This window comes from Triticum urartu, chromosome 1A (genome assembly GCF_056163025.1).
Source record: "Triticum urartu cultivar PI428250 chromosome 1A, HENAU_Tu73, whole genome shotgun sequence".
In the NCBI taxonomy this organism is placed as follows: Eukaryota; Viridiplantae; Streptophyta; class Magnoliopsida; order Poales; family Poaceae; genus Triticum; species Triticum urartu.
In genome coordinates this window covers 444,625,025-444,697,113 of record NC_141873.1, presented here as the reverse complement: position 1 = coordinate 444,697,113, position 72,089 = coordinate 444,625,025, and the positions used below count along the sequence as shown (strand labels likewise).

General features: G+C 46.4%; 2 protein-coding genes across 5 annotated transcripts; one reads left to right on the top strand and one right to left on the bottom strand.

The window, feature by feature from the left end:
• Nucleotides 1-41,012: 41,012 nt before the first annotated feature.
• Nucleotides 41,013-44,583, top strand: LOC125517132 (pentatricopeptide repeat-containing protein At1g43980, mitochondrial). Of its 4 annotated transcripts, XM_048682336.2 has the most exons (5): nucleotides 41,013-43,329; nucleotides 43,451-43,463; nucleotides 43,559-43,764; nucleotides 43,847-44,017; nucleotides 44,104-44,583. In XM_048682336.2, the coding sequence occupies exon 1, from the start codon at nucleotides 41,164-41,166 to the stop codon at nucleotides 43,135-43,137; it is 1,974 nt and encodes a 657-aa protein (XP_048538293.2). In that variant the 5' UTR covers nucleotides 41,013-41,163; the 3' UTR covers nucleotides 43,138-43,329; nucleotides 43,451-43,463; nucleotides 43,559-43,764; nucleotides 43,847-44,017; nucleotides 44,104-44,583. The 4 variants fall into 4 exon arrangements, with proteins under 4 accessions (XP_048538293.2, XP_087380717.1, XP_048538285.2 ...); XM_087524591.1 differs by having other exon boundaries at nucleotides 43,451-43,764; XM_048682328.2 differs by having other exon boundaries at nucleotides 41,013-43,463.
• Nucleotides 44,584-44,883: 300 nt separating this feature from the next.
• LOC125517121 (P-loop containing nucleoside triphosphate hydrolases superfamily protein) lies at nucleotides 44,884-49,513 on the bottom strand. Its single transcript, XM_048682312.2, has 13 exons — nucleotides 49,233-49,513; nucleotides 49,027-49,143; nucleotides 48,811-48,944; nucleotides 48,579-48,672; nucleotides 48,148-48,477; nucleotides 47,598-47,877; nucleotides 47,362-47,523; nucleotides 46,989-47,204; nucleotides 46,844-46,881; nucleotides 46,524-46,687; nucleotides 46,338-46,451; nucleotides 46,177-46,218; nucleotides 44,884-46,073 (listed from the first exon to the last, which is right to left on the bottom strand). Exons 1-13 carry the CDS (start codon nucleotides 49,297-49,299, stop codon nucleotides 45,267-45,269), a joined length of 2,565 nt encoding a protein of 854 aa, XP_048538269.2. The 5' UTR covers nucleotides 49,300-49,513; the 3' UTR covers nucleotides 44,884-45,266.
• Between the last annotated feature and the right edge of the window lie 22,576 nt (nucleotides 49,514-72,089).

The following is a 72,089-nucleotide window of genomic DNA, read 5'->3' as shown; positions in this document are numbered from 1 at the left end:
ATGTTGTTTGCTTCTTTCCGGTGTTGCTTCTTCAGGTTAGTTCCGATAACATCGCGTTTGTAAGGATCCGTTCGACTACGTCCGTTCATCTACTTCTTGGATTCGTTCTTCTTCCTTACGGGATCTCAGGCAAGATGACCATACCCTCGAAATCACTTCTATATTTGCTTGCTAGTTGTTCGCTCTTTTGCTATGCCACGATACCTACCACTTGCTATATCATGCCTCCCATATTGCCATGTCAAGCCTCTAACCCACCTTTCCTAGCAAACCGTTGTTTGGCTATGTTACCGCTTTGCTCAGACACTCTTATAGCGTTGCTAGTTGCAGGTGAAGTTGAAGTTGAAGTTTGTTCCATGTTGGAACATAGTTATGTTGGGATATCACAATATCTCTTATTTTAATTAATGCATCTATATACTTGGTAAAGGGTGGAAGGCTCGGCCTTATGCCTGGTGTTTTGTTCCACTCTTGCCGCCCTAGTTTCCATCATACCGGTGTTATGTTCCTTGATTTTGCGTTCCTTACGCGGTTAGGTTATAATGGGAACCCCTTGACAGTTCGCCTTGGTAAAACTCCTCCAGCAAGGCCCAACATTGGTTTTACCATTTGCCACCTAGCCTTTTCTTTCCCTTGGGTTCTGCAGACTCAAGGGTCATCTTTATTTAAACCCCCGGGGAAGTGCTCCTCTGAGTGTTGGTCCAACCTGTCAGCTGCCGGTGGCCACCAGGGGCAACTCTGGGCTGGCCTACCGGAACCTTGGACAATCCGGTGTGCCCTGAGAACGAGATATGTGCAGCTCCTATCGGGATTTGTCGTCACATTCGGGTGGCTTTGCTGGTCTTGTTTTACCATTGTCGAAATGTCTTGTAACCGGGATTCCGAGTCTGATCAGGTCTTCCTGGGAGAAGGAATATCCTTCGTTGACCGTGAGAGCTTGTGATGGGCTAAGTTGGGACACCCCTGCAGGGTTTTGAACTTTCAAAAGTCGTGCCCGTGGTTATGGGCAGATGGGAATTTGTTAATATCCGGTTGTAGAGAACTTGACACTTAACTTAATTAAAATGCGTCAAGCACGTGTGTAGCCGTGATGGTCTCTTTCCGGCGGAGTCCAGGAAGTGAACACGACTTTGGAGTTATGCTTGAACTTAAGTAGTTTCAGGATCACTTCTTGGTCACCTCTAGTTCACGACCGTGCTTTGCTTCTCTTCTCGCTCTTATTTGCGTATGTTAGCCACCATATATGCTAGTGCTTTCTGTAGCTCCACCTCACTACCTTTTCCTACCTATAAGCTTAAATAGTCTTGATCGCGAGGGTGCGAGATTGCTGACTCCTCGTGGCTCACAGATTACTCCCAAACAGTTGTAGGTGCCGATGATACCAGTGCAGGTGACACAACCCATCTCAGATGGGAGCTCGATGAAGATCTTGTTCGTTGTGTTTTTTTCGTTTCCAGTTGATCAGTAGAGGAGCCTAGTTGGGACGATCGGGGATCTTTTGCATTAGGGGTGGTCTTTCTTTATTTTGGTTCCATAGTCGGACCTTGATTGTATTCTGGATGATGTAATGCTATATTTTTATGTTTTGTGTGAAGTGGCGATTGTAAGCCAACTCTTTATCCCTTTCTTATTCAGTACATGGGATGTGTAAAGATTACCCCTCTTGCGACATGCCTACTATGCGGTTATGCCTCTAAGTCGTGCTCCGACACGTGAGAGATATAGCCGCATCGTGGGTGTTACATAGGTAGTAGCCATGTCTCGAGGGGAACATAAGCAATATCACTAAGGAAAGAAGTCACCTCGGTCTCGAGAGCTCTAGCTCTAGCTCGAGTCATGGGTCCTCTTGGCACTTCGTGAGACAATGGTGGGTCCTTGGGGATGACCGTAGGATGCTCTGCATCAATATCAAAAATCGCAGAAGCCTGACAACAACCCCTAGACCCTAGACACTCCCGTTGTCCAACCAAGGTTGGGTAGACAAGTGAGTTGTCCCCAAGATTGGCCCAAGAAGGAGAAGGGGGCAAGGAGGGAGGAGGGGTGGGGGACTTGTGAACGGCCGAAGGAATGAACTCACACCGCCGCCACTTGAGGACTGGAAAACCCTAGTCGCGAGACCCTAGGGGGAAAAAATCTCTTCACGCCGCTAATAGGTGCGTAGGGTTTTTCTATTGAACACACTATGAAAATTGAACGTATATCTATTGCTAGCTAATAAATTCACTCTTCCTCCAAAAATAAAGTAAGTGGGGTCTTTCGCGGAGATCGTGAGATGATGGTGGGTCCTTGGGGATGACCGTAGGATGCTCCGCATCATCTCCCTCCCTTGGGGAAGATCCGACCTCGGATCAAAATCCTCATCACCATGGTAGGGTGAGAGATCCTTGACGTTGAAGATGTTGCTCACGAAGTACTTGTCGCGCGGGAGGTCGATCTTGTATGCGTTGTTGTTGTAGTGTGCAAGCACCTTGAAGGGTCCATCCGGTCGCGGTCGAAGTTTGGACTTGAGTTCATGGGGGAAGCGGTCCTTGCGAAGGTGTAGACACACAAGATCTCCAATGTGGAATACCATGGGGTGCTTGTTGATGTTGCGCTTGGTCGCAAGTCGTTGTACTTGGCGCTCTATGGTTTGCCTTGTATCTTCATGCACCTTCTTGAGATGATTCACACGTGCACTTGCGTCCATATTGATGCGCTCTTGTAGTGGTAGCGGGAGAATGTCCAAAGGGGACAATGGGTTGAATCCGTAGACGACCTCGAAGGGGGACTTGCCGGTTTTTGAGTGTCTTGCACGGTTGTAGGCGAACTCGGTGATAGGTAGACACTCCTCCCACTCCTTGATGTTCTTCTTGATGAGCACTCGAAGTAGAGCGGTGAGGGTGTGATTGGTCACCTCCGTTTAGCCGTCGGTTTCAGGATGGTAAGCCGTGGAGACGAACAGCTTGATTCCGAGCTTGGCACATAGGGTATTCCAAAAGTAGCTTAGGAACTTGACGTCACGGTCCGAGACAATCATCTTTGGTACTCCATGGAGATGCAATATTTCCCTACAAAAGAGATTGTCAACATGTGAAGCATCGTCTATCTTGTTGCAAGGAATGAAATGTGCCATCTTAGAGAAACGGTCCACAACAGCAAATACCGAATCCTTTCCATTTCGAGTTCTAGGCAATCCAAGTACAAACTCCATGTAAATATCTTCCCATGGTTGGTATGGAATTGGTAGAGGCATGTAAAGGCCATGGGATTGAGCTTTAGACTTAGCTTTGCGACATGCAGAGCATCGGTTGGTGAAGCGGTTGACGTCGCGAAACATCTTAGGCCAATAATAGTTCTTGGAGAGCGTAGCAAAAGTCTTGTCACGTCCAAAATGTCCCATTAGTCCTCCTGTAACACCCACGATGCGGCTATATCTCCCACGTGTCGGAGCACGACTTAGAGGCATAGCCGCATAGTAGGCATGTCGCAAGAGGGGTAATCTTTACACATCCCATGTACTGAATAAGAAAGAGATAAAGAGTTGCCTTACAATCGCCACTTCACACAATACATAAATATAGCATTACATCATCCAGAATACAATCAAGGTCCGACTACGGAACCAAAATAAAGACAACCCCAAATGCAATAGATCCCCGATCGCCCCAACTGGGCTCCACTACTGATCGTCTGGAAAGGAAACATAGTAACGTCTTGAATCCTCGTCGAACTCCCACTTGAGTTCGGTCGCGTCCCCTGCACTGGCATCGTCGGCACCTGCATCTGGTTTTTGGAAGTAATCTATGAATCACGGGGACTCAGCAATCTCACACCCTCGTGATCAAGACTATTTAAGCTTATGGGTAGGAAAAGGTAGTGAGGTGGAGCTGCAGCAAGCACTAGCATATATGGTGGCTAACTTACGCAAATGAGAGCGAGAAGAGAAACAAGGCACGGTCGAGAGGCTATAATGATCAAGAAGTGATCCTGAAGCTACTTACGTTCAAGCATAACACAAGAACCGTGTTCACTTCCCGGACTCCGCCGAGAAGAGACCATCACGGCTACACACACGGTTGATGCATTTTAATTAAGTCAAGTGTCAAGTTCTCTACAACTGGATATTAACAAATTCCCATCTGCCCATAACCGCGGGCACGACTTTCGAAAGTTCAAATCCCTGTAGGGGTGTCCTGATGTCTACTACACAACCTTCTTCTTGTAGACGTTGTTGGGCCTCCAAGTGCAGAGGTTTGTAGGACAGTAGCAAATTTCCCTCAAGTGGATGACCTAAGGTTTATCAATCCGTAGGAGGCGTAGGATGAAGATGGTCTCTCTCAAGCAACCCTACAACCAAATAACAAAGAGTCTCTTGTGTCCCCAACACACCCAATACAATGGTAAATTGTATAGGTGCACTAGTTCGGCGAAGATATGGTGATACAAGTGGTATATGGATAGTAGATAAAGGTATTTGTAATCTGAAATTATAAAAACAGCAAGGTAACAAGTGATAAAAGTGAGCGTAAACGGTATTGCAATGCATTGAAACAAGGCCTAGGGTTCATACTTTCGCTAGTGTAAGTTCCCTCAACAATAATAACATAATTGGATCACATAACTATCCCTCAACATGCAACAAAGAGTCACTCCAAAGTCACTAATAGCGGAGAACGAACGAAGAGATTATGGTAGGGTACGAAACCACCTCAAAGTTATTCTTTCCAATCAATCCGTTGGGCTATTCCTATAAGTGTCACAAACAGCCCTAGAGTTCGTACTAGAATAACACCTTAAGACACAAATCAACCAAAACCCTAATGTCACCTAGATACTCCAATGTCACCTCAAGTATCCGTGGGTATGATTATACGATATGCATCACACAATCTCAAATTCATCTATTCAACCAACACATAGAACCTCAAAGAGTTCCCCAAAGTTTCTACCGGAGAATCACGACGAAAACGTGTGCCAACCCCTATGCATAGGTTCATGGGCGGAACCCGCAAGTTGATCACCAAAACATACATCAAGTGAATCACGTGATATCCCATTGTCACCACAGATATCCATGGCAAGACATACATCAAGTGTTCTCAAATCTTTAAAGACTCAATCCGATAAGATAACTCCAAAGAGGAAACTCAGTTCATTACAAGAGAGTAGAGGGGGAGGAGAAACATAAGATCCAGCTATAATAGCAAAGCTCGCGATACATCAAGATCGTATCACCTCAAGAACACGAGAGAGAGAGAGAGATCAAACACATAGCTACTGGTACATACCCTCGGCCCCGAGGGAGAACTACTCCCTCCTCGTCATGGAGAGCACCGGGATGATGAAGATGGCCACCGGAGAAGGATTGCCCCCTCCGGTAGGGTGCCGGAACGGGTATAGATTGGGTTTCGGTGGCTACGGATGCTTCTGGCAACAGAACTTCCGATCTATTCTGTTCTCTGGAAGTTTTATGATACATAGGTATATGTGGGTACAAGGGGTACGTCGGTGGACGGAAGGGGGGGCCACGAGGCAGGGGGGCGCGCCTAGGGCGTGCCCCCTGCCCACGTGAGCATCTCCTTCATCTTCTGACGTAGGGTCCAAGTCTATCCAGTAGGTTTCCTTCCAAAAATAACTTCTCCAGTTGATTTCGTTCCGTTTTGACTCCGTTTGATATTCCTTTTCTTCGAAACACTGAAATAGGCATAAAACAGCAAATCTGGGCTGGGCCTCCGGTTAATAGGTTAGTCCCAAAAGTAATATAAAAGTGGATAATAAAGCCCAATATTGCCCAAAACAGTAGATAATATAGCATGGAGCAATAAAAAATTATAGATACGTTGGAGGCGTATCAAGCATCCCCAAGCTTAATTCCTGCTCGTCCTCGAGTAGGTAAATGATAAAAGAAAGAATTTTTTATGCGGAGTGCTACTTGGCATAATTTCAATGTAATTCTTCTTAATTGTGGTATGAATATTTAGATCCATAAGATTCAAGACAAAAGTTTAATATTGACATAAAAACAATAATACTTCAAGCATACTAACTAAGCAATTATGTTTTCTCAAAATAACATGGCCAAAGAAAGTTATCCCTACAAAATCATATAGTCTGGCTATGCTGCATCTTCACCACACAAAATATTTAAATCATGCACAACCCCGATGACAAGCCAAGCAATTGTTTCATACTTTTGATGTTCTCAAACTTTTTCAATCTTCACGCAATACATGAGCGTGAGCCATGGACATAGCACTATAGGTGGAATAGAATGGTGGTTGTGGAGAAGAAAAAAAGGGAGAAGATAGTCTCACATCAACTAGGCGTATCAACGGGCTATGGAGATGCCCATCAATAGATATCAATGTGAGTGAGTAGGGATTGCCATGCAACGGATGCACTAGAGCTATAAGTATATGAAAGTTCAAAAAGGAAACTAAGTGGGTGTGCATCCAACTCGCTTGCTCACGAAGACCTAGGGCATTTTGAGGAAGCCCATCATTGGAATATACAAGCCAAGTTCTATAATGAAAGATTCCCACTAGTATATGAAAGTGACAACATAGGAGACTCTCTATCATGAAGATCATGGTGCTACTTTGAAGCACAAGTGTGGTAAAAGGATAGTAACATTGTCCCTTCTCTCTTTTTCTCTCATTTTTTTTTATTTGGGGCTTTTTTATGGCCTCTTTTTTTGGGCTTGTTTGGCCTCTTTTATTTTTTATTTTTTTCCGTTCGGAGTCTCATCCTGACTTGTGGGGGAATCATAGTCTCCATCATCCTTTCCTCACCGGGACAATGCTCTAATAATGATGATCATCACACTTTTATTTACTTACAACTCAAGAATTACAATTCGATACTTAGAACAAGATATGACTCTATATGAATGCCTCCGGCGGTGTACCGGGATGTGCAATGATGCATGAGTGACATGTATGAAAGAATTATGAACGGTGGCTTTGCCACAAATACGATGTCAACTACATGATCATGCAAATCAATATGACAATGATGGAGTGTGTCATAAACGGAACGGTGGAAAGTTGCATGGCAATATATCTCGGAATGGCTATGGAAATGCCATAATAGGTAGGTATGGTGGATGTTTTGAGGAAGGTATATGGTGGGTTTATGGTACCGGTGAAAGTTGCGCGGTACTAGAGAGGCTAGCAATGGTGGAAGGGTGAGCATGCGTATAATCCATGGACTCAACATTAGTCATAAAGAACTCACATACTTATTGAAAAAATCTATTAGTTATCGAAACAAAGTACTATGCGCATGCTACTAGGGGGATAGATTGGTAGGAAAATACCATCGCTCGTCCCCGACTGCCACTCATAAGGAAGGCAATCAAAAAATAAATCATGCTCTGACTTCACCACATAACGGTTCACCATACGTGCATGCTACGGGAATCAGAAGCTTCAACACAAGTATTTCTCAAATTCACAACTACTCAACTAGCATGACTCTAATATCACCATCTCCATATCTCAAAACAATCATCAAGTATCAAACTTCTCTTAGTATTCAACACACTCATAAGAGAATTTTATTATTCTTGAATACCTAGCATATTAGGATTTTAAGCAAATTACCATGCTATTTAAGACTCTCAAAATAATATAAGTGAAGCATGAGAGTTCATCTATTTTTCAAAATAAAACTACCACCATGCTCTAAAAGATATAAGTGAAGCACTAGAGCAAACAACAAACTACTCCGAAAGATATAAGTGAAGATCAATGAGTAGTTGAATAATTATGCAACTATGTGAAGACTCTCTAACATTTAAGAATTTCAGATCTTGGTATTTTATTCAAACAGCAAGCAAAGCAAAATAAAATGACATTCTAAGAATGGCAAACATCATGTGAAGAAGCAAAAACTTAGGATCAACCGATACTAACCGATAGTTGTTGAAGAAGAAAGGTGGGATGCCAACCGGGGCATCCCAAAGCTTAGATGCTTGAGACTTCTTGAAATATTATCTTGGGGTGCCTTGGGAATCCCCAGGCTTGAGCTTTTTTGTCTCCTTAATTCCTCTCATATCACGGTCTCCCTAAATCTCAAAAGCTTCATCCACACAAAACTCACGACTCATGAGATAAGTTAGTATAAACCATTGCAAAAACCTTATCATAATCTACTGTAGCAAACCACTAAAATTATTATTCAACATTTCATACTAAATGCCTCTGCATATTTAATAGTCCTATCCTCAAATAGAATCATTAAAGAAGCAAACATATGCAAACAATGCAAACATAACAGCAATCTGCCTAAACAGGATAGTCTGTAAAGAATGCAGCAACATCCATACTTCCCTAGCTCCAAAAATTATGAAAGAAAATTTCCTCTGTAGTAAATTTATCAGAGCTTAATATTCAAAAGGTTTCAACATTTTATCACATTCTGACTTTTCTAGGTAATTATTGCAACAGCGGTAAACTTTCTGTTTTCAAACTGCAACATGTATACTTGTAACATATGCATAGTAAAGGCTATCAATGCCACTTTTATTGAAATAAAAGATGAAAAACATTGTTATAAATAACAGAAAGCAAATCCTAACAAAATAAATTGACGCTCCAAGCAAAACACATATCATGTGGTAAATAAAAATATAGCTCCAAGTAAAGTTACCGATGAACGAAGACGAAAGAGGGGATGCCTTCTGGGGCATCCCCAAGCTTTGGATTTTAGGTGTCCTTAGATTATCTTGGGGGTGCCATGGGCATACCCAATCTTAGGCTCTTTCCACTCCTTATTCCATAGTCCATCGAATCTTTACCCAAAACTTGAAAACTTCACAACACAAAACTTAACAGAAAACTCGTAAGCTCCGTTAGTATAAGAAAATAAATCACCACTTCAAGGTACTGTAATGAACTCATTATTTATTTATATTGGTGTTAAACCTACTGCATTCCAACTTCTCTATGGTTTATAAACTATTTTACTAGCCATAGATTCATCAAAATAAGTAAACAACACATCGAAAACAGAATCTGTCAAAAACAGAACAGTCTGTAGTAATCTGGATCAAACATATACTTCTGGAACCCCAAAAATTCTAAAATAAATTGCTGGACCTGAGTAATTTATCTATTAATCATCTTCAAAAAGAATTAACTAAATAGCACTCTCCAAATAAAAATGGCAGCAATTCTAGTGAGCGCTAAAGTTTCTGTTTTTTACAGCATGATCAACAAGACTTTCCCCAAGTCTTCCCAAAGGTTCTACTTGGCACAAACACTAATTAAAAGCATAAAAACACATCTAAACAGAGGCTAGATGAATTATTTATTACTAAACAGGAACAAAAGCCACATCTAAAGAGCGTTGGTTAGACCAAAGGACATGACGGTGTACTCGTACTGACCATAACGAGTGACAAAAGCCGTCTTAGGAATGTCCCCATTTCTGATCTTGATTTGGTGGTAGCCTAACCTCAAATCCATCTTGGAAAAGACTGAGGATCCAGCGAGCTGATCATACAAGTCGTTGATCCTGGGGAGCGGATACTTGTTCTTTATCGTGACCAAATTAACGGGACGATAATCTACAACCATCCGGTCCGTACCATCCTTCTTCTTGACGAAGAGAACGGGGCAAGCCCAGGGAGAAGAACTAGGACGGATGAAACCCTTTTGCAAGGATTCATCGAGTTGTTTCTTAAGCTCAGCTAGTTCTAAGGGTGCCATCTTGTAAGGTCTTCTAGAGATTGGAGCAGTTCCTGGGATAAGATCTATGACAAATTCTACATCTCTGTCAGGTGGAATACCTGGCAGTTCCTCTGGAAAAACATTCGGAAAGTCACAGACTACTGGGATATCTTCAAGGTCAGGAAGAGGGTTGGCATTAAGAGAATAGAGCTGACACTTTGCAACTCTAGTGGAGATGGTGACTATCTTGCCGGATGGGTGTGTAAGCTGAACAGACCTTGTGTAACAATCAATCTTGGCATGATGAGCTTTCATCCAGTCCATACCCAAGATGATGTTAATATCCGTAGACTTGAGGGCTATAAGTGATGCAAGGAATACAAGTCTGTCAACAAGGATTTCATTACCATGGCTTATTCTGGTAGTTTGCCATCTAGACCCTGGAGTTTGGATTTCAAGTGGAGTTGGCATATCGCAAAATGACATGTCATGCAAATGAGCATAGCCTTCAGAAATGAAGGAGTGAGATGCTCCAGTATCGAACAGAACCGAAGCTGGATGGCAATTGACAAGGAGGGTACCAAGAACGACATCCGGATCATCATGAGTGTCTTTAGCTGAGACGTGATGCACACATCCACGTTCAGTGGGAGCTGACTTGACACTAATCATCTTGCGTGATGGCTTACCACGACCAATAGACTTCTCGGGCTGGGGTGGAGCATAGTTGGTTTGAGAGCAGTCACGTGCATAGTGTCCTGGCTCTCCGCATGTGAAACAAGTCCCTGAAGTAGGACGTGGACCCGCTTTGACAAGCGGTCTACCAATAGGCCTGGGTGGAGCATACTATTGAACTGGGTGAGGTGCCACACAAGATGGCCTTGGTGTATAACCGGGTGGAAGAGCGGAGTTCGGAACCCAAATCCGGCGCTTCTGCAAAGTAGAACCGAAAGAGGAACCCAAATCACGGGTGTGCTTACGAGACTCCTCGTAAGTGAGCTGAGCTGTCTCCGCATTAATGGCCTTGTTCACAAGAGCCTGGAAGGTATTGCAATGATGCAAGTGGAGATCACGACGCAACTTGGGATTGAGACCCTTCCGGAATCTAGCCTGCTTCTTGGCGTCTGTGGACACTTCTTCTGTAGCATAGCGGGCAAGGTTCTCAAATTCTCTACTGTAAGCATCAACGGCCATCTTACCCTGTGTGAAACTACAGAACTCTTCTCTCTTGCGGTCAATGAGGGCTTGAGGAATGTGATGCTCGCGAAAAGCCTCAGTGAAATCCTTCCAGGTAGGTATCTGGCCAGCTGGAAGCATAGCCTCATAGTTCTGCCACCAAAGACTAGCAGGACCTTCCAGGTGATATGCAGCGTAGGTGACCTTGTCACTTTCAGCTACGTTCGCAGAACGCAGCTTGTGTGTGGTACTATGGAGCTAGTCATCTGCATCGAGTGGTTCAATGGAATGATGGAAGGTAGGTGGTTTCAGACCAATGAAATCATAGATGGTCGCTGACTCTTTGCACTGGGGTGCGGTGTTCTCCTCGATACGTGCTAACAAGCGGTTAGACTCATGCTTGTTCCTCTCCATCTCTAACATGAACTCTGTCAACGAAGGCTGGTCGGGAGGATCCTCATCCCTACCATCTCCGTGGTTCCGGCTATGAGCAACAGAACTTCGGTTAACTGACGACATCCTGAAGAACCAACCAAGGAAACAAGGATGGATTCAGCATCATGATAAGGATGTAGAATATAGTACGAGGAAAAATACTATCTCTTGAACTCCTAGGACAATTCCGGCAGCATAATGGCAGTAAAATGCTCGAAATGAGACATTCTGCAAAAAACGGAGTAGCACCATACTCAACATCATCACTCAAGGTTCTGAGATATTACTAAATAGGTTACACCGGAGGTACTCAAACTGGGATAAGAGTCTGATCAACCAATCCTAAGGGACTACGGAGTAGTAACATGTGATCCTGATAGACAGAAGAGGAAACCTAGTTCCTTAACCCCGTAGGAAAGATAGGATGACTCAGATCAGAAGGCATGAGGCATAAGGAGTAAAAAGAGCCTTACGTTCCCTTCCACAATCAATTCCCCTATATAGCTAAAGAATTTCTAGACTCAACTTCGACCAGGTTGGCTTGGAAATCCTACAGGCAGTCAGGCTCTGATACCAAAGCTGTCGGGACCCCGATTCTAAGTCACACCGATCTAGCATGTAACATCTCATATCACTTTGCGGCCTCACGCACGGTATCCCCACGGGTGTCGCCTTACCATGGCCCGGAACCGTTTGCGCCTTTTGGCTCACGTATATGATAGTGTCGCTAGCATCCATATGACAGAGAACCCAGGACGACATGGCTAGTCGTGAACCCAAAGCGACACAGACCTATGGAGACAGGCATACATGAATCACATCGAGCATGTCGGTCAACAGCGTATGAATCCGGGCTGTAGCACTGGGCTAACAGGACTCTGGAAGTCACCGCGTGACATTTCCCCGAAGGGACAGACATAGGAACGAAGTGGAACACATGCCGGCCAGTTAAGTGTTCTGAGCAGTAGTGCTGGGCTAGCAGGACTCCGGTGAACCGGGCTGTAGCAGACTACTATGGCTCAAGGAAGCACTAGACTACATTTCCCCATAAGAGAGGCTGCCAAGGACAAACAACTAGATTGTCGGATCCCACACATAGCAATACACGTCACACGTACGCATAACATGCAAGTATGTGAGGTACAACATGGCATCACAACATAACGCAACTCATATAGATAAAGGCTCAGAAGATCCATATAGCATAAATACAAACAGGGGTCACATGACCCATGATTCAGAGCATACAAGCAACGGAAGCATTACATGGCTGAGTACAGACAACTACAAAAGAAAAAGGCCGAGAAGCCTGACTATCTACAAGTCCCTCCAAGGTACAAGATCATAGCTGAGGTAACAAGCTACTCGTCGAAGTCCAAGCGGTACTACTAGTGAGACAGATGTCTCACCTGCAAAACATAAATAAAGCAAACATGAGTACAAAGGTACTCAGCAAGACTTACATCAGATCCTATCATACATGCATTTGTATCAAGAAGGTAATGTGGGGTTTAGTTGCAGCAAGCCAGCTTTGACTCAGTGGCTATCCTATTCTACGACAATGAGAAACTTCTTTGAGGTGGGGCAGCGCACACGAGTCCACTAATCACCACATCAATACACTACTATGGATTCATCCCCGTCTCTCCTACGAGAAGGCCATCCATAGCACTCACACTTATCTTGAGCATTTTAGAGTATCCACTTCAGGTTGTCTATGTACCACGTAAGCATCCAAGAAGTCCATAACCAAGGACACGGCTATTTGAATAGATCATGATAACCCTGTAGGGGTGTACTTCATCACACACGCTCTCACCACTTATCACCGTATACCCGTCATGTATCTCGGCAACCTTCAAGCGGAAGCCTGGCGAGGGTGTCGGCCACGACCTGACTAACCACACAAGACTCTAGTCCAGGTTTATCGCCTATTCGGGTTCCATCCGCAAGGAGATCCGGCCAAGGTTTCGCTCACGGCCCCAAACGATGTGTACAGGGTTCCCGAGCCCACCATTCGGGTGCCACTCGGTACACCGGGCCACGTGTGCCTAGTCTGTCCCAAGTCCACCCTGCCGGGTGCCACTCGGTAGAAAAATAGCACTACCTACAAACACCAGAAACTATTTGCAACTCCTGGACAGAGTTCAAGGCGGTTAATAAGTCGAGAGAGCTTGGAGCACCCGGAGCCCAATGTGTGGTAGTAGCTAGTCATTGGACAACATACACATAACTCAGTTCTTAAGGACGGTCCCAATGAGACAACCCACCATGTACTCCTACATGGCCTCTCACCGCTACCTTTACCAAATCGTGTTCACACGCTTAACTCTCATTACCAGAACATATCATAACATTCCAATTCATTCCCGATGAATCAGACCTGACACAACTCTAAGCAATAGCAGGCATGGCATGGTAGGAACACAACATGGATCAAACAACTACTACACGTGCTAGTGGGTTTTAACTATTTACTGTGGCAATGACAGGTCATGCAGAGGAATGGGTTCAACTACCGCAGCATAAAGTAGCAGTTGAATCATTGTTGTCCTAATGCAATAAATGAGAGCAGGAGCGAGAGAGTAGGATTTTATCGGAATGAACAAGGGGGGGGTAGCTTGCCTGGTAGATCAACAGGGGGGCACTACTCCTCAGACAGGTACTCTCGAACACTCTCCGGAGCAGGACCTATCGAGAAGGAATGGTGTCGTAAATCAAACACAAGCATATGCAACATTATGATGCATGAACATGGCATGAGTATGTGATGTTGTTTGAGTTAATGCATCTAGCATTTATTTGGTTGAAGTCCATTTGAACCAAGGGTTCAAATACAACTCCAAATTAAGTTCTTAAATATGCCATAAGTGTGTTTTCATATATACAGCATGTATAGATGGTTTGTCATGCATGAAAATGGTACAGATGGATAGATTGAATTTTTCTGATAATTTTTCATATATAAATTATTTCAATCTGAGCTACGGTTGAATTTCTATGAATTTTTGAAGTTTTGAACATTTTCTGGAATTTCCTGTTTAAAAATAATTCCAGAAAAAGAATAACTGCATCAGCATTGCGTCATGCCTGCGTCAGCAGGTCAACGGAGCTGACCAGGTCAAACCTGACGACCGGGTCCCACATGTCATTGGCTCATTGTTAGTTAATAGTGTTAATTAGAAATTAAACTAATCCTAACAGAAACATTAGCAGGCCGGGCCCCACCTGTCATTGTCCCTGGGTAGTCAAACCCCAGGTCAACTGGGGGGGTTAGACCAGTCAACCCCACCGGCGTTTAGCCGCCGGCGAGGCCGAACGCGGCGAAGGGGCTCGGGATCACCATTCCGGTGACCAAAAGGACGGCGGAGAGCACCGGGGCGTAGCCCGTGCTCTCCCGCATCTAGTGGGATAGATGGGAGGAGGAGGGGTGGCCGGAGCTCGCCGGAGTGAGGCTCGCGGCGGCGGCCGGAGCACGGCTTCGGGCGAAAACAGGCTGCGGGGCACGGCAGGAACTGCGGAGGCCCTCTACGGCCTCCTGGCGTCACCAGGAGCACGGTGACGCGCGCGGGAGCGGCTGGCTTGGCCTCTGGCCACGATGGCGCCATGGCCGGCGGCGATGAGGTCTCGGGCGTGGCAGCTGAGCTAGCTAGGCGGGGCAAACGAGCACGGGGAGGAGAGGAGAACGAAGTAGAGCTCACGGGGAGATCGTAGACGTCGTCAGCGAGCTCGGGGACGCGCTGAGGTCGACGGTGCGGCGATGGGGATCCACGGCGGCCGGAGATGAAGACGACGACGATGGAGGCGCTCCAGGGCCTCCCGAGGCGCGTGGCTCGACGAGGAGGTAGACGCAGACGTGGCGGAGCTTCTGGACACAACAGCGAGGCAAGGGAAAGTCGGTGGCTACGGCAACGGCGAGCGGCGGCGACGGCAGCGCTCGGGCGGGTCGAGAGAGAGGGATCCAGAGGAGGAGGGAGAGCGAGAGAGAGAGTGAGAGAGAGAGAGTCGAGGGGAGTGCGTGGCGTCGTCGGGGGCCTCCAGCAGCGAGCGGGGAAGCAGGAGGTGGCCGGCGCATGCTCGCGCGCGGCGGCCACACGCGCTGTCCTCCTGGCAGGAGGAAGACGACAGGGGAGGGGGACAGGTGGGCTGGGCTGCTGCTGGGCTGCATAGTGCTGGGCCAGCACAGGAGCTGGGCCGCAGGTAAGCACAGGTGGGTTTTTACCATTTCTGTTTCTTTTCTATTTATCTGCCATTTGTTTTGATTTGATAAAAATACCAAATTATTTTATTTTATTCTGTAAATTTTAGTAGGGACTAGTTGGACCACTCCAAAGCCCCTCACCAAAATTCAGAATTATTGGACAATATTTTATAAATAATAAAATATTTATCCAACGCAAATAATTACTGGATTAATTCCAAATGGCCAAAATAAATATTTGTGAGCTCCTAAAATATTGGTTTGAATTTTAACTCTGACCAATAATTTCAGAGAGCAACATGAACATTTTCTTGGACCCTTTTGGAGCAATTTTTATCTGGGTTATTTCCAGAAATGATTCTGAGGGTTTCACCAATCCCCATTTCAAATTTAAATGGAATTTAAACATGATGCACACATGAAGGCTAGCCTAGGTCATACCATAACTAGGGATGTGACATTAATCAAATGACAACACATGTCTATGGTTAGGAAACATAACCATCTTTGATTAACGAGCTAGTCAAGTAGAGGCACACTAGTGACGTTTAGTTTGTCTATGTATTCGCACAAGTATTATGTTTCCGGATAATACAATTCTAGCATGAATAATAAACATTTATCATGATATAAGGAAATAAATAATAACTTTATTATTGCCTCTAGGGCATATTTCCTTCAGTCTCCCACTTGCACTAGAGTCAATAATCTAGATTACACAGTAATAATTCTAACACCCATGGAGCTTTGGTGTTGATCATGTTTTGCTCGTGGAAGAGGCTTAGTCAACGGGTCTGCTACATTCAGATCCGTATGTATCTTGCAAATCTCTATGTCTCCCACCTGGACTAGATCCCGGATGGAATTGAAGCGTCTCTTGATGTGCTTGGTTCTCTTGTGAAATCTGGATTCTTTTGCCAAGGCAATTGCACCAGTATTGTCACAAAAGATTTTCATTGGACTCGATGCACTAGGTATGACACCTAGATCGGATATGAACTCCTTCATCCAGACTCCTTCGTTTGCTACTTCCGAAGCAGCTATGTACTCCGCTTCACATGTAGATCCCGCCACAACGCTTTGTTTAGAACTGCACCAACTGACAGCTCCACCGTTTAATGTAAACACGTATTCGGTTTGCGATTTAGAATCGTCCGGATCAGTGTCAAAGCTTGCATCAACGTAACCATTTACGATGAGCTGTTTGTCACCTCCATATATGAGAAACATATCCTTAGTCCTTTTCAGGTATTTCAGGATGTTCTTGACCGCTGTCCAGTGATCCACTCCTGGATTACTTTGGTACCTCCCTGCTAGACTTATAGCAAGACATACATCAGGTCTGGTACACAGCATTGCATACATGATAGAGCCTATGGCTGAAGCATAGGGAACATCTTTCATTTTCTCTCTATCTTCTGAAGTGGTCGGGCATTGAGTCTTACTCAATTTCACACCTTGTAACGCAGGCAAGAATCCTTTCTTTGCTTGATCCATTTTGAACTTCTTCAAAACTTTGTCAAGGTATGTGCTTTGTGAAAGTCCAATTAAGAGTCTTGATCTATCTCTATAGATCTTAATGCCCAATATGTAAGCAGCTTCACCGAGGTCTTTCATTGAAAAACTCTTATTCAAGTATCCCTTTATGCTATCCAGAAATTCTATATCATTTCCAATTAGTAATATGTCATCTACATATAATATCAGAAATGCTACAGAGCTCCCACTCACTTTCTTGTAAATACAGGCTTCTCCAAAAGTCTATACAAAACCAAATGCTTTGATCACATTATCAAAGCGTTTATTCCAACTCCGAGAGGCTTGCACCAGTCCATAAATGGATCTATGGAGCTTGCACACTTTGTTAGCTCCCTTTGGATCGACAAAACCTTCTGGCTGCATCATATACAACTCTTCTTCCAGAAATCCATTTAGGAATGCAGTTTTGACATCCATCTTCCAAATTTCATAATCATAAAATGCGGCAATTGCTAACATGATTCGGACAGACTTAAGCATCACTACGGGTGAGAAGGTCTCATCATAGTAAATCCCTTGAACTTGTCAAAAACCTTTTGCGACAAGTCGAGCTTTGTAGACAGTAACATTACCGTTAGCGTCAGTCTTCTTCTTGAAGATCCATTTATTCTCAATTGCTTGCCGATCTTCGGGCAAGTCAACCAAAGTCCACACTTTGTTCTTCATACATGGATCCCATCTCAGATTTCATGGCTTCAAGCCATTTTGCGGAATCTGGGCTCACCATCGCTTCTCCATAGTTCGTAGGTTCATCATGATCTAGTAGCATGACTTCCAGAACAGGATTACCGTACCATTCTGGTGCGGATCTTACTCTGGTTGATCTACGAGGTTTAGTAGTATCTTGTTCTGAAGTTTCATGATCATCATGATTAGCTTCCTCAATAATTGGTGTAGGTGTCACAAAAACCGGTTTCTGTGATGTACTACTTTCCAATAAGGGAGCAGGTACAATTACCTCATCAAGTTCTACTTTCCTCCCACTCACTTCTTTCGAGAGAAACTCCTTCTCTAGAAAGTTTCCGAATTTAGCAACAAAAGTCTTGCCTTCGGATCTGTGATAGAAGGTGTATCCAATAGTTTCCTTTGGATATCCTATGAAGACACATTTCTCCGATTTGGGTTCGAGCTTATCAGGTTGAAACTTTTTCACATAAGCATCGCAACCCCAAACTTTCAGAAACGACAACTTTGGTTTCTTGCCAAACCACAGTTCATAAGGCGTCGTCTCAACAGATTTTGATGGTGCCCTATTTAACGTGAATGCGGCTGTCTCTAAAGCATAACCCCAAAACGATAGCAGTAAATCAGTAAGAGACATCATAGATGGCACCATATCTAGTAAAGCACGATTACGACGTTCGGACACACCATTACGCTGTGGTGTTCCGGGTGGCATGAGTTGCGAAACTATTCCGCATTGTTTCAAATGTACACCAAACTCGTAACTCAAATATTCTCCTCCAGGATCAGATCATAGGAATTTTATTTTCTTGTTACGATGATTTTCAACTTCACTCTGAAATTCTTTGAACTTTTCAAATGTTTCAAACTTATGTTTCCTTAAGTAGATATACCATATCTGCTTAAGTCATCTGTGAAGGTGAGAAAATAACGATATCCGCCACGAGCCTCAATATTCATCGGACCACATACATCTGTATGTATGATTTCTAACAAATCTGTTGCTCTCTCCATAGTACCGGAGAACGGTGTTTTGGTCATCTAGCCCATAAGACACGGTTCGCAAGTACCAAGTGATTCATAATCAAGTGGTTCCAAAAGTCCATCAGTATGGAGTTTCTTCATGCGCTTTACACCAATATGACCTAAATGGCAGTGCCACAAATAAGTTGCACTATCATTATCAACTCTACATCTTTTGGCTTCAACATTATGAATATGTGTGTCACTACTATCGAGATTTAATAAGAATAGACCACTCTTCAAGGGTGCATGACCATAAAAGATATTACTCATATAAATAGAACAACCATTATTCTCTGATTTAAATGAATACCTGTCTGGCATCAAACAAGATCCAGATATAATGTTCATGCTCAACGTTGGCACCAAATAACAATTATTTAGGTCTAATACTAATCCCGAAGGTAGATGTAGAGGTAGCGTGCCGACCGCGATCACATCGACTTTGGAACCCTTTCCCACGCGCATCGTCACCTCGTCCTTAGCCAATCTTCGCTTAATCCGTAGTCCCTGTTTCGAGTTGCAAATATTAGCAACAAAACCAGTATCAAATACCCAGGTGCTACTGCGAGCATTAGTAAGGTACACATCAATAACATGTATATCATATATACCTTTGTTCACGTTGCCATCCTTCTTATCCGCCAAATACTTGGGGAAATTCCGCTTTTAGTGACCAGTCTGCTTGCAGTAGAAGCACTCAGTTTCAGGCTTAGATCCAGATTTGGGTTTCTTCTCCTGAGCAGCAACTTGCTTGCTGTTCTTTTTAAAGTTCCCCTTCTTCTTCCCTTTGCCCTTTTTCTTGAAACTAGTGGTCTTGTTGACCATCAACACTTGATGCTCCTTCTTGATTTCTACCCCCGCAGCTTTCAGCATTGCGAAGAGCTCGGGAATTGTCTTAACCATCCCTTGCATATTATAGTTCATCACGAAGCTCTTGTAGCTAGGTGGAAGTGATTGGAGAATTCTATCAATGACGCGATCATCTGGAAGATTAACTCCCAATTGAATCAAGTGATTATTATACCCAGACATTTTGAGTATATGCTCACTGACAGAACTGTTCTCCTCCATCTTGCAGCTATAGAACTTATTGGAGACTTCATATCTCTCAATCCGAGCATTTGCTTGAAATATTAAATTCAACTCCTGGAACATCTCATATGCTCCATGACGTTCAAAACGTTGTTGAAGTCCCGATTCTAAGCGGTAAAGCATGGCACACTAAACTATTGAGTAGTCATCAGCTTTGCTCTGCCAGACGTTCATAACATCTGGTGTTGCTCCAGCAGTAGGCCTGGCACCCAGCGGTGCTTCCAGGACGTAATTCTTCTATGCAACAATGAGGATAATCCTCAAGTTACGGACCCAGTCCGTGTAATTGCTACCATCATCTTTCAACTTTGCTTTCTCAAGGAACGCATTAAAATTCAACGGAACAACAGCACGGGCCATCTATCTACAATCAAACATAAACAAGCAAGATACTATCAGGTACTAAGTTCATGATAAATTTAAGTTCAATTAATCATATTACTAAAGAACTCCCACTTAGATAGACATCCCTCTAATCCTCTAAGTGATCACGTGATCCAAATCAACTAAACAATGTCCGATCATCACGTGAGATGGAGTAGTTTCATTGGTGAACATCACTATGTTGATCATATCTACTATATGATTCACGCTCGACCTTTCGATCTCCGTGTTCCGAGGCCATATCTGTATATGCTTGGCTCGTCAAGTATAACCTGAGTATTCCGCGTGTGCAACTGTTTTGCACCCGTTGTATTTGAACGTAGAGCCTATCACACCCGATCATCACGTGCTGTCTCAGCACGAAGAACTTTCGCAACGGTGAATACTCAGGGAGAACACTTCTTGATAATTAGTGAGAGATCATCTTAAAATGCTACCGTCAATCAAAGCAAGATAAGATGCATAAAAGATAAACATCACATGCAATCAATATAAGTGATATGATATGGCCATCATCATCTTGTGCTTGCGATCTCTATCTTCGAAGCACCGTCATGATCACCATCGTCACAGGCGCGACACCTTGATCTCCATCGTAGCATCGTTGTCGTCTCGCCAATCTTATGCTTCCACGACTATCGCTACCGCTTAGTGATAAAGTAAAGCATTACAACGCAATTGCATTGCATACAATAAAGCGACAACCATATGGCTCCTACCAGTTGCCGATAACTCGGTTACAAAACATGATCATCTCATACAATAAAATTTAGCATCATGTCTTGACCATATCACATCACAACATGCCCTGCAAAAACAAGTTAGACGTCCTCTACTTTGTTGTTGCAAGTTTTACGTGGCTGCTACGGGCTTAAGCAAGAACCAATCTTACCTAAGCATCAAAACGACAACGATAGTTTGTCAAGTTGGTGCTGTTTTAACCTTCGCAAGGACCGGGCGTAGCCACACTCGGTTCAACTAAGGTTGGAGAAACTGACACCCGCCAGCCACCTGTGTGCAAAGCACGTCGGTAGAACCAGTCTCGCGTAAGCGTACGCGTAATGTCGGTCCGGGCCGCTTCATCCAACAATACCGCCAAACCAAAGTATGACATGCTGGTAAGCAGTATGACTTATATCGCCCACAACTCACTTGTGTTCTACTCGTGCACAACATCAACACATAAAACCTAGGCTCTGATACCACTGTTGGGGAACGTAGTAATTTCAAAAAAATTCCTACGCACACGCAAGATCATGGTGATGCATAGCAACGAGAGGGGAGAGTGTTGTCTACGTACCCTCGTAGACCGACAGTGGAAGCGTTATGACAACGCGGTTGATGTAGTCGTATGTCTTCACGGTCCGACCGATCAAGCACCGAAACTACGACACCTCCGAGTTTTAGCACACGTTCAGCTCGATGAAGATCCCCGGACTCCGATCCAGCAAAGTGTCGGGGAAGAGTTCCGTCAGCACGACGGCGTGGTGACGATCTTGATGTTCTACTGTCGTAGGGCTTCGCCTAAGCACCGCTGCAATATTATTGAGTATGGTGGAGGGGGCACCGCACACGGCTAAGAAAACGATCACGAGGATCAACTTGTGTGTCTAGAGGTGCCCCCTGCCCCCGTATATAAAGGAGCAAGGGGGGTGCGGCCGGCCCTAGGAGGAGGTGCGCCGGAGGAGGCCTACTCCTACCGGGAGTAGGACTCCCCCCTTTCCCTAGTTGGATTAGGACTTGGGGGGAAGGAGGAGAGGGAAGAAAGGAAAAGGGGGGGCGCCGCCCCCCTTCCTTGTCCAATTCGGACTGGGGGGGAGGGGCGCGCGGCAGCCCCTAGGCCTCCTCTCCTCTTTCTCCACTAGGCCCATTAAGGCCCATTAGGTTACGGGGGGGGGGGGTTCCGGTAACCTCCCGGTACTCCGGTAAAATGCCGATTTCACCCGGAACACTTCCGATGTCCAAATATAGGCTTCCAATATATCAATCTTTATGTCTCGACCATTTCGAGATTCCTCGTCATGTCCGTGATCACATCCAGGACTCCGAACAAACTTCGGTACATCAAAATATATAAACTCATAATGAAACTGTCATCGTAACGTTAAGCGTGCGGACCCTACGGGTTCGAGAACAATGTAGACATGACCGAGACATGTCTCCGGTCAATAACCAATAGCGGAACCTGGATGCTCATATTGGCTCCCACATATTCTACGAAGATCTTTTATCGGTCAGGCCACATAACAACATACGTTGTTCCCTTTGTCATCGGTATGTTACTTGCCCGAGATTCGATCGTCGGTATCTCAATACCTAGTTCAATCTCGTTACTGGCAAGTCTCTTTACTCGTTTCGTAATACATCATATGCTTGCAAGGCTTATGTGATGTGCATTACCGAGAGGGCCCAGAGATACCTCTCCGACAATCCGAGTGACAAATCCTAATCTCGAAATACGCCAACCCAACATGTACCTTTGGAGACACCTGTAGAGCTCCTTTATAATCACCCGGTTATGTTGTGACGTTTGGTAGCACACAAAGTGTTCCTCCGGCAAACGGGAGTTGCATAATCTCATAGTCATCGGAACATGTATAAGTCATGAAGAAAGCAATAGCAACATACTAAACGATCGGGTGCTAAGCTAATGGAATGGGTCATGTCAATCACATCATTCTCCTAATGATGTGATCCCGTTAATAAAATGACAACACATGTCTATGGTTAGGAAACATAACCATCTTCGATTAACGAGCTAGTCAAGTAGAGGCAGACTAGTGGCGTTTAGTTTGTCTATGTATTCACACAAGTATTATGTTTCCGGATAATACAATTCTAGCATGAATAATAAACATTTATCATGATATAAGGAAATAAATAATAACTTTATTATTGCCTCTAGGGCATATTTCCTTCAGATTCATCATAAGAAATAATAGGAGGATATTGGGAAGTCTCTTCCCTTTCATTAGTATTCTCTTCATCCTCTATTTGTTTTCTTTTCTTTATGTAATTGGCAATATAAGGATTTTCAATGCAATTCACCGCACAATACATATAAATTTCTTCTAGATTAAAATTAAGAACTTTTTCAAGGACAAATTTTTGAATATCCTTAGTTCTACGTTTAATTTCTTCATAACCCAAGAGCAAACTAAGTTCATTATGATGTGCAAGGGAAATCAAGTCATCACAATTTTTGGACACGATACGCTCATGAAACAATTTGCATTGGGTGCTAAAATGATCACGTTCATTGCAAAGTTCACAAGTAGGGCTAAGAAAAGATAAATTTTCAGCACATTCATCTAGCTCTTCTTGCAACAATTTGGTTTCTAAGTACTTATGCCTCTTACAATATCTATCTTCCCTATTTGGTGTGTACTTGCGAACCCAATCTACTCCATAAAAATTGACATGTTTATAGGAGGCATTTTCATCATAACTAGTTCAATCATCATTAGCATCATGGATATTCAAAGAATTCGTACTAACAACATTGCAATCATGCTCATCATTCAAAGATTTAGTGCCAAACATTTTAATGCATTCTTCTTCTAGCACCTGAGCACAATTATCCTTTCCATCATACTCACGAAAGATATTAAAAAGGTGAAGCGTATGAGACAAACTCAATTCCACTTTTTGTAGTTTTATTTTATAAACTAAACTAGTGATAAAACAAGAAACTAAAAGACTCGATTGCAAGATCTAAAGATATACCTTTAAGCACTCACCTCCCTGGCAACGGCGCCAGAAAAGAGCTTGATGTCTACTACACAACCTTCTTCTTGTATACGTTGTTGGGCCTCCAAGTGCAGAGGTTTGTAGGACAGTAGCAAATTTCCCTCAAGTGGATGACCTAAGGTTTATCAATCCGTAGCAGGCGTAGGATGAAGATGGTCTCTCTCAAGCAACCCTGCAACCAAATAACAAAGAGTCTCTTGTGTCCCCAACACACCCAATACAATGGTAAATTGTATAGGTGCACTAGTTCGGCGAAGAGATGGTGATACAAGTGGTATATGGATAGTAGATAAAGGTATTTGTAATCTGAAATAATAAAAACAGCAAGGTAACAAGTGATAAAAGTGAGCGTAAACAGTATTGCAATGCGTTGAAACAAGGCCTAGGGTTCATACTTTCGCTAGTGTAAGTTCCCTCAACAATAATAACATAATTGGATCAACATAACTATCCCTCAACATGCAACAAAGAGTCACTCCAAAGTCACTAATAGCGGAGAACGAACGAAGAGATTATGGTAGGGTACGAAACCACCTCAAAGTTATTCTTTCTAATCAATCCGTTGGGCTATTCCTATAAGTGTCACAAACAGCCCTAGAGTTCGTACTAGAATAACACCTTAAGAAACAAATCAACCAAAACCCTAATGTCACCTAGATACTCCAATGTCACCTCAAGTATCCGTGGGTATGATTATACGATATGCATCACACAATCTCAAATTCATCTATTCAACCAACACATAGAACCTCAAAGAGTGCCCCAAAGTTTCTACCGGAGAATCACGACGAAAACGTGTGCCAACCCCTATGCATAGGTTCATGGGTGGAACCCGCAAGTTGATCACCAAAACATACATCAAGTGAATCACGTGATATCCCATTGTCACCACAGATATCCACGGCAAGACATACATCAAGTGTTCTCAAATCTTTAAAGACTCAATCCGATAAGATAACTCCAAAGGGGAAACTCAATTCATTACAAGAGAGTAGAGGGGGAGGAGAAACATAAGATTCAACTATAATAGCAAAGCTCGCTGATACATCAAGATCGTATCACCTCAAGAACACGAGAGAGAGAGAGAGAGAGAGATCAAACACATAGCTACTGGTACATACCCTCAACCCTGAGGGAGAACTACTCCCTCCTCGTCATGGAGAGCACCGGGATGATGAAGATGGCCACCGAAGAAGGATTGCCCCCTCCGACAGGGTGCCGGAACGGGTCTAGATTGGTTTTCGGTGGCTACGGAGGCTTCTGGCGGCGGAACTCCCGATCTATTCTGTTCTCCGGAAGTTTTACGATACGTAGGTATATATGGGTACAAGGGGTACGTCGATGGACCGAAGGGGGGGCCACGAGGCAGGGGGGCGCGCCCCAGGGGGTGGGCGCGCCCCCTACCTTCGTGAGCACCTCCTTCATCTTCTGACGTAGGGTCCAAGTCTATCCGGTAGGTTTCCTTCCAAAAATAACTTCTCCAGTTGATTTCGTTCTGTTTCGACTCCGTTTGATATTCCTTTTCTTCGAAACACTGAAATAGGCATAAAACAGCAAATCTGGGCTGGGCCTCCGGTTAATAGGTTAGTCCCAAAAGTAATATAAAAGTGGATAATAAAGCCCAATATTGCCCAAAACAGTAGATAATATAGCATGGAGCAATCAAAAATTATAGATACGTTGGAGACGTATCATGTCCCAACTTAGCCCATCACAAGCTCTCACGGTCAACGAAGGATATTCCTTCTCCTAGGAAGACCCGATCAGACTTGGAATCCCGGTTACAAAACATCTCGACAATGGTAAAACAAGACCAGCAAAGCCGCCCGATGTGCTGACAAATCCCGATAGGAGTCGTACGTATCTCGTTCTCAGGGCACACCGGATAGGTCAAGCTACGAGTAAAACCAACCCTCGAGTTGCCCCGAGGTGGCCCCGCAGGCTGCCCGTTTCGGACCAACACTCGGAGGAGCACTGGCCCGGGGGGGTTTAAAATAAAGATGACCCTTGAGTCTGCAGAACCCAAGGGAAAAAGGCTTAGGTGGCAAATGGTAAAACCAAGGTTGGGCCTTGCTGGAGGAGTTTTATTCAAAGCGATCTGTCAAGGGGTTCCCATTATAACCCAACCGCGTAAGGAACGCAAAATCAAGGAACATAACACCGGCATGACAGAAACTAGGGCGGCAAGAGTGGAACAAAACACCAGGCATAAGGCCGAGCCTTCCACCATTTACCAAGTATATAGATGCATTAGTGTAATCAAGATATAATAATGATATCCCAAAATAAACATGTTCCAATAAGGAACAACCTCCATCTTCACCTACAACTAACAACGCTATAAGAGGGGCTGAGCAAAGCGGTAACATAGCCAAACAACGGTTTGCTAGGAAAGGTGGATTAGAGGCTTGACATGGCAATATGGGAGGCATGATATAGCAAGTGGTAGGTATCGCAGCATAGCAATAGAGCGAGAAACTAGCAAGCAAAGATAGAAGTGATTTCGAGGGTATGGTCATCTTGCCTGCAAAGTTCTCCGAGTTGACGAAAGCTTGATCCTCGTAACCGTACTCAACGGGTTCCTCAATCACGTAATCATCTCCCGGCTCTACCCAAGGCAAGAACACAAGCAAAGGAAACCACAATCAACCACGGTGCAATGCGCAAGCAACATGATGCAAAACATGGCATGATATGCGGGATGTGATATGCAATGCATATGCGAGCTCCGGAAGGAAAATATTGAACCAGGCCTCAACTTGGCACCGGAGGGAAAAGGAAGAGGAAGAAGAGAGGTAAAACTAAGTTGCTTCTTTGACAAACGAGTGAAACCAAAGAACCTTGATAGGTTAACCAATTTCGAGAAAAGAATACAACAGAGATGAACAAAGTTGAAAACACTCTGTTATAAAAGAGGAACAAGGAAGAACAAATTTGGGCAGCACTCCGGTTGAAAAGAGATGCAAGACTTGATAAGATGAAAGAACTTGAGCAAAGGGCACAACACTTCGGTTAAATGGATAAGCACGAAAAGAACACGATCCTGACAAAACAAGAAGATGGGTTGAAGAGAGCAACATCACAATGCCTCCGGAAGAAATGAGAGGATGGAATGGAATGAACGGAGGAGAAAACAATATCTTCTACCTCGAATGAGCTTGAAAGCATCTTTAGGAGAAGGGTCGAACGGAGTTGTTGGAAAACCAACAACGAAAAGAGTAAGCTTGTTGTGGGCTTATAAAAAACATCTCTAAATTTGAGGTGAAATTTTGCCACTAAGGAAAAAAATAGATTGGATTGATATAAACAAGGAGACGAGAAACTTATTTCACCGGGATGATAAATGAAGAACTTGGGTCATTTATAAGCACCATTAATAGCAAAATCCTTAGGGAAAACTTTAGGTGAAATATAACCCAAGATAACTCCAATGAAGAGAATGATGGGTTTAAATATCTCATTCCTGACCTTGTGAATCATGAAACACACAGAAATTGTCAAAAATGACATAACACCACCTCAAAAGATAAAGTAGGAAGAATTGCACTTCGGAATGCAAGATGAAGAATGCTTGAACTCCTCAAAACAAGACATGTGTTGAACACCATGTTTAATTTTGAGTATAGGTTGGCAGATCTTAACTTCGAGAGAAATCTTGAAGAACAATTGAAGAGTGAAAAGAATCCTTGACGAACCACCATGCAGGCTCCATGAAGAACTCCGGTAACAAAAGTATGATCAAACAAAAGGAAAGAGAAGTTGAAAACACAAGGTGAATCCTTGCAATGATTTAGGTGAATCTCTGTGGTGATATAATTGCGAGAGCTTGGAACTCTTGGAAAAGAAAAGATATAGCATCTCAAACCGAGAATGTGATATGATGAACCACTCCGGAAAACAGGAATTAGATCACTTGGATGAAACAATTATAAGAATTACATTATGCGTATCCTTCACCAATTAAATTGATGACGAGCAAACGGATTTGGCATACTACTTATTCTCGTTGAAAAGGATTAAGAGAGATATAACATAAACTTGAGAAAGGTCTTCTGCGAACCACCGGTAGGATTTGAAAGAACGAATTAATTGATATGATAGAATATTTGAACAAACCACCGTAAGAATTGAAAATGAACAAAGAAAAATATAAAGAAACACCGGGAAGAATTAGAGAACGAAGATACCTGAGAGGATTTAGGTACAAGTGAAACAAAGAGATCATGATCTGATTAGAGAATACTTGAATGAAGCACCGGTAAGATTTGGAGAACGAGAGCTGAAAGCTGAGAATGAATAATTCTGAGATGATGATCTGCGGAGAAACAAACTGAAAAGACTCCTGAATAGCTCCGGATGAGTGAAAAGAATTCTCACAATCGAAAACAATTATGAGACGATGGCATCAAGCTTGAAGTACACATCTTTGAGAGAACGGATAGGATATGGAGGAAAACTCTTCTTCGGTCTTCAAAATCTGAGAATTACGACGAGAAACACCACCATGAATTATTTAGACACTCTAGAAGAATCAAAAGCGAAGAGGTTGAGCCAACGATGAAAAGAATTTGAAAGATCTTGGAGAAAGACATTTGACTGATGACAAATCATTCTTACGTCAAACTTCGAAAAGAATTTGAGAATACCTCCGGAAAACTAAAAGAGTCAGGTAAGATCCTGGGAAAAGACCTGTGGGTTAGGGCCCACTCAAAAGATACACCGTTGAACGATTTAAAAGAGAGATTGCACAGGTTGAATTAAATGACTTGAATGAGATAACATTCTCGAAAGATCTTGAATGAATGAGAATAAACACTAGCATCTTTTGAGATATCTTCAGCACTCCAGAACAAATGAATAGCGAGAGGTGAATAAATAAGAGTCTTCGATAAGCACTTCCAACATGGAAATCATGCGAACCAAAGAAAAAGATATGATCAACACCGAAAGCTTGCATTGAAACCACCGGAGAAGGAAAAGAACGAAGAATGATGAACTTGAGTCTCCGTTAGAATCTTCCTGAGAATCACCGAATAAGAACATTGAAAGTAAAGAATGAAGAGACTTCACATCCATAAGATGGATACTTGATTAAGAAATCTGAGTCCTTGAAGAAAAAGGGTGGGAGGGCGGGAAAACAAAGACAACTTGGAACGGATGAAGCAAACACCATTGAGAAAACTTAGATTTGATCTTGCGGATGTTGAAAATGATCAGATCCACTTGAAGAGAAGCACATCAGTTGAAAAGGATTGACATGACAATCTCGATTATCATGAAGGATTAGTATTCACATAGGAGTATGAGAACACCGCTTAGGCAAGGTATGGAATCAACACTTGACTTTGAAGCAACTCAAATACCACAAATAAAAGAAAACAAAGGATTGGCTTGCAAAATAAGCCGGAAACAAACATATGATAGATCCCATATCGTATCATGTGTCTGTTGGAAAGATATCCTACGATATACTTGAATTCCCACTTATAAACTCCCGAAACTTTCTGGTTATGCAATCAGGTGTTGGGGATATAGGGGAAGCATAATATCTCACCCAAAACTAACAAATCCTACATCCAGTTGTATCCATCCTTCAACACATAACCAAGAAACCTTCGGAAATCGTGTATCTCAACCTTCGAAAAGCATCCGTTATACGAGTTATGGAAATACTCCCGAACTCCCGCCCCAGTACTAGGTGGCGTCGAGGTTATCTCACCAACAACTGCATAAAAGAGATTTTCGATGTCGGCGAAACTCAGGTATTCCAGAACTGCAACGATAAAATTGTGACGACAACACCTCGGACCTCAACTCCCCGGGACACTGCTACAACCCCTAAATGTCAGGAGGCACCAAGAACAATGTTCTCATCACAAAACCATCGGAACGATTCCAAGATACCCACGTGATCCTAATTTTTTTAGTGAAATTTGAGAAGAGAAGAGTCAAAACTCTACGTAGGAGGCCTCACCAAAGCGACGAAGGGACTGAGGAGTAAAAAGAATCCTACTCTTTGATATATATAATCCTATAAGACTCAAAACATTTTTCCTAGACTCAACAACGCCAGTGATTCGATCAAGAAGGGGGCTCCTAAGTCAGGGAAGGCTCTGATACCAACTTGTAACACCCACTATGCGGCTATATCTCCCACGTGTCGGAGCACGACTTAGAGGCATAGCCGCATAGTAGGCATGTCGCAAGAGGGGTAATCTTTACACATCCCATGTACTGAATAAGAAAGAGATAAAGAGTTGGCTTACAATCGCCACTTCACACAATACATAAATATAGCATTACATCATCCAAAATACAATCAAGGTCCGACTGCGGAACCAAAATAAAGACAACCCCAAATGCAATAGATCCCCGATCGCCCCAACTGGGCTCCACTACTGATCGTCTGGAAAGGAAACATAGTAACGTCCTGAATCCTCGTCGAACTCCCACTTGAGTTCGGTTGCGTCCCCTACACTGGCATCGTCGGCACCTGCATCTGGTTTTTGGAAGTAATATGTGAGTCACGGGGACTCGGCAATCTCACACCCTCACGATCAAGACTATTTAAGCTTATGGGTAGGAAAAGGTAGTAAGGTGGAGCTGCAGCAAGCACTAGCATATATGGTGGCTAACTTACGCAAATGAGAGCGAGAAGAGAAGCAAGGCACGGTCGAGAAGCTATAATGATCAAGAAGTGATCCTGAAACTACTTATGTTCAAGCATAACACAAGAACCGTGTTCACTTCCCGGACTCCGCCGAGAAGAGACCATCACGGCTACACACACGGTTGATGCATTTTAATTAAGTCAAGTGTCAAGTTCTCTACAACTGGATATTAACAAATTCCCATCTGCCCATAACCGCGGGCACGGCTTTTGAAAGTTTAAATCCCTGCAGGGGTTTCCCAACTTAGCCCATCACAAGCTCTCACGGTCAATGAAGGATATTCCTTCTCCCAGGAAGACCCGATCAGACTTGGAATCCCGGTTACAAGACATCTCGACAATGGTAAAACAAGACCAGCAAAGCCGCCCGATGTGCCGACAAATCCCGATAGGAGTCACACGTATCTCGTTCTCAGGGCACACCGGATAGGTCAAGCTACAAGTAAAACCAACCCTCGAGTTGCCCCGAAGTGGCTCCGCAGGCTGCCCATTTCGGACCAACACTCAGAGGAGCACTGGCCTGGGGGGGGGGGTTAAAATAAAATGACCCTTGAGTCTGCAGAACCCAAGGGAAAAAGTCTTAGGTGGCAAATGGTAAAACCAAGGTTGGGCCTTGCTGGAGGAGTTTTATTCAAAGCGGTCTGTCAAGGGGTTCCCATTATAACCCAACCGCGTAAGGAACGCAAAATCAAGGAACATAACACCGGCATGACGAAAACTAGGGCGGCAAGAGTGGAACAAAACACCAGGCATAAGGCCGAGCCTTCCACCCTTTACCAAGTATATAGATGCATTAGTATAATAAAGATATAATAATGATATCCCAAAATAAACATGTTCCAACAAGGAACAAAATCCATCTTCACCTACAACTAACAACGCTATAAGAGGGGCTGAGCAAAGCGGTAACATAGCCAAACAACGGTTTGCTAGGAAAGGTGTGTTAGAGGCTTGACATGGCAATATGGGAGGCATGATATAGCAAGTGGTAGGTATCGCAACATAGCAATAGAGCGAGCAACTAGCAAGCAAAGATAGAAGTGATTTCGAGGGTATGGTCATCTTGCCTGCAAAGTTCTCCGAGTTGACGAAAGCTTGATCCTCGTAAGCGTACTCAACGGGTTCCTCGATCACGTAATCGTCTCCCGGCTTTACCCAAGGCAAGAACACAAGCAAAGGAAACCACAATCAACCACGGTGCAATGCGCAAGCAACATGATGCAAAACATGGCATGATATGCGGGATGTGATATGCAATGCATATGCGAGCTCTGGAAGGAAAAGATTGAACCAGGCCTCAACTTGGCAAACCAAGTGTGTCACTGTAAGGATGAGTTGATTTCGATCGAAATCGATATAAAGATCACCGGAATCGGATGAACGGTTTGCAAATGGCAAGCAAAACAAGAATGGCACAATTCTGCGATTAACAGCATGATGCCACCTAGAATGCAACAATAAACTAAGCTACTGCACTCCAACATAGCAACAAAGCACATGGCAGTGATCTACTCAAGATTCTTGACAAAAGATAAACACTAAGCTATGGCTAAATCACACAAGAGCAGGTTCAAACAAGCATGGGAAAAGTGCAAAAGATATCAGCATCACAGACTTAGAGAAAATACTAACATGCCAGGAATTAACATCAGGAAGACATGTTTAGAGCAAGCTAACAACATGCTACAGGAACAGGACATAGCAAACAAAGGCATGGCATGAATCTACTCAAAGCATATAACAAAAGTCCCTTACTGACCATAAGACAAAAAGGATCATAAGATAAGATGGCACCCATGTAAACATAGCAAGTTTTGATAACAGATTCAGACTTAGCAGAGAACTGAGCATGGCATAATCAGAATTATGAAGGCATGTTTGCGAGCTCGATGCACTCAACACAAGGCATTACATGACAAGCTAAGCATAGTACCAGGAAGAAGACATGTTCAAGAAGCTAACCATGGCAAGAACAATCTCATAGCATGCATGGATCAACTACAACAACCTTGGCAAAATTGATTAACACGTAAACAATCTGCCAGGAACATTTTATAGCAAAAGTAGAGCAAGATTGAGTCATGCTAGGGTACTCCATAAATGCAAACAGGGATATGGACGGATAGAGCATAACCATATGTTAAAATCATCCTTACTGAACATACTCAAAAGAAGCATGGATTTCTCTGTAGCAACATGAACACATGGCATAAAAATAACAGCAGAGCAAAGACTTAGTGAAATTCTAAGTCCCTGTAATCAACAATATCACGAGAGCTACTTTGCATGCTTGTGCTAGTCACCACATTGATCACAAAAATACATGGCATACACCCCTGTAAAGATGGCATGGCATAGCCCAAAACACATGTAGGGCTCATAGCCATATGCAGCACACAATAATCATGGCAAAAATGACAAATGCTCATAAACTGATAAGAATCAGGAACTAACATTTTATAGCACTCTTGCAACAGTCATTTGGGCATCAAGATGGATTCAAACAAGCATGGCACAATGGAACAAAATGAAGAGCACATCCAGATGAACATTTTGATATATGGCACGCACAAAACGAAGCTACGATGACAAAGTTATGGCATGATGAATAGAGTTAGAAAAAGTTAGGGACTTAGGGAAAAACGGGTCAACCTAGGGTTTCACATCCAGATCTGGCACGTGAACCGAGGATGGTCGGGGCCTTCGCCGGAGTTGAGGGACGCGGTGGCCGGCGTCGTGGGAGCTCGCCGGGGTTGGGGCTGGAGTGGGAAGGCGACGATGTGGTGGAGGCTGCGAGGCGGCGGGTGCACTCCGGCGATGGCGCGGCCGAGCGGGCCGGCGGAGGTCGCCGGGAAGCTGGGCAGCGAGCTCGCCGGCGTGGAGGAGCGGCGCGGGGAGTCGGGGCGGCGGGGCGAGGCGCGCGGGCTGCGGGGGCGGCCGCGGGCCACGGCGCGGCGCGGGTGGCGCTGCCACGTGGCGTCGTCTCACTGGTGCAGTGTGGCGGCGGGTTTCGTCCGGCGGCGCGCGGACATGTCCGCCGGGCGAGAGGGAGGAGAAGACTAGGGTTTCGCCCGAAAATTTCGGAGGGGTGCACATATTTATATGTAGCGGGAGCTAGGAGAGTCCAAATGAGGTGTGGTTTTCAGCCAAGCGATCGTATCGAACGGCCGAGAGGATGGACGGGGTTTGGATGGGTTATTGGACCACTTTGAAGGGTGTTGGGCTGCAACACACACGAGGCCTTTATGGTTCCCCGGTTAACCGTTGGAGTATCAAACGGACTCCAAATGGCACGAAACTTGACAGGCGGTCTACCGGTGGTGTACCAAGGCCACTTGGCAAATCTTGGTCCATTCCGAGAAAGTTTAACACCCGCACATGAAAAGAGGCAAAAGGGGGCGCTGGAGGACATAGGAGTGTCGGATTGCAAAACGGACAACGGGGAAGATGCTCGGATGCATGAGACGAACACGTATGCAAATGCGATGCACATGATGACATGATATGAAATGCATGACACGCAAACAAATGACAAGGCAACAACAACGAATAACTGGAAGACACCTGGCGCAACGGTCTCGGGGCGTTACACCTCCTCCATGGGATTCCTGCAAAAGCAACACACGAAGAGAAGACTCAGGGATGCAAAGTTTGTTAGCTCTCATAAGATATCCATCTTTGATGTAAAAGCGTTCCCAAGATGTATGCTTCAAACACTTGGCATAGGGAGTAGAAAAAGTTGGGTCATGCGCATACAAGTCTTTTATGTGCTCAAAGCCAATGACATCCAATTCAAGTTTAGTAACAAGCATGCATATGCGGGAAAGGGCATCCGCCACAATATTTTCCTTACCTTTAATGTACTTGATGACATAAGGAAAAGACTCTATGAACTCACTCCACTTAGCATGACGCTTGTTCAACTTGGTTTGACCCTTAAGGTATTTAAGCGTTTCATGATCGGTATGAATGATAAATTCATGAGGGCGAAGATAGTGTTCCCATTCATGCAAAACTCGCACTAAAGCATATAGATGTTTGTCATAGATGGGGTAATTGAGTTGCGCTCCGGAAAGTTTCTCACTAAAGTAAGCTATGGGGCGCTTCTCTTGCGTTAGCACACCTCCTATGCCATTACCACTGGCATCACAATGAATATCAAAGGGCTTGTCAAAGTTGGGTAAAGCAAGCACATGAGCATGAGTAAGCAAATTCTTAAGCTCATTGAAAGCGGTATCTTGGGATGGTCCCCAAACAAAAGGTGCATTTTTCTTGCTCAAAGCATGCAAAGGTGAAGCAATGGTGCTAAAGTCCTTCGCAAATCTACGGTAGAAGTCTTGGTAGACGATGTTGGAGTCATTGAAGCTTGGGTGTTGGAGAAGCCATATGTCTTGGATGAGAACTTGGCATAGTTGAAATCATCTTGTACTTGACGTTCCGCCTTGGTAGCTTGATGCACTAGCTCGATGAGGTTCGAGTATGGTTGGAAGTCGGCGATCTTCTTGATAGGATGGTTGAGTCCATTCAAGAAACGTGCCATAGTTTGCTCATCATCTTCCGTGACTTTGGTTCTTATCATGGCAATCTCCATTTCCTTGTAGTACTCTTCAATGCTCTTGGTTCCTTGCTTGAGTAGTTGGAGTTTCTTGAATAGGCCGCGGTTGCAGTAGGTAGGCACGAAGCGTGCTCTCATGACATCCTTCATTTGCACCCAAGTAGTGATGGGTGGTTCACCTCTTGCCTCACGACGCTCGATGACTTGTTCCCACCAAATGAGGACTAGTCTTGGAACTCAAGGGATGCCATCGCGATCTTCTTCTCTTCGTCATAGTTGTGCAAGCTGAAGATTTTGTCGACCTTCAATGCCCATGAAAGGTACTCTTTGGATCGTTGCTTCCATTGAATTTGGGCATGGTGAACTTTAGCTTGCCGTAGCGTTGCTCTTCATTGTGTTGGGGTCGGGGATGATGCCGCCCATGTTGTTGATGATTGTCAAATTCGTTGTGCTCTTAGCGAGGAGGGTTGTCGACCTCATGTTGCCCTTGTTGTGGAGGATTTCCATTGTCTTCATGCTCTTGGCGAACTTCATGTTCTTGGCGAGCTTGTGGAGGTACTTGTCGAGCTTGATGTTGCACGCGAGCTTGATATCTTCGTTCGTGAACTTCTTCGCGAAGTGCTTCTTCATGTTCACAAGCTTGTCGGCCTCGGTTGGCTATGGCTCGACTTGAATCTCGGAGGGCACGATGCGCCTCAAGTGCTTGAGCTTCACGGAGTTGTTGTTCTTGGTGTTGTGCCTCGGCATCTTGTGCATCTTGGTGTAAACGCGCTTGCTCTTCCTCTTCATGTTGGTGTTGTCGTTGCCGTTCTCGTGCTAGCGCAAAATCTTCTTGGGTTTGACGTTGCCGGTGCTCTTGAGAGTCGTTGTCACAGAGAGGATTGAGGTTGGCTTGACGATCATTGTGCGCGGCACGTCGAAGAGTGTTCGATGTCGGTGTACTTGAGCCGGAGAGGGTGAAGTCGGAGTGACGACTTGAGCGGCTCCGTCTTGATGAGGACGAAGTGGAAGAAGAGCGGTTGAGCAACAAAGCACGAATCTCATCCATTCTTGCGTCGTTCTCTTGCTTGTGATCGTCGAGCTTGTGGTCGAAGTAGTCCCTTGTACGTTGCTCGGAGAGTCACAAGTCGGCGGCGAGGTTGTCGATGCGTTCACGCATTGCTTGTTGCTCTTGATGCAAAGCACGTTGTGCACCAAAGAGGTGGCTCTTGGTGATGTAGGAGTTCATGTCGTCATCGTGCTCAATGAAGAGTGGGTTGGTAGATGTACTTGGCCTATCCATCATTCCAAGAGATAAATATGAGTGGTATAAAGAGAAGAACGTATACCAAATGTACCTTGACCGAAGTTGAAGGTGGATCAATGATCACTCCAATGTGGACAAGGAAATAACACAATTGGTACCAATTCTTGTCGGTTTCTCACACCTACACAAGTAAAAGCTTATGGTGGAGCTTGGTTAGGATGGTGGCACAAAATTTGATGCAATTGTAAGTGAGCTTCAATAATGTTAGAAAAGATTCGCAAGTTTGCAATGCAACAAGTAGACCAAGCAATATACGGTACACGGAAACACACATGCAAAAAGATAAGTGGGGTCGTGCAACCAAGGATGAGGCAAAATGTGGAATCCACAAAAATGCTCTTGTTGCACAACACTAGAGAGACGCTAGCACAATTGCACAATAGGCGGATACGAAGACTTGTGCACAACCTACTAAGCAAAAATGCAACGACTTTTATCCCAAGTATGCTCTATGTATGGTGTTTCGATGATATGATCCAAGATGATCTAGTATGACAATCTTAATGTTGTATGATGCTATGGTTCTTGCTTAAAAGCTCTTTGCTTATCTTTCCCTTTTGCTTAAAAGCTTGTTTGGCTCCTTGTTGTTTGAGCTCTTTTCTCATGCAATGCTTCACGAACCAAGATATCAATTGTGTATGCGATGACAACCTTGTGACACAAGAGATGATACCAAGATATGCACCGATGATGTATGTATGCTATGGGAAGTATGATCACTAATGTGCATAAGTCACTTTGACGGCAATACTCAAAGGCTAGTCTCGATGGGTAAACGAGGCAAAGGAGTAAGGCTATGATGGCCATCAATGTAAAGGAAAGAATGATGTATCACGATACCAAGACGAAGTTACCGTTTCTTGGTTCCTTGTCCGTAAGCAAGAACAGATGACGGTGATCCAATGAGTAGCACGAATACCAATATGATGTTGTCGAGATGGTCATTATTGATGACGCGTCCGTGGCGAAGATGAGCAGCGGTGATGTTGATGTCGAACCGTACCTAAATAGCCGAAACATAATAGGACACGGAACCGCAACTCAAATTCTCAAAGCAAAACATGACAAGGTTGTCGGAGTTGGTAGTGGTAAGCGATGGTGGTGTATGTGGTATATGGCGGTGCTATGCGGAAGTGGTGGTGGTATGCGGAAGTTTATGTGGGCACCGGGACAAAATTGGGCAAAATATGGATGGAAAACGGGCGGTGGAGAGGAAGTGATGCTGCCAGGGGGCGGATATCCAGGCTTGATGGAAGGATGTCCGGGGTGCCGGATGTCCGGGCTGTCAGGGCGGATGTCCGGGCTCTGGATCCATGGACGAACGTGATGAACACCGCGTGGAAAGGTCAAATCCGGGCAAAATTCGCAGAGATTTGTGGATGGAAATTGGGGAAAAGTGGATGGAAAGCTAGATCTACATGCAACACACGAAATCCGCGGATCAAATCCAACAAAACTTCATCACACCAACAAATCACAAAAAAATTGGGGCTATTTTTGTGGGGAATTTTAGAATTAGGGACAAAATCAACAAACGCTAGGCTAGAAACACAACGGGGAGGCTCCGAAATCGTGATCAATGTGGCTCTAGATACCAAGATGGTGTAGGGTAGGAACCCTAGGGGCCGATATTTCACGAAAGGAGCGGATCCTGCGAAGAACACAAGGAACACGAGGGGGAAAACGAAGGAAATCACGAGGGGAAACATGGGAGAATCACTAAAACCAACAAGAAATAGTCACACATATGCTAGATCCTCGAGTACATAAGAGATCACATGATCCACGGTCAACCAGGGACGATACAAAGGTAACCGGTCTTCTCCGTGAGGAGGTCTTGAGGTTCTTCCCGTAAAGGGGTCTTGAATCCGCTTGGGGGATCTTCTCCGAGGAGGCGCGATCTCCGAGGAGAAGGTAACCAAGTGGATGAGCAAAGCTCTCACACGAAATATGAGCTAATCCTTTGCTAACCCTAAAACGTAGGTAGGAGAAGAGTATATATAGTCTAGGTGGGCGAAGGGGTACACGGGCCTCGGGCCCTTACACTGTGCGCAGACAGGGGAGGCCGGACGTCCGGGTGTCGAGCCGGATGTCCGGGCTTTCGCGGAAGGCCCGATGTCCGGGCTGGAGTGGCCGAATGTCCGAGATGGCGGGGGCTTCCTTCTGTTCTCTGTTGCAGCTTGTCCGGATATCCGGGCGAGAGGCCGGATTTCCGGGCCGGGGCCGGACGTCCGGGCTCAGGCCGGATGTCCGGGGCCTGGAGATGTCCAGCGGCTGGGAGGTTGCTGTAGCGGATGCCTCCAGCGGCCGGATGTCCGGACCCTGGAGATGCCTTCTTCTCCTTTCAGCGTTCCTCTTCATCCGTGGACTTGGCGGCTTGTCTGTCTTCACGTGCATCTTCGGGAGGGTCCTCTTGGTACCTGACCATGCACAACATCTCGGACTTAGGTAGTATCGTAGTAGCCATGTCTCGAGGGGATCATAAGCAATATCACTAAGGAAAGAAGTCACCTCGGTCTCGAGAGCTCTAGCTCTAGCTCGAGTCATGGGTCCTCTTGGCACTTCGTGAGACGATGGTGGGTCCTTCGGGATGACCGTAGGATGCTCCGCATCAATATCAAAAATCGTAGAAGCCTGACAACAACCCCTAGACCCTAGACACTCCCGTCGTCCAACCAAGGTCGGGTAGACAAGTGAGTTGTCCCCAAGATCGGCCCAAGAAGGAGAAGGGGGCAAGGAGGGAGGAGGGGTGGGGGACTTGTGAACGGCCGAAGGAATGAACTCACACCGCCGCTGCCGCTTGAGGACTGGAAAACCCTATTCGCGAGACCCTAGGGGAGAGGGGGAATCTCTTCACGCCGCTAATAGGTGCGTAGGGTTTTTCTATTGAACACAACTATGAAAATTGAACGTATCTCTATTGCTAGCTAATAAATTCACTCTTCCTCCAAAAATAAAGTAAGTGGGATCTTTCTAATCTAATTTGAACTTGGATTCAAAAGAAAGCGGCTAGAATTTACTTCCTTTGATGCTTCCACTTTGGTTTACTGGTTGTACATAAAGCTCTGATCAAACTTCCCTACCCTTGCTCCATGTTGGACGGAACATATGTCCATGCGCAGTTTGATCCTGACTGACGACACCTACCCGAACCTGGGTAAACCTTGCCTCCTGTTACCATCGGGTCAAATCATCTAAGGTAAGATACCCTACCGAGGGATCTACCGGATCTAGCTCTGACATTATCAGCCCCACGGCCTCCTCCATTTGCACGCCCGCCACAACCTCCTCCCCCACCTCTCAGTTGGAGCAAGTATGAAGGGGGCCCATTCAAGTTTCGTTTGATCATGTTCACCACATCTGCATTCCTCATGCCATTGTCCCATTTTTTCACATGCATGACAAAAAGTTGGGAGCTTTTCGAACTTCACTTGATACTGCTCCATCACACCACCCTTTGTAAAACCAAACAAAACGTGTCAATTTTTTTTACTAACATCCAATTTAAATCTCACTCCGATGAATTGACCAAGAAAGCCAGTTGGTAAGGAACTTACACCTTCTGTACCTCACCTATCCTACTTGCGAAGTTCTCAAGGAAAGACTTACTTCTTAGCACCCGATCAAGCAATCTATGTATCTCATGCCAAGTCTCAAGCTTGTCAAGTTTACTTTTTCAGGACTTGAGAAGCCATCGTACTCTTATGCATTTCTTTCTTCCAGTTCCCTAGACAATTTAATTGAATTACAAATAAGTTGGAATTAACCCTCCTCCACACTATTGCTTGAGCTGAGCTCCATGTTGCCCTCATACCAGCTAACATGGCGTTATGACTGAAACTTCCTATCAAGAGATAACCCAACGCGAGCCACTTCGACTTGATTTCATCCACGTCCAATTCCTCATCCCAAACCATATCATCAATCTCTTCATCCTACATGTTTAGCCGCTCTAGCAACCTGGTGGCCTCATTCATCCTTGATCCTGAGAACCAATCCCTTCATGTGATTCCGTCATTGTTAAAACTTGTAGAAGCCTGACAACAACCCCTAGACCCTAGACACTCCCATCGTCCAACCAAGGTCGGGTAGACAAGTGAGTTGTCCCCAAGATCGGCCCAAGAAGGAGGAGGGAGAACTTGTGAACAGCGGAGAAGGAGGAGGGAGAACTTGTGAACGGCGGAGAGCCGGAAGAATGAATTCATGGCGCCGTCGCCGCTTGAAGACTGGAAAACCCTAGTTGCGAGACCCTGGGGGGGTCTCTTCATGCTGCTAATAGGCACGTAGGGTCTTTCTATCAAACAAAATTATAAAAACTACCCACAAAGAACACAACTATGAAAACGGAATGTATCCCTGTTGTTGATAGGTACGTAGGTTTTTCTATCGAACACAACTATGAAAACTACGCGGGGGAAAAAAGAACACAACTATTTTCACTCTTTATCCAAAAAAAAGTAAATGGGGTCTTTCTAATCTAATTTGAACTTGGATTCAAAAGAAAGCGGCTAGAATTCAAAAAAGAATTCACTTCCTTTGATGCTTCCACTTTGGTTTACTGGTTGTAGTACATAAAGCTCTGATCAACTTCTCCAGCACGGCATCAACCGGAGTCGAGGGCCGCAGCCTCGCCGGCAGGGATGCAGGGGGCAGGAAGGCTCCTCCTCGGCGCCAGAGGGTGACGGCGGCCGAATGGTGAGGGACAACCCGACAGTCGCCGCCCTCTCAGCGCTTCTTGCCCGCTCCGCTTCTCTGTCCGCCGCTGCGGCGCTCCACGCCCGCCTCCTCCGCTCCTCGCGCCTCTTCAGCCACCCCTTCCTCGCCAACTGCCTCGCCGCCGCTTACTCCCGCCTCGGCGCCACCCCTGCCGCCATCGCCCTGCTCACCCACGCGCCCGGCGGCGCAGCCAACCGCTTCTCCCACAACATCCTCCTCGCCGCACTGCTCAAGTCCCGTGACCTCCCGGCGGCGCGGAGGCTGTTCGACGAAATGCCTCTCAGGGACACCGTGGCCTACAATTCCATGATCTCCGGCTACGCTCAAAGCGGGCGCGCCGAGGAGGCGCTCCGGCTTGTGCGCAGGATGAGGGAGCTAGGCGTCAGGCCTAGCGCCTTCACCTTCTCCATTGTCTCGTCCGCGGTCTGCTCTGCTCCCCACGGGATGCAGGTCCATGCAGCTGCTGTCCGTCATGGCTCTGCCCAACACAATGCCGTCGTCGGCAACACGCTTGTCGACATGTATCGGCGTGTCGGCCTCTTGGAATATGCCATGCGCGTCTTTTGGAGTATGAATGAACTGGACATGGTTTCGATGAACTCTGTCATGTCAGTGTACAAGGATGATGGCCAGAGCAGTGCGGTGTTTGAGTGTTTCCGGTTGACTAGAAGCCATGGGTTTTCGGTTGACGAATGCAGTGTGTCAACGGTGCTTACCGCGTGCACAGATATCGAGGATTTGGCTAAGGGTGACCAGCTCTTGGCCCTCTGCGTCAAAACAGGACTCCTGTCAAATTCTATCATCTGTAGTGCTGTGATCGGCCTATTGTCCATGTCTGACAGACTACCTGATGCTGTCAGGCTTTTCGAGGGACTAACAAAATGGGACTCAGAAACATGTAACGCAATGATATCGTGCTATGCCAGGACTGGTTTGATGGAGCAAGCTCTGGGCCTCTTTGTGATTGCTCTGCGAAATGCTGTTCTTCCAACTGAGTTCACTTTTGCGAGTGTGCTGAGATGGAGTTCGTGTTTTGGTCTGATGGAGCAGGGCACCCAAATCCATGCGCTGGTATGTAAATGTGGGTTTGAGGATGATATGATTGTTGCCACTGCTCTCATTGACATGTATTGTAAGTTAGGTTCCTTGAAGCATGCCAGGAAACTCTTCGATAGTGTTTGTGTCAAGGATTTGGTGTTATGGAATACAATGATCATCGGTCTATCGCAGAATGGGAGAGGTAGGGAAGCTCTTGGAGTGTTTTGGTGGATGCTGGACTGTGGTGTCAAGCCAGATAGAATTACTCTTTTCGGAGCTTTATCTGCTTGTAGCTTGGGAGGTCTGGTTAATGAAGCAATGGATATAATTTCCCTGTTTAAAGCCAAGTACCATGTCGTCCCTGGTCTGGAGCACTATGCATGTGTGGCTGACATGTTAAGCCGTGCAGGATTGTTTAGAGAGGCAGAAGATCTAGTCCAGCACAAGTTGCAGAAATGTAATACTGCTGCCCTCCTCAATATTCTTGAGGCTTGCATGATTCAAGGGGATTTCGCCATGGCAGAGTCAATCGCAGAGAATATGTTGAAACTGAAGCCTCGGTCATCACTGCCATACACTGTTCTGGCTCGAACATATGGTGCAAGATGTAAGTGGGAAAGCATGGCCAGAATGTGGAGGTCAATGGAAGCTTTAGGTGCAAAGAAGGCTGGGGAATGTAGCTGGCTCTGCATCAAGAATGAAATCCATGTGTTTACATCTGAAGAAATATTGCATCAAGGAAGCGAAGCTACGTATGCAGTTTTAGATCTATTGTTCTGGGACATGATGGATGAGATCTCCATGATGGATTGCATTCATGCTCCTGGTTGTGTTGATATAATTCATACACAAGATCCCAAGGAGAGTAAGGGATTTGATTGCCTTCAGCAGTTCCTGGATTGCACTCTGTGAGCTGGCAACTAACGTAATTATTCAGCTAGGACCGTCTCAGAATGGTCATGTGGTTACCATGACCTGACAGTAAGGCAGCTTAAGCTGCGGATTGTTAAGCAGGCAAGCACTATGAGCATCAAGAAAAAGCCATTATCCCAAGAGGGTGCAGAAATCTGATCCTCCAGTATGTAGGCAAAGAACAGCAATCAGGTTTTACTTCGTGTTTATATATGGTGATGCGTATAGTATCTTGTCTTACAGATTGATTAATTTACTTGACGTCATGTTGTCTTACTGACTGATTAATTTACTTGACATCTTTTTGCTACAGATCTTGTACGCAGGTTGGTGGTGATCTCTTGTTAGAATTGTATAGGATTTTGCCGTCGGGCGGTTACTTAGTGTGATCTGATAGACTGTTACTCTATGTATATAATAGGACTTGCATGCCCTTGTCAATGCCACCACGGTCCACGGGCCAGAAGCGCATGTGGACAGTGTCCAGTTACGAGCAGGGCAGGCAACTGCCCTGAAGCACCTATGGGGTCATCTACAACTGATGCTAGTGATAAGCATTTGGAGAGCTACCTGACATGGGGTTTGACAGTATCATAATCAAAGAAAGGACATACCAAGTTTCCAAAGGTGCTGTCACTTCTTGCAACGTATCTTGGCAGGTCGATTCAGAAAAATAAAAAAGTACTAGGTTCTAATGTCAGGTATACAGTTCTATGCAGAACGTATTTTCAAGTATGCTGAGTGTAGGCCATCTTGCCTTGTGTTGGCACTAGTGTACATGGAGATATAGCTAGCAACCAGATGTGCACATGACGCCCTTTAGTGTTCACCGCTTGCTAATTACAGGTGTGGTGGTTGCTGCCAGATTCACTGATGATGCGTAAGTACCCACTGGCACAGCAACTGCAATTGTTTTATCGTATATCACAAACATGCACAGGTTTTCCAGTAATACATGTGTTGCAGGTTTTCCAACAGTGCATTCTAACATGCATAGGGTGGGAGGAATCAGTGCATTCGATATGAATCAGCCTGAGTTGGATTTGCTGTTTAATCTGGACTTCAGGCTGAAAGTGAACCTGGAGACATTTGGGAGCTGCTGCTTGCAGCTGGAGAAACATGCAGCGGTTTCACTAGAGATTGCCGGTTCAGGTTCATTGTGTCAATGGATGAAAAGATTCAAGCTATAGTGGTAGTGCCAGTGAGTTTTGCTAGAGCAAGCTATGTAGGGCCTACAGTTTTGCTGATTACTGATTATTCTTGTATATCTGAATGTTTGTGCGTTCAGATTACATAAATTATTCTTGTAAAGCAGTCCATTCATCTGTTTAAATTTGCACCACCGAGTTGGGAAACAGTATTCTGTCCTATGACAGTACCAGGGTTTAACTTATATGTTGCCAAGTATCCTGTGGGCAGATGAATCTGGCTTTTCAAAGATCTGTTGATGGCTTGTGTTCTTTACATGTGCATCATCTGATTCTATTGAGTCGCATAACAGGATCTGTGATGATTGGCAAGTGAACCAAGAACTAACAAATTGGCTACTGGATTGCTGCAACCAGTAGTAGCATGGATACAAATTACTCCCTCCGTTCGGAATTATTTGTCTCGAATATGGATGTATCTAAAACTAAAATACATCTAGATACATCCATTTCTGCGACAAGTAATTCCGAACGGAGGGAGTACTTAGCAAGGAAACATAACCCATAGGCAACAGACTACTGTTCAGATGCAAGCAAATTCAAGTCAGAATAATTGAGTCATGTAACATATATATATCATTCCAAACAAATGATATGAATAACTGGAACCTAAGTTTTCTTATCAGTAAGTAGCATAATAGGCAAGCAGCTTCTAGGAGGGAAAGAGCATCCAGACTGATGCCAAAGGCTAATCCAACCAACCAACCCGTCAGGGTATAAAATTATACACAACCCTCAAAGTAGACATTTATCATCGCCAAGAGAACCCTAACACAAGTTACAAGTCCTCTTATCAACACAAGTTCCCAGCCCCAGCCAGCCATGGTTGGTCTTCTCCGAGGAAGCAAAAGTACCACCACATTCCTTCAGCATCCCGGTTCCGCACCGCTGTCGCAACATTCCGAACCGATCTTCTTCACCTTAGAGGACAGACATTCTCCTCTTGCCGTTGAACACCCGCTGCGCATTGCCAAATCTCCCAGCCATTATTTGTTCACGCAGAGCTGGATCAAAGATGCCAGTACCAGACGTCATGGAAGTCGTTCTTGCTGGAGCAGGTGAACCAAGAGCGACTCTTTTCTGGATGCTGAAGCATAGCTTGCTGGCATTTCCAGAGCCCGACTGCATCCTCAACCTCTGCTGTGGAGACGAGATATTGTTCCTTGACTTCCGCATGGACAGCGTTGGAGGGCTTGAGAACCTGCTGCTGCTGCCGAACTCCATTCTTCTAAACTTCCCTCTGACATCTGGAGTTGCGTCGACTGCTGCTTGTGGTGTTTCTGGAATTGAGTTAAAAGCCTGTGGTCTTGCTGTTCTTGACATTTGGACATGGGACAGTCGTGACATCGCCTTCTTCTCGGGAAATATGGACATCCGCTCTCTCTCGCTTGGTAGGATCGCGATCGAGGATCGCCTCTTAGGCTGGAGAGGGATCTGTCGCATCATGGGAACTAAAGATACACGCCGCGCTTTGCCAGCAGTCTTGTCCACAGTTGTTTTGTTCATCGTAGGGATGTTCTCTTTGTTCTGAACTGAAGATCCCTTACCAGCGAACCTCAGTCTGGAAGGGCCTGAAGGTTGTGGCATGTTGTTGCTTGGTGGTCTCTGCCTCATAGGAGCAAGTGGTGGTCTCTGCCTCACAGGAGCTGCAAATGATGGCTTCGCCGATTTACCCGTATCCCTCGCAGCCTTCTTCTCATTAGCTAATTCATTCTCCAGCTCTCTAGCCTGTACAAATAGAACTGTCATAAACACATACCAGCATAGGAAAATACATGCAGATGAGTTCTGCAGGCTTGCTCAAGCAAGCAGAACTGAATCTCTTACTTACCCGCTGCTGATGAGTTCTGCAGGCTTGCTCAGTCTCCCTTATCTGTTGCACAAAATTCATATATGTGAAAACTTAGTTCCATATATGAATTGTTTTTTTTGTTTAAAAAAAAGAATTGGTTTTTAGTCTGTCAGTTAGCAATTCTGGTTGGCACCACATACCTTATCTTGAAGAGTTCTGAAGACATTCTCACGAGAAGCATACTTGAGTTGCATCAGTTGCAAGCTTTCGTTCAACTTCGCATTTTCCTTTTCCTCATGGCAGAGCTTTTCGGCCTGGAACAATTTCCAGTTAATACAATAGCTGAATCATGTTATAATTATTCAACAAGGTCAGAAATAAAGTACCATCTGCTTGATCTTGAAGTTTTCAGCTGGATCCACTTGTTTACGAGCAGGGCCATGTTCAATAGCTCGAACTCTACTAGCAAAATTTAGCGAGCATAAAGTTTCTCCTGAATCTGTAGAGCTTGGACTTATCTGCACAAACATAAGTGTCTTGCAATCTCCACCTGCAACAGTTAATGCAAGGTGAACACTCTTTATCTCTTCATTTTTGTCTTTGGACATTCCAGTGCATATAAGCAAGTTCAATAAAACGAGACATAATCATAACCATTTAGATAGAAATCAGTGCACTTGCATAACTCTTTTAGAAAGTCACTTACCTAACGAGCTTTGGAGCAGATGAGTTAGCTTGGAGTTCCTACATTTGACAGCAAAGAGTAGTGGTAAGACTCAGCTGAGGGTATGCTTCTTTTAGTAACTGAGCAAGGCAGATGTTGAAGCATGTGGATAATAAATAAGACTGACCGATATGGGATGTGGGCATTTTTAGAGGCAAGGGCAGCAATAACATCACCCAGTGCAGAGAGTGACTTGTTGATGAACTTTGCCTCCTTCAGCCTCTCTCCTTCTACTTCAGTTTTAGCCAAGCGCTCACTTCCAGCAAGGTCAACCAACCACATGTGGCTTCTGCTCCTTTCCCCAGTCACCAAATGCTCACTTGTAACAGTGACCCTAACCAAGCTGAAAGTACAACAGAAGTCCAGATATCATTATCGCATTGCTGAAATAATGTCATTACTATGTCAAGTATACTAATTTGAATCTAGGAGTAGTTGTTAACAGTCAATCATGAGTTGAATTAATTAGAACGAGTGTCATACAAGTGCAGAAACAATACCTATGGGAGCGACTGCTCAGTTCATTCACACTGGTTGATCCAACAGATCTATTTCTAGCGCCAGCTTTCAGTTTCTCCCACACACCATCTATTGTAGAAATTGGAGCTTCAACCAAGCCAGGCACCTCTTGTGCCCCATCAGCACTTTGCTTTATGTCCAACCTTCAGATGCAACATGATATTAAGCTCCAATCCTTACTAGAGAGTCAGGATAAATGATAAGAAAGGAGACGTACCTTTTTGATGTATGTTCAGAGTTGTCATCAAGAAGGTCCCTGATTTTTTCATTATAGACTTCCAAGATACTCACACCAAATGAGTACGAGACAGATGAGCTTCTCTCCTCTGAGATCCTGAACAGTTCTTCAAGAGCCCTGTAATTAACACCCCTATTCTCTGGAACACCTTCCATAGTGAAGGTTTTCCCTGTTCCAGTTTGCCCATATGCAAAGATGCATACATTGAAACCATCCATGACGGACCTCACGACTGGCAGGCTCTCAGCAAATACAGCCTCTGAAGGAAACAATTAGAATAAAACCCATTAGATTCAACATTCTTCAACTGTACAATCATGTACTCCCTCTATGAACTAATATAAGATCTACTTTACAGAGGGAGTATAAAATAGATTCAGAGAAGGAATGCATATGCAATTAGTTCAATCAAATTATTACTGCAACATATTGCGTGGGATATGCGATTAACCTCCATTTCATATCACAAAACTATGAATCTGAAACATAGGTTAGGGTATATGTCAAGCAGAGTAAGGACAGTAAATACCTTGATCATCAGCCGGTCCAAAAACATGGTCAAATTTAAAGGTCTTCCTCTCTTTTTCCGTGGGAACAAACTGAAGGTCCATCTCCTGGGACGGATCAACCTCAACCACTGATGAGCAGCCACGGGAGATCTCATCGGAACTTAGAGGGCGGCACCGGCAGAATACCCTGATGTTTCCCCTCAGCTCGATGAGCTCATTGTACAAACGACGCCGCTCTGCACACTCCGCCGTGTACTTCTTCTTCAAGCCATCGAACCTTGGTGCACACTCCTCGGCACACTTAGCCACCTGCTGCTTGTACTTCTCCATCAGGCTATTGTACCTCCCCCCTACAGGTACAACAAACAAGATCAAATGTATGTTCTGCAAGCAATTAAGCAAATAAGTTTTACCATCCATCCATAAGGAAGGATTATGCTTGGATGTGTACCTAGGAATTGGAGGGCAGCAGGGCAGTCAGGAGTTGCGATCCCCTTCAGCCGCAGAGATGGGATAAGACAATCGTCCGCTTGATCCCCGAATTCCTGCAAGAAGAAATCTAGAAATCATTGGCATAGAACACAAACAATGGGCCAGATGTAAAGGAGAGAAGGCTCAGGATTTTATAATTGTTAGGAGCCGGAATTCACGAGATCTGAGCGCAAGAACCCAAAATTCCCCACCTCCAGGAAGCTGCGGAGAGCCTCCCCATCTCCTCCTGCAACAGCGGCCTCCGCCTCCACCACCCCCTCCTCCTCAAGGGCGGGCTGTTCCTCCACCGCCTCCTCGCTGGCCAGCTCCGCGTCCTCGCCTGACACTGTGGACAAATCCCGCACCGTGAAACGGATACCAACAAACCCTAGCGCTCAATTGCTTGCAAACAGGACCGAGGACCGTACCTTCGGGATGCTGGGGCATCGGCGCGGCGGACGCGGGCGACGGCGGCGGCGCAGGGCTCGAATCCGCGTGGCGGCTCGGGCTCAGGTGGTCCTCCACGGCGCGGAGCTCTTCCTCGCCTGCCGAAAGAAAAACCCTCGCCATGAGACAACAAGAGAAACCCAACACCTCGGTATACGACGGAACCCCAGACCCGCGCGTCGCGTACCTTGCCGCGGCTGCCGTGACGGAGACGCCGCCGGCGAGGGGGACGAGGCGGCCGGATCCGCTCCCATCGCCGCGATCTGGGGCCGGAGCGGAGCGGGAGGAGCAGAGATCTTCGGGTCGGGGAGTCGGGGGGTTCGGGGGCGGAGGGCGGAGGGCGGAGACGAGATTGGGGGAGGAGACGGGAGACGGAGAGAGAGGAATGTGAGATTTGGGCAGCGGCGGATTTGATTTTTGAACCTGCGGGGGTTCGGGATTGGGGCTGCGTATACTGCTGAGAGACGACCGTTGGGGAGGGGATGGGATGGGATTTTATTGCGGTTTCCTCGCCCGTTTCGGCGAGCCTTCGGTGCGGCGATCGACGGCCTGGATTCCCTCTCCCGTGCCTTCGCCCGTGCACTGTGTTCACACGCCTACACGGTGCGCGTTATTCAGGGTTTTTTTTCACCAAGGAAACAGCTGGACTGCATCTTTTATTAATTTTTCGAAAATAAACGATACAAGGTTCAGTATATATAAGAAAAAAGAACAAAAGCTATTGGTAAACGCTTGTATCTGGCGCGCCGGACGCCTCGCTCGCTAACACACGTGTGCCCTCGTGAGAAGTGCATGAATGAATCTGGATACATATGAACCCACTTTGAAAAACACAATTTGCAATGTCAACAAATTCTGAAAAAATGTGCGCGCGGACATCTCCATATTCTATGTGTGTAGAAAGTTTCATAGAACAACAATTTTTTTTGTAGCCTGTGCAAAAAGACAAAATTTTGTGCCGTGAAATGCTATTTAGAAACAGTAAAATTTGTCTTTTTGCTGAGACAAAACATAAATACTTTTTTACACAAAACTTTGTACCGTGTACATACCTTTGCCAACATGTATGCATAATATTTTTTTAGAATTTTGGAACATTACAAAACGTGTAAAAAGTACATTTTTAAAAAGCGTGTGCAGATGCCCCCGTGTGCAGATCGTCCACTCTCGTTCCCTCGTGCACTTCTTTGTCTTATCCCATAACGCAGCGCAACCACTCGTTGTCACATGTTTCTCTCTACTCCCAATCCCCTACCTTTGAACTTCCAGCTACAACCGGCGATGCTGTAGTCGATGGTTTTTGCTACAACCGTGCTCAGCGGAGACACCATCGTCGACGATTTGCTACAACCGGGTAACGGGGATGCTGGAGCCGTTGGTTTTTTGTAGCAAGGGCGGGCAAAGGCGACGACTCGCAATCCTCTGATTTTTGCTGAAACCAACTAGTAGTAGAGCTACAACCATGTGATGTAGATGTTTGAACTGTTATCGACGAAAGCTGGTGAAGGAAATATGCCCTAGAGGCAATAATAAAGTTATTATTTATTTCTTTATTTCATGATAAATGTTTATTATTCATGCTAGAATTGTATTAACCGGAAACATAATACATGTGTGAATACATAGACAAACAGAGTGTTACTAGTATGCCTCTACTTGACTAGCTCGTTGGTCAAAGATGATTATGTTTCCTAACCATAGACATGAGTTGTCATTTGATAAACGGGATCACATCATTAGGAGAATGATGTGATTGACATGACCCATTCCGTTAGCTTAGCACTTGATCGTTTAGTTTACTGTTATTGCTTTCTTCATGACTTATACATGTTCCTATGACTATGTGATTATGCAACTCCCGATTACCGCAAGAACACTTTGTGTGCTACTAAACGTCACAACGTAACTGGGTGATTATAAAGGTGCTCTACAGGTGTCTCCGATGGTGTTCGTTGAGTTGGCATAGATCGAGAATATGATTTGTCACTCCGATTGTCGGAGAGGTATCTATGGGCCCTCTCGGTAATGCACATCACTATAAGCCTTGCAAGCAATGTGACTAATGAGTTAGTTACGAGATGATGCATTGCGGAACGAGTAAAGAGACTTGCCGATAACGAAATTGAACTAGGTATTGAGATACCGACGATCGAATCTTGGGCAAGTAACATAACGATGACAAAGGGAACAATGTATGTTGTTATGCGGTTTGACTGATAAAGATCTTCGTAGGATATGTAGGAGCCAATATGAATATCTAGGTTCCGCTATTGGTTATTGACCGGAGACATGTCTTGATCATGTCTACATAGTTCTCGAACCCGTAGGGTCCGCACGATTAACGTTCGGTGACGATCGGTATTATAAGTTTATGTGATTTGATGTACCGAAGGTAGTTCGGAGTCCCGAATGAGGTCAGGGACATGACGAGGAGTCTCGAAATGGTCGAGACGTAAAGATCGATATATTGGACGACTATATTCGGACACCGGAAAGGTTCCGAGTGATTCGGGTATTTTTCGGAGTACTGGGGAGTTACGGGAATACGAGGAAGAAGTATTGGGCCTCATGGGCCAAGTGGTGGAAGAGAGGAGGCAGGGCGCGTGGCCCCCCTAGCCCAAACCGAATTGGACTAGGGGGCCGGCCCCCTTTCCTCCTTTCCTCCCTCTCCTTCCTTCTCCCCTTCCCCCTTCCTTTCCTCCTCCTAGTAGGAGTAGGAAAGGTCCTACTCCTACTAGGAGGAGGACTCCTCCTCCTGGCGCGCCCTACAGGGCCGGCTGGCCTCCCCCTTGCTCCTTTATATACGGGGGCAGGGGGGCATCCTAGAACACACAAGTTGATCATTGATCTCTCCCAGCCGTGTGCGGTGCCTCCCTCCACCATAATCCACCTTGGTCATATCGTAGCGGTGCTTAGGCGAAGCCCTGCGTCGGTAGCTTCATCAACATCGTCACCATGCCATCGTGCTGACGAAACTCTCCCTCGAGCTCTACTGGATCGTGAGTTTGCGGGACGTCACCGAGCTAAACGTGTGCTGAACACGGAGGTGCCGTACGTTCGGTACTGAGGATCGGTCGATTGTGAAGACGTACGACTACATCAACCGCGTTGTCATAACGCTTCCGCTTAACGGTCTACGAGGGTACGTGGACGACACTCTCCCCTCTCGTTTCTATGCATCACCATGATCTTGCGTGTGCGTAGGAATTTTTTTTGAAATTACTACGTTCCCCAACAGTGGCATCCGAGCCTGGTTTATGCGTATATGTTATATGCATGAGTAGAACACAAGTGAGTTGTGGGCGATACAAGTCATACTACTTACCAGCATGTCATACTTTGGTTCGGCGGTATTGTTGGATGAAGCGGCCCAGACCGACATTACGCGTATGCTTACGCGAGACTGGTTCTACCGACGTGCTTTGCACATAGGTGGCTGGCAGGTGTCAGTTTCTCCAACTTTAGTTGAACTGAGTGTGACTACGCCTGGTCCTTGTTGAAGGTTAAAACAACACTAACTTGACGAACTATCGTTGTGGTTTTGATGCGTAGGTAAGAACGGTTCTTGCTCAGCCCGTAGCAGCCACGTAAAACTTGCAACAATAAAGTAGAGGACATCTAATTTGTTTTTGCAGAGCTTGTTGTGATGCGATATGGTCAAGACATGATGAGATATAAGTTGTTGTATGAGATGATCATGTTTTGTTGAAGTTATCGGCAACCGGCAGAAGCCTTATGGTTGTCTCTGTATTGCATAAGATGCAAGCGCCAAACAATTGTTTTACTTTATCGCTATGCGATAGCAATAGTTGCAAGAGCAATAGTTGGCGAGACGACCATGTGACGACACATTGATAGATATCAAGATGATGGAGATCATGGTGTCATGTCGGTGACGATAGAGATCATGACGGTACCTTGGAGATGGAGACCAAAGGCACAAGATGATGATGGCCATATCATGTCACATATTTTGATTGCATGTGATGTTTATCCTTTATGCATCTTATTTTGCTTAGTTTGGCGGTAGCATTATAAGATGATCTCTCACTAAAAATTTCAAGGTACAAGTGTTCTCCCTGAGTATGCACCGTTGCAAAAGTTCGTCGTGCCGAGACACCACGTGATGATCGGGTGTGATAGGCTCTACGTTCAAATACAACGGGTGCAAAACAGTTGCACACGCAGAATACTCAGGTTAAACTTGACGAGCCTAGCATATAATAGATATGGCCTCGGAACACTGAGACCGAAAGGTCGAGCGTGAATCATATAGTAGATATGATCAACATAGTGTTGTTCACCATTGAAAACTACTCCATTTCACGTGATGATCGGTTATGGTTTAGTTGATTTGGATCACGTAATCACTTAGATGATTAGAGGGATATCTATCTAAGTGGGAGTTCTTAAGTAATATGATTAATTGAACTTAAATTTATCATGAACTTAGTCTTGATAGTATTTGCATAACTATGTTGTAGATCAATAGCTCGCTATGTAGCTCCCCGTTTATTTTGATATGTTCCTAGAGAAAAACTAAGTTGGAAGATGTTAGTAGCAATGATGCGGATTGGATCCGTGATATGAGGATTATCCTCATTGTTGCACAGAAGAATTATGTCCTTGATGCACCGCTAGGTGACAGACCGATTGCAGGAGCAGATGCAGACGTTATGAACGTTTGGCGAGTTCGATATGATGACTACTTGATAGTTTAGTGCACCATGCTTTATGGCTTAGAATCGGGGCTTCAAAGATGTTTTGAACGCCACGGAGTGATACGTCTCCAACGTATCTATAATTTTTTATTGTTCCATGCTATTATATTATCTGTTTTGGATGTTTATGGGCTTTATTATACACTTTTATATTATTTTTGGGACTAACCTATTAACTGGAGGCCCAGCCCAAATTGTTGTTTTCTTGCCTATTTCAGTGTTTCAAAGAAAAGGAATATCAAACGGAGTCCAAACGGAATGAAACCTTCAGGAGAGTTATTTTTGGAACGGAAGCAATCCAGGAGACTTGGAGTAGACGTCTGGGAAGCTTCGAGGTGGCCATGAGGCAGGGAGGCGCGCCCTACCCCCTGGGCGCCCCCACCCTCGTGGGCCCCTCGTGGCTCCCCTGACCGACTTCTTTCGCCTATATATGTCCATATACCCTAAAACATCGGGGAACAGAATAGATCAGGAGTTCTGCCGCCAGAAGTCTCCGTAGCCATCGGAAACAAATCTAGACCCGTTCCGGCACCCTGCCGGAGGGGGGAATCCCTCTCCGGTGGCCATCTTCATCATCCCGGCGCTCTCCATGACGAGGAGGGAGTAGTCCACCCTCGGGGCTGAGGGTATGTACCAGTAGCTATGTGTTTGATCTCTTTCTCTCTCTCTCTCTCTCTCTCTCTCTCTCTCTCGTGTTCTTGAGTTGGCACGATCTTGATGTATCGTGAGCTTTGCTATTATAGTTGGATCTTATGATGTTTCTCCCCCTCTACTCTCTTGTGATGAATTGAGTTTTCCCTTTGAAGTTGTCTTATCGGATTGAGTCTTTAAGGATTTGAGAACACTTGATGTATGTCTTGCATGTGCTTATCTATGGTGACAATGGGATATCACGTGATCCACTTGATGTATGTTTTGGTGATCAACTTGCGAGTTCCGTGACCTTGTGAACTTATGCATAGGGGTTGGCACATGCTTTCGTCTTGACTCTCCGGTAGAAACTTTGGGGCACTCTTTGAAGTTCTTTGTGTTGGTTGAATAGATGAATCTGAGATTGTGTGATGCATATCGTATAATCATACCCACGGATACTTGAGGTGACATTGGAGTATCTAGGTGACATTAGGGTTTTGGTTGATCTGTGTCTTAAGGTGTTATTCTAGTACGAACTCTATGATAGATTGAACGAAAAGAATAGCTTCGTGTTATTTTACTACAGACTCTTGAATAGATCGATCAAAAATGATAACTTTGAGGTGGTTTCGTACCCTACCATAATCTCTTCACTTGTTCTCTGCTATTAGTGACTGAGGGAGTCCTGGATTAGGGGGTCTCCGGACAGCCGGACTATATTCTTAGGCCGGACTGTTAGACTATGAAGATACAAGATTGAAGACTTCATCTCGTGTCCGTATGGGACTCTACTTGGCGTGGAAGGCAAGCTAGGCAATACGGATATGCATATCTCCTCCTTTGTAACCGACCTTGTGTAACCCTAGCCCTCTCCGGTGTCTATATAAACCGGAGGGTTTTAGTCGGTAGGACTACACACAATCATACCATAGGCTAGCTTCTAGGGTTTAGCCTCTCTGATCTCGTGGTAGATCTACTCTTGTACTACCCATATCATCAATATTAATCAAGCAGGACGTAGGGTTTTACCTCCATCAAGAGGGCCCGAACCTGGGTAAAACTTCGTGTCCCCTGCCTCCTGTTACCATCCGCCTAGACGCACAGTTCGGGACCCCTACCCGAGATCCGCCGGTTTTGACACCGACATTGGTGCTTTCATTGAGAGTTCCTCTGTGCAGTCGCCAGAAGGAAGGATGTCTCGTCTCGTCTTTAAAAACGGTACTACTGTCGGGGGGACTTTGGCTGTCGGCCAAACTCTTCGGCTATGCGGTTTCATCATGACCGCCTGTTCGGCCGCCGCGCCGATGATGACTTCTCGGGTCATCGAAAACAGCCTCCATGTCAAATCGGCACTCGCCGAACAGATGGATCCAATGGAGCTCACCTCCTTAAATGAGCTCTTGGATCGCATCGCCACCTTGGGAGTCGCTACGGACTATGATCGGATTGGGCTTAAACCCGATCAAAGGAAGATTAACTCTCCACCGGTCACCCATCATGTTGCAGTGGTGGAGGAACAATGTGGCGACCTTTCCTCCATCTTGAGGACCAACTATGTCCGAATTCCCGAGCTCTCTGAGCCGGACGCCCGTTCGCGGGAGGACAACACCCGATCCCTGAACTTAGAGTCAGGCAGCGGGCCAGGATTATCGGGTCACACCCCGGAACCGGAACTTCCAAAACTGGAAATTCCTCGGCCCCTGGATCCCAGATCAGGTGAGGGTTCGGATTCAATTCCACCCACCCACCCAAACATAAGCGATCTTTCCCACATCAGGCAAGAGCCCTAGGAAACAGTACATCACTATTGGGCCAGATTCCTCCTTGCGATGAACAAGGTTAAGGACTGTCGCGAGGAAGACGCAATCCTATTTTTCTGCAATAATTGCACGGACAAGGGAATCCTTAAGGCCATAAAACGCCGTGAGATAACACGCTTCACTGACTTGGCGTCCATAGTACGAAAGTACTGTGCGATGGAAAGTGCCTGGAGAACCGAAATACACTTTTGGGATAATCCGGCCCTGAATACAAACCCAGTCCAAAACAAAAGGGTGCATTATCACAATACACCCGGGTCAACCACCAGAAAGCAAAAACCCTCTACAGGGTATGGAACCGCACTGGAGGGATGGCTCAACGGACCCTGCAAAATTCATAGTACAGTGGATACAATACCAACGCACAGCCTCAGAGCATGTTGGATACTCCGGCAGGTGGCCAAAAGTGGTGAGGATCTTATTCTCCCAAATACCACAGAGCACCATCCCGTGGATAACAATACGGTGTTAACGGTCTTCGAGACCTTCGCGTCAAATAATAGGCGCAAGCGAACACTCCGCAGCATGGTCGAAATCTGCCACGTAGCAGCAATAAATCCATGGAGTGACACGACTACTACCTTCAATGCCAGAGACAAACCTAAATTCTGAACGGCCCGAGCACCAGCCGCACTGGTCCTTAGTCCAATCGTGGACGGCTTTCGACTCACCAAAGTACTCATGGACGGCGGCAGCGGATTAAACCTCATCTATGAGGAAACTCTTCAAAAGATGGAAATAGACTAGAACCGCATTGAGCAAAGTAGCACAACCTTTAGAGGAATCATCCCTAGTCGGGAAGCACGCTGCGCTGGGAAAATCACACTAGATGTGGTATTCGGCACGCCGGATAATTACAGGTCCGAAGAAATTACATTCCAAGTGGCCCCGTTCAGTAGTGGTTATCACGCTATTTTAGGACGGGAGGCGTTCACAATCTTCCAAGCCGTACCCCATTACGGGTACATGAAGCTCAAAATGCCCGGGCCCAACGGAATCCTCACTCTCGCCAGTGATCCGGACACAGCACTCCGTGCCGAAAACAAAACAGCCGCACTGGCCCTTGAGGCATTATCCGAAGCCCTCTCGGCCGAGGAATTAACCATGCTACGCTCCATAGTGGACAGGGACGACGTGATACTCGACAGGAGATCCAAGTCCACCTCTTTTAAACCAGCGGATGAAATAGTCAAATTCCAAGTCCACCCAACGGACCCTACAAAAACAGCCTCCATCGGGGCACAGTTAAACCCCGCTGTCGGTGTCAAAACCGGCGGATCTTGGGTAGGGGGTCCCGAACTGTGCGTCTAGGCCGGATGGTAATAGGAGGCAGGGGACACAATGTTTTACCCAGGTTCGGGCCCTCTTGATGGAGGTAAAACCCTACGTCCTGCTTGATTAATATTGATGATATGGGTAGGACAAGAATAGATCTACCATGAGATCAAAGAGGCTAAACCCTAGAAGCTAGCCTATGGTATGATTGTTGTTCGTCCTATGGACTAAAACCCTCCGGTTTATATAGACACCGGAGAGAGCTAGGGTTACACAGAGTCAGTTACAATGGGAGGAGATCTACATATCCGTATTGCCAAGCTTGCCTTCCACGCCAAGGAAAGTCCCATCCGGACACGGGACGAAGTCTTCAATCTTGTATCTTCATAGTCCAAGAGTCCGGTGAAAGGTTATAGTCCGGCTATCCAGACACCCCCTAATCTAGGACTCCCTCAGTAGCCCCTAAACCAGGCTTCAATGACAACGACTCCGGCGCGCAGATTGTCTTCGGCATTGCAAGGCGGGTTCCTCCTCCGAATACTTCATAGAAGATTTTGAACACAAGGATAGTGTCCGGCTCTGCAAAATAAGTTCCACATACTGTCGTAGAGAGAATAATATTTACACAAATCTTAATCTGCTGACACGTTTTGGCAACATGACATTATGCCATGGCCCGGTGCTTATTCGAACCGTTTTTCTTCAACCAGCTCCACACATAACGCGAGGCGGTTTCTTGACACGTCTTGTCAAAGCAGAGATCGTGTTCCCCCAATTACGGGATTCTCATTAATACGGTCGTGGGTAACCCAACCGTGTCTTGGACTCCTAGATTATAGGCAAGTCCCAAATGGCTACGGAGAGGACGCTTGATATTCACCCTCTTTATAAAGGGACAAGGTTTTCGCTTTTTCCCTCTTGTGCTCAATCGAACCCCTCCCCCGCCTCGAGTTCTAACACCCAAAGCCCAGGTCAGGTGCTCCGGATCTTCAATCATGTCCGGATCCAGCCTTCAAGGCCGATGGATGCCCTCCTCCGTCACGGAAGAGGATATCAAGAAGTTGAGGGAGGCCAGATACCTGACCGCCAAGGTTTCGCATCGGCTGCCTGCTCGAGGGCAAGTCGTCCCCACTCCCGAACCCAACGAGAACGTCGTGTTCGTCTCCCACTTCCTCCGAGGCCTAGGCCTCACTCTGGATCCCTTCGTCAGGGGTTTGATGTTCTATTACGGGCTAGATTTCCACGATCTAGCTCCGGACTCCTTTCTCCACATCTCGACATTTATTGTCGTGTGTGAGGCCTTCCTCCGCATTACCCCTCACTTTGGCATGTGGCTCAAGACCTTTGAAGTGAAGCCGAAGATGATCGAGGGGCAACATGCAGCGTGCGGAGGCGCGTCAATAAGCAAGATGGCAGGAGCTCCGTGGCCGAAAGGTTCCTTTCTAGAGGTGTCCGTATTATGGCAACGGGAGTGGTTTTACATCACGGCTCCCCGAAGTGCCAAGTGGGCGGCTACCCCCTCTTTCCGCTCGGGCCCCCCATCACAACTGATGTCATGGATTAGCAGAGGACTGAGCTGGGGTCCAGCCAATGACGTGCCTATACTGCAAAGCCGCATTCAAGATCTCTTCGAGGGAGATTTTAATTTGGTTGTGGTAGTGCAAGTTATGCTGGTTCGTCGAGTCCAGCCCTGCAAACGCCGGCCCCTTCGCTTATCGGAGTTCAACCCAGAAGGACCATGTGCCATTCAAAGTTTCCCCGGCCTGACGCACGAGGAAATGTACAAGTCATTCTTCGGACCTCAAATAGAGTGTCCAGATACTACCGAGGACGTGGGCCTGAGCAGTAACCGCGCCACCGAACAAGTAAGTAATCCTCTAGCCGAACACACCGTCTTTTATTCATAATGACGTCATCTCTGAGAACTCGCTCTTTGACCAGGACTGGCTAACAAAAGCGAAGATGATTCGGTGTTCGCCCCCCCTCCCTGAGGGTTTGGAAAATCCGGTGCTGGAAAAGATGCTCGAGCTCGCACCATGCCCGGAGCCCTTGAAGGAAGATACACGGGGGAATAATATGAGCGAAAGCGGGCCCCCATCACTGCCAGTTCCAACCAAGGGAATGAGTGCCTCCATAAAGGAGGATAATCGGGGGAGGAAGAGGACTGCTTCTGAGGATCTGGAAGCCGAGGCCTCCAAACGAGAGAAGAAGTCTCCAACAGAGGGTCCTGCCTCGAGGGGTGCTCTTGCCGCACAAAGTCCGCGGGAGGATCAGTCCTCCAATGAGTCGTAAGTGATTCAAAAAATACTTTAATAGTGAAGGTATACTACCTTTCCTCTGAGGAGAATAACCGCCACATATATCATGCAGTTCGGGTCTTAGCCCTTCTCAGCTGAGCTCGTCTTCGGGGGATCTTATTCCGGAGATGATGGAGAGCGAAACGCCTCCCCCGGACTCCTCCGCTCAAGAAGCGGGTGACCCCGAAGTGTCGTCACGGAGGGCCTCTCCGGATCCGGTGAGGCCAGAAGATAATCCCATAGTCACCCAAAGTCCCCAACGTCCGGCTCTCGAAGAGAGCAAACAAAAGAGTCCGGCACCGTCTGGTATGCGGTCGGACGTTCCGAGGGAGCTGTTGGAGCGAGCGGCCATCTCAGAAGAACACCGTACGCTAATGGGTACGATGATGGAAAGAATTTCGTCCGCCGAAAGCGGATTACATGAAGCCTTTACGAGTCTACTGACAGGCTTTCAGGTACGTGAAATGATATTTGATAGTACCGCACATGTTAGGTGTGCCTTGTGTAGATAGTAGCCCCCGAGACTCTGGTTGTCGTCGAGAACGGCGGCGAACAGAGGATCATAGTCCCAGGCAATAACCAGACTGCCTTTACGTGCAGGTGGTGGAAGCTCAGGTGGCTAGCCGGACTAGTGAGTTTGCCGAATTAAAGCGGCAACTGGATGCGGCAGACGCCGACATTGAGCTTGTTAACAAGCGGCTTGACGAATCACAGGGTAAGTAATGTTTTCTGGTGAATGTCACATAATAAGAGCATCATGATGCCAGTATCTTTAATATGTTGTGACTGTAGACGGAGCTGCCACCGTGGAGACCCTTCGGGCAGAACTCGCCCGAGCCAAGGAACAAGCGAGGGTTAGTAATGCGGCTGCTTTGAAGGCGGCCGAAGAGTTAAGAGCCGAGAAGGCCGCACATTGCGAAAGCAAAGAGAAGATGGCCAAGATGGCCATAGAATTAAAATACACTGCCGACCGTTGCCAGTTCCTTGAAAAGGAGAACCGGGTGAAGGCAGCGGATGTTGAAAAGGCCACGATGGTGACCAAAGACACTCGCTCTGCTATGAGGGCGAAGAAGGAGGAGCTGTGCGAAGCTGGGGATATTGCGGCTGGGAAGCCCTTTCTGCTGCAGAGGAAGTTCGGAGATCCGCGGTATGCCCCTCTGGATCGGCTATGGAGTTCGGCAGATGCATATATGGACTTGGCGGCAAGCGCCGTTGATGCGGTCGAATACTTCTGAGATCAGACAGATCGTGAAGTGGACAAGCTGTTCTGGTTGCAATTTAACGCTCCAGAGCGTCCGCTTCCCTTGACTGATCAACTAGTCAAATGGGCCCAACTTAATAGGTTGTCTGGACTTGCCATGAGGTCCGTCGTAGATCATTTATGGCCGGAGAAGCCGAAGCCGAACAGCTATTTCAGCTTAGTGCAGCAGTTCCTTGGTGCGGTGCCGCGCATCAATGCAATGAAGAGGTCGGCGTGCATAGAAGGCTCGTGGATGGCCTTTGCCCGTGTTAAAGCATACTGGGCAGAGATGGATGCTACCACTATTGCGGTGCAGGGTTCGGCCATAGGCCGAGTGGCTGCCGAGCACTATTTCGAAGAGGTTCTCGAGGGTGCTCGTTTGACAGAGGCCCGGTGCTCGAAGAATATTATGTTTGAGTGATATGTATTCCCATTGTAAACACAATGTTTTTATGAAATTTATTAAGGTTGTGTTTATACTTTTGCCTGAAAGTAATATGATGTCTCCTGTGCGGCCGTTTATGTATACATGTGTATAACCTGAAAGATTGCAGTCGTCGGCTTCAGCCCCCACGCATATAATGCGGAGGTGTTCGCAGAAGACACGTGTTCACACTTAACCCAATGTCTTGGTCCTATTAAGGAGGTGATAGCGCAGCGAACGAGGCAACCGGACTATAATGCTTTAACACTTTCACTTAGCCATAGGAGTTTGACAGTGGGGTACTAGATAGCCCCTGGTGGCTCCGCACTCTCCCGATCTCGGGGTGCGTACATGCCTGGCCGGAAAATGGCCCTTCATTAAGGCGGAGGAATTCTAACATTCCGATAGGTCATCGAGTGGTTGACCAGTCTCACGCTATATCATGACAGTCAGTTTTCGGCTTTCTCTACTAAGGTGCCCGTCCGGATGAACCAGGGCACAATCGCAGTAGTTCTCTTGGTGCTGCCTTAGCCGATAAAGCGGAACGTAAGGCACCAAAACACAGGAGCCGGGCAAACCCAACATTTGACCAAAGACAATGATTCGGAGCTGATGCATATAAGGCCGAACACTCCCTAAGGTATTCGGTCTTTATGGTATAAACCAGGCCTAAATAGTGCCCTTTGTAAGAAGCCCCTTGTGTCCAGGTACGTGCATTATTCTGACGTGGCCACATGCCAAGACATCAGCATCCTTCTCAATTGTGCTGAGAATTCAAGGGATGTGTATCAATAATAGACAGTAAAAAAGGTTTACGCAGGGTCTTAATCTAAAAAGAATCCTTGGAGCGAGTCCCTGCTGCACGTCTGCGGCTGTGTCTCCATTGTGCCGTATCCTGGACGGGTGTAGCACGATGGTCATCTGTAAAAGAGAGGAACTTAGGTGAAAAAGTTGTCGTGCAAAAAGGTGGTTTTTTAAAGAAACCATGTATAAAAAATGAGTAAAAAATTGCCACTTGTCTGCGCGCGTTGAGCCCCTTGTATTTGTAATAGGGGTGTGGCCCTCAATCCGGTATGAATTACATATAGCTGCGCCGGACTCGTCTAACCGTGTCCGTGGTCTTGACGACCTATCGAATGCTTTAGTTGGTGAGGCCGTTTTTAGTGTGCGGCTGCTAAGGCAATCGCATTCTTTTCGGCGTGCAAAGATCGCTTAATATTTCCGTTCACTGTAATGATGCCACGTGGACCGGGCATCTTGAGTGTGAGGGAAGTGTAATGTGGTATTGCATTAAAGCTAGCAAAAGCTTCACGTCCAAGTAGTGCTTGATAACCACTTTGGAACGGAGCAATGTGGAAGGTTAAATGTTCTCTACGGAAGTTATCGGGGAAGCCAAATATAACTTTTAGTAGCAGGGAGCCCGTGCAGTGAGCCCCTGGGCCTGGCGTTACTCCTTTAAAGGTAGTGTTGCTATGGCGGATTTTCGTTGGGTCTATCCCCATTTCGCGGATTGTATCCTGGTATATCAGGTTTAAACTGCTGCCACCGTCCATCAGGACTCGTGTAAAGTGGTATCCGTTAATTATTGGGTCTAATACCAGGGCAGCCCATCCTGCACGCCGGATACTTGCTGAGTAATCACGATGGTCGAAAGTGATCGTTTGAGACGACCAGTGGTAGGACTTCGCTGTGATAGGCCCTTGGGCATGTTTCTCTGGGAGTGCCGCTTTGCTTCCCTTGATCACGTGTAACACGTTGACTATTTTGACTTCTAGTGGAAACTTTTTTTGTTCCCCAGTGTCTTGCTTGAGAGGCTCATCCTTGTCTTCGCTTGGTGTATCCTCCCCCTTGTGTACGGCGTTGAGCTTGCCGGACTGCTTGAAGACCTAACATTCTCTATGGGTATGATTGGCGGGTTTACCAGGCGTGCTATGGATCTGACATATTTGGTCCAGAATTTTGTTTAGGCTGGACAGTTCGTCTCTGGCGCCTTTAGAGGGCGGCTTTTGCTGACTTGGCCGAGAGCTTTTGAATCCGGCATTTACTGTCGTGCTCTTCGTGCTGTCTTCTTTATTCCGGCGTTTTTTATTGTTGTTGCGCCGTGATTTCCCGTTTCCATCTCTAGCTTCGAATGTACTGGGGTCGCTGGTGCTGCATCTGGCTAGCTAGCTATCCTCACCCGTGCAAAAGCGGGTCATGAGGCTTGTTAATGCTGCCATTGTTCTCGGCTTTTCTTGGCCGAGGTGTCTGGCAAGCCATTCGTCACGGACGCTATGCTAAAAAGCTGCCAAGGCTTCGGCGTCCGGACAGTCGACTATTTGGTTCTTTTTAGTAAGAAACCTGTTCCAAAGCTTTTGGGCCGACTCTCCGGGCTGTTGAGTTATATGACTCAAATCGTCCGCGTCTGGAGGTCGGACATAAGTCCCTTAAAAATTTGCCCGAAAAGCATCTTCGAGCTCTTCCCAACTTCCAATGGAGTTTTCGGGGAGGCTTTTAAGCCAGTGCCGAGCTGGCCCTTTGAGTTTGAGGGGTAAGTATTTAATGGCGTGGAGATCGTCTCCTCGAGCCATATGGATGTGGAGGATATAGTCCTCAATCCATACCTCAGGGTCTGTTGTTCCGTCGTATGCCTCTATGTTTACGGGTTTGAATCCCTTTGGAAATTCATGGTCCAGCACCTCATCGGTGAAACATAGGGGGTGTGCGGCGCCCCTGTATCTGGGCGTGCCGTGGTGTTCGGATGTTTGGTGTGTTGCATCGTGTGCTGGAGTGCACTTGCGGGGTCCATAGATGGATCTAGTTGCTCCGTCCTTTTATTGCGAGCACTTGCGTGGATCACATATTGGCTTCTGTGCGGCGTTGCTTGCCGCTCCATGTTGGCCGTGAGGTCGTCTATCCGGCCGGGTGGCCGTTTTAATTTTTGGTTGCGGGGGATCTAAGGCCTCCTCATCAAATTCAGGTAGCAACTTCTGCTTCAGGTAGCTCTTGGTGAGGCGATTACCGCCATACTTCACTGCTGTGTTGAGTACTTTACTCCATCTGATTTGGAGTGTGTCTTGCGCCGCCTTGAGCCTTTGCTTCTGCCTTTTTAGACTCCTCGTGGTGGCAACAAGCCTTTGATGGGCATTTTGTTGCTCCGGGCGTCTGTCCGGTGTTATGTCCTCCGGACTATTATCCTTGACAGAGTTGGTTTGCTCGGTTTGATTCTCCGCGTTGCCGTGGTCCGGCAGTGGTTCGCCCTGCTCTAACGCTGGGTCTATATGATCATTATTTCTGTCAAGGCGGGATTTGGGGCGGCGCTTACGTCGCTGCTTTGACTGCTTCTCGAGGGGACAGCCCTTCGTTGCGTCCTTCCGTTCCTTGTCGTCATTTTCCTTTGGTGTGTCCACCATGTATACGTCATGTGATGAGGTGGACGTCCAGTGCCCTATGGGCAGTGGTTCCTCTTTGTCTCTCGCATCGTCGTCCATACCGTCGATGTTTTCGGAGTCGAAGTCGAGCATGTCGGTTAAGTCATCGACAGTGGCTACTAAGTGGGTGGTGGGTGGGTCGCAAATTTCTTCGTCGTCCACATCCCAGTCCTACCGGACATAGTTCGAACAGGATCCTCCTGATAAGGAGAGAGACCTTAACGAGTTCAGTATGTCGCCAAAGGGCAAGTGCTAAAAAATATCCACGGAGGTAAATTCCATGATCGGCGCCCAATCAGATTCGATAGGAACGGGCGCAGGCGGTTCGGAGTCCGTGGTCGGAGAAGGATTCGGCAGTTTAACAACACGGCTCTCGTGCAAGGTAAGGTCGATGTTCGGCTCGATCGCCGCTGAGGGTAAGGCCTCCGTGGTGGGGTCCATCCACCCGTCTGCGGAAGGCGCAACTGGCTCCGAATGGAGGGTCGGAGCGGCTGCCAATGTGATCTCCTTAACATTGTCCGATGGGAGAGCTAAGTCATACTCATCGTGACCGCGTGGCGCACAAGGCAGAGGCTCAAATCCGTCGAATATCAAATCTCCACGGATATCGGTCGTGTAGTTTAAGCTTCCAAACCTGACCTGGTGGCCAGGGGCGTAACTTTCAATCTGCTCCAGATGGCCAAGCGAATTGGCCCGCAATGCAAAGCTGCCGAACATGAAGATCTGTCCGGGGAGAAAAGTCTCACCCTGGACTGCATCGCTATTGATGATAGTAGGAGCCATCAAGCCTAATGGCGACGACACAAAGGAACTCTCAATGAAAGCACCAATGTCGGTGTCAAAACCGGCGGATCTCGGGTAGGGGGTCCCGAACTGTGCGTCTAGGCCAGATGGTAACAGGAGGCAGGGGACACAATGTTTTACCCAGGTTCGGGCCCTCTTGATGGAGGTAAAACCCTACGTCCTGCTTGATTAATATTGATGATACGGGTAGTACAAGAGTAGATCTACCATGAGATCAGAGAGGCTAAACCCTAGAAGCTAGCCTATGGTATGATTGTTGTTCGTCCTATGGACTAAAACCCTCCAGTTTATATAGACACCGGAGAGGGCTAGGGTTACACAGAGTCGGTTACAATGGGAGGAGATCTACATATCCGTATTGCCAAGCTTGCCTTCCACGCCAAGGAAAGTCCCATCCGGACACGGGACGAAGTCTTCAATCTTGTATCTTCATAGTCCAAGAGTCCGGCCAAAGGTTATAGTCCGGCTATCCGGACACCCCCTAATCCAGGACTCCCTCACCCGCTGTGGACGTCGCACTACGAGAGTTCCTGCGTTAGAACTAGGACATATTCGCATGGCATCCCTCAGACATGCCAGGAATCCCACGCAGGCTGGCCAAGCATAGCCTCAATATCCTAAAGGGATTCAAGCCGGTCAAGCAAGCTCTTCGGCGTTTCTCCGAACCTAAGAGACAGGCCATGGGAGAGGAACTAGCCAAGTTATTGGAGGCCAGATTCATCAGAGAAATAAAACACCCAGACTGGCTAGCAAACCTGGTGATGGTACTAAAGAAGGAAAAATCCTGGCGCCTTTATGTCGATTTCATAGACCTCAATAAAGCTTGCCCAAAGGATCCCTTCCCCCTCCCACGCATCGATCAAATCATTGATGCTACCGCAGGACACGAGTCATTGTGTTTCCTCGACGCATACTCCGGTTACCACCAAATAAAGATGGCGGAGTCCGACCAAGCCGCAACGGCATTCATCACACCATACGGCCCCTTCTGTTTTAACACAATGCCTTTTGGGCTCAAAAAGCCGGCACAACATATCAGCGCATGATTCAGACATGTCTGGAGAAACAAATCGGCAAAACAGTAGAGGCATACATAGACGATGTGGTCGTCAAAACCAAACACGTCGACTCTTTGATAGACGACTTGAGGCTCACATTCGACAACCTCCAAACATACGACATCAAGCTCAATCTGGAAAAATGCGTTTTCAGCGTACTAGCCGGAAAGCTCCTAGGTTTCATTGTCTCCAGTAGAGGTATTGAAGCTAATCCGGCCAAAATCCGAGCTTTGTCACAGTTGGCTACCCTAACAGATCTCAAACAAATCCAGAAGTTAACTGGATGCGTGGCGGCTCTAAGCCGCTTTATCTCCTGCTTAGGAGAAAAGTCTTTACCCCTTTATCGCCTCCTTCGGCGCACCGAACACTTCGAGTGGACGGACGCGGCCACAGCCGGACTGGAAGAAATAAAGGCCATTTTGGCAACCAACCCAATCCTGGCCGCGCCAAACATCGGCGAACCAATGCTGCTGTACATTGTGGCAACTCATCAAGTTGTCAGCGCAGTGCTCATCATCGAACAAGAAGCAGACGGACACAAATTCCCTCTTCAAAAGCTAGTATACTATGTATCCACTGTCCTCACTCCATGCAAATCACGGTACCCACATTATCAAAAGATAGCCTATGCGGTATTCATGGCATCCCGGAAGCTGCGACACTACTTTCAAGAGTGTTCGATTACAGTAGCCTCGGAAGTGCCACTTAATGATATTATAAACAACCATGACGCTACGGGCCGGATTGCCAAATGGGCCATTGAGCTCCTCCCGTTTGACATAACATACAAACCTCGACGAGCCATCAAGTCGCAAGTATTGGCCGACTTCATCGCCGAATGAACGGAGGCCGAACTCCATAAAGAGTACGACGCATACTCCAATTGGATCATGCACTTCAACGGTTCTAAAATGCTGGCTGGTCTAGGGGCTGGCGTCGTCCTGACGTCCCCAACCGGAGATACCATTCAGTACGTGCTGCAAATATTGTATACAGACTCCAAGAATGCAGCCGAATACGAAGCTCTGTTGCATGGTCTTCGGATGGTAGTCTCCATGGGTATTCAACGTTTGGAGGTGCGTGGGGATTCAAACCTCACAATATCCCAAATAAATGGAGACTTTGACGCCAAGGATCCGAAAATGGCGGCCTATCGAAACGCCGTCCTAAAAATGTCAACTCGGTTCGAGGGGCTCGAATTTCACCATGTGGCTCGGGAAAACAATCAGGCGGCGGATATCCTCGCCCGCATCGGCGCAAAATGCGATGCAGTCCCCCTAACATATTTTTGGAAAGGTTGTTTAAACCATCCGTAGTATGGGAAGGGGACACGGGTAACAACAGTCCGGACCCGGCCAAAATACCCGATACCGAACTCTCTGACACAATCGGAGGCTCCGTCACCGAAATAACACCTTCAGCCCACGAAATAATGGCCATTATTGCCCCGTGGACTGAACCATTCCTGGCCTACCTAACTAGACAGGAACTTCCGGAGGACCAAAATGAGGCACGCTACATAGTGCGGTGATCCAAGGCCTACAGGGTCCATGAGGGAGAATTGTACAAAAAAAGTACTACCGGAGTCCTTCAAAGGTGCATCTCCGAACTGGAAGGGCGGAATCTTTTGGCAGAAATTCACACCGGACTCGGCGGTCATCATGCCATAGCCTGGGCTCTTGTAAGCAAGGCCTTCCGTACAGGATTCTATTGGCCAACGGCCGGGCAGATGCACAAGACTTGGTCCAACGTTGCGCCGGTTGCCAGCTCTTTGCAAATCAAAGCCACATGCTACCCACCGCCCTCCAAACAATCCGCATTACATGGCCCTTTGCGGTCTGGGGGCTTGACATGGTTGTACCCCTTAAAGGGGGAACCCACAAGAAAAAATACTTATTGGTCATGGTGGATAAATTCACCAAATGAATAGAGGCCAAACCTGTTAAAACAGCCGAATCCGGACCAGTGATAGACTTCATATCCGGGGTTGTAGACCGTTATGGCGTCCCCCACAGCATCATCACTGATAATGGCACGAACTTCACGGCCGATGAGGTAAAACTCTAGTGCGGCAAAATGGGCATCAAGCTCGATTACGCTTCAGTCTATCATCCACAAACCAACGGTCAAGTCGAGCGAGCAAACGGTCTTATAATGAGCGGCATTAAACCCAGATTAGTACGCTCCTTAACAGAGTCTAACACGCACTGGGTAGAGGAGCTAGAATCCATACTCCGGGGGCTGCGGACCACGCCGAATCGTAGTACCAGATATACACCCTTCTTTATGGTGTACGGCGCAGAGGCAGTCTTGCCCCGTGACATAATTCATGACTCACCTCGAGTGCGCATGTACGAAGAAAGAGAAGGCGAGCTCGATCGGCAGGATAGTCTAGACACCCTGGAAGAGGAGCGCGACGTAGCCAAAGCCCGTTCCGCATTTTATCAGCAACAGGCTCGCAGATACCAAAGCAGAGAAGTACGGGCCAAAATTTATAACATTGGCGAACTAGTTCTACGCCTGCCGGATAAGAAAAAGAACAAGCTCGAGCCCAAATGGGAAGGTCCTTTCATTATTGACCAAGTTCTGACCGGTGGATCGTACCGACTACGGGATGCATCGACTAGTCGACTCGAGCCGAACCCATGGAACGCGGCCAGGCTCCGAAGATTCTATGCCTAGCACCGGACTCTATGTTAGTCCCCTCCCTTTGTCCATTTTCTGCATATACATCATCTGTCTTGTTTCCCTTTCTTTCTTTCTTTTATTATTTCTCTAGGCCTTCAAGGGTCACCTTGTGCCTCACTTGTACATTACAGATGCGCTAGCCACACTCTTCATACCTGGGGGCTTCTTTCACAGAAGCTTAAATTATTTATCTGGGCCTCATGCCCAACACATGTTTTATACTTCCACATGTACCTTTTTTCACCATTATATGCATCGATATGACTTAAGTTTTGGCCAAGCTGGGTTGTCTGGCTCTTGTATTTATGCCCTACGTTCCCGTTAATTCGGCTAGGGCATAAGGGGAGCACCTCTGAGATTGTTACTGCTGGGTCAGCCGGATGTGTACCTCAGACTGGGTGAAGCCGAAAGCTAGCGTTCTTAAGGGAATATTCAGTCGGTGAACAAAAGATGATTTTTATTTATTGTCCATATTTGCCCCCAGATGTTTTTTCTGCGTTTCCTATCACAGTCCAGATATGCACTTTAGGGCATGCTTACCCAGGGAAAGGAACCCTTAACGGAACTATTCTCCCTGGAAGATGTTTCTTACTACCCATGTAATATAACATAACTAGTTGGGCAATTGTCTGATAAAGCACTAATGACCCCTACGGCTGGTCTCCATGCATACCCTGGTTTTATATAACTGAGCGGGTATTCGGATTCACTCTGGACTATAGGGCCCGGAGGTTGAAGCGAAAAGGTCCGCAACGACAAATGATCTACAATTCGGCTAGAAGGCATTATACATGTCACTTTAATTACATAGTCATGCAGACTGACTAAATTCCTCCTCTATACCATCCAACAGGCGGTCTAGCTTACAATCCTATTGGGAATACTTTGCGGCTAATTCTACTTGCCCATAAACTAAGCTAACGGGGATCTCTTTTCCGTCGGGCCCCACAGGTCCGACTTCGGCCATGTGATTTTGGGTGTGCCTTGGTATACCGCGTCTTCACCATGGCCCAGGCTTCTCTGGCACCCTGTCGGCAGGCTGATATCTTCCATAATTGGAAGCACCCCGTGCTCCCTTTAGCTTCTCCGCAAGCTCTGCAACGCCTTCTGGCAGGGAGACGGACGGCCACAAGGCCTGGGCAACACCCTGCATCACTTGCCGAACTTGTTCGTGCAGATGTGACAGCTCAGATAGAAGATCACCCGCAGACCCGGGCATTTCCTCCGCGGGATGACCCGTTAGCATACCTACAGACATAACACTGTTAGTCAGTTTGTTCGCTGAACTCCTTTAAAAGGATTCTTTCAAACACTTACTGAAAATGCCGCACCGAAGCCGCTTATTCTCCTTCTCGGAGTCCGCAAGCTGTCCCCGAACGTCTTTTAGTTCCACGTTCAGCTTAATATTGGCGTCTTGGAGATTGTTTTTCTCCCGCATAACCTCGATCAGCACGCGTTTGCAGCCTCTAGCTGTCGCATAACATGCTGGTCCCCCGGATTTTCTCCGGATTCATCTGCAAAATCAATTGTTAGATCTGCAGACACGCCGCACACTATATGGTAACCATCATTCTTCGAAGTAAATGTTACCAGCGGGAGGCTTTTTCTGTTCCTGCAATGCGGCAAGAGCGGCCCGCAGTTGGGTCTTGCATTCCTCCAGCTCCTGGGACAGCCTAGTATTCTTCTCTGTAAGAACCTACATATTAAAGATGATCCTTAAATCAGTTCTGCTAACTGTTTTAAGTCTCAGGGGCTACTGATACATATAAATCACCAGATTTACTCACCCGTACATCCTTTACATACTGATTCGTGGCTCTGGCTAGACCATCTTGAGGAGCAAGGAGGTACGCCTCTCCAGAATTGAAGGTGTCGAACGCCTCTGGTGAGAAACAAGCGTCGCGGAGTATGGCCCGGCGGCGCCTATGATTCATGGCGCTTTCCACTTCTGAGTTTGTAGCGGATAATCTATCCGCATCCTCTGTAGGGGGATTATCCGGTGCCTGCCCCATATCGTCTTCCGCCTCCATGTCCGGTCCTGGCGCCCGACTGGTGGAAGCTTGATTGGCAGCATTGCCGGACATATTCCAGCGAGCGTTTTTTTGTTAAAGAAGCGCGGACATCATTACATTTTGAGAAAGACGACAACCACGGAGCGGGGTTTTTCCTATACCTTTGCGCCGGCGTCTCCGTCCTGACTGCCTTCCTTTTTGGCCTACCCGGCCTCGGTGCCTCTTGTTGGCAAGTTGCTGCGGGTTCGGCAGGGCGTCCCAAATGCCTTCCCTGTAAAAGATGTCATGTGTATATGGTGGGTGAAGTGCGTAAAAGGGGATCCTAGTTTTGGAGTTGGGACTTTTTGATTTTTCTTACCTGTGATGCAGGGAGCAGTCCGGGATAGTCGGCCATAATGGCCACCAGGGCATCGTCACAGCTTAACTGATAGAACTGCCGGTCTATCAGTTCCACGGAGATAACCGGATCTTCTTCAAGTCCGGAATCGAGGGCCCGGTCAGGGTCCTATGGTTGTGGAGAAGGGCTGCTGACCTCCTTTATGGCTTTTCGCAGTTCTTGCCGCAAAGTGGCCAGGTGAATACTTACGACTAAGAATGCGGGAAAAATGGGGGCAGGGAGATATAACTTACGCAGCTTGGAGGATTGTACATGGAGAATCCAT

Coding starts and splice junctions, on each gene's coding strand:
- LOC125517121 (XM_048682312.2), bottom strand. CDS start 49,299: ATGGGAGCGGATCCGGCCGCCTCGTCCCCCTCGCCGGCGGCGTCTCCG. Junction 46,882..46,988: donor AATGCCCACATCCCATATCG/GTCAGTCTTATT, acceptor TGTCAAATGTAG/GAACTCCAAGCTAACTCATC. Junction 46,219..46,337: donor TCAGAACTCTTCAAGATAAG/GTATGTGGTGCC, acceptor TTTGTGCAACAG/ATAAGGGAGACTGAGCAAGC.
- LOC125517132 (XM_048682336.2), top strand. CDS start 41,164: ATGGTGAGGGACAACCCGACAGTCGCCGCCCTCTCAGCGCTTCTTGCC.